Source organism: Mytilus trossulus, chromosome 2 (assembly GCF_036588685.1).
Source record: "Mytilus trossulus isolate FHL-02 chromosome 2, PNRI_Mtr1.1.1.hap1, whole genome shotgun sequence".
Lineage (NCBI taxonomy): Eukaryota > Metazoa > Mollusca > Bivalvia > Mytilida > Mytilidae > Mytilus > Mytilus trossulus.
In genome coordinates, this window is record NC_086374.1 from 33936090 (window position 1) to 33990006 (window position 53917).

The following is a 53917-nucleotide window of genomic DNA, read 5'->3' on the forward strand; positions in this document are numbered from 1 at the left end:
AGTACCAGGATTATAATTTAATACGCCAGACGCGCGTTTCGTCTACATAAGACTCATCAGTGACGCTCAGATCAAAATAGTTAAAAAGCCAAATAAATACGAAGTTGAAGAGCATTGAGGATCCAAAATTCCAAAAAGTTGTGCCAAATACGGCTAAGGTAATCTACTCCTGGGGTAAGAAAATACTTAGTTTTTCGAAAGATTCAAAGTTTTGAAAACAGAAAATTTATAAAAATGACCATATAATTGATATTCATGTCAACACCGAAGTGCTTACTACTGGGCTGGTGATACCCTCGGGGACGAAACGTCCACCAGCAGTGGCATCGACCCAGTGGTGTAAATAGTTATCAAAAGTACCAGGATTATACGATAAGACACTCTTAAAGTATGCAATTTTATTTCATGGTAAGGCGAACATTCAGTTTATTCAAAGAATCAATATAGTTTGTAAACAAAACAGTTAATATGTTTGTGCGTATCTTTGGTTATAGAATAGACAATTTAATACTGTCATCATTTTCCCGTTATATCTTTTAAGAATTATTTTCCTCTTTTTTGATAATGGTTTCTTTTTATTATTTTATCTCTTTTAAAAGCAGTTGTAATATTTTAGCACTGTCTTAATTTAGATTTTATAAAAAACTTGTTTTAGCTATTTTCTTTTATTTGTGACATTGTTTTTATCCAATGTGCAATGTTAAGGTATTATGTGGTAATTCTATGAACCTATATTATTTACAAAAATAAACTACATATATCAAATTAATAATAAATGAAGTGCAAGCGTCAACGCAGGCACGTCTCGGAGCATAATTTATTTAAAAGAATTCACTAACACTTATTTTATCAAATTGATTCAACATGTTCAATGTTCAATTTGAAAATTCATCTGTTTACACAATTCACTTCTTCTGAGGCAATAACTGAGAGGATAGTTCATTTCATAAATTAAATCTGCCGTGCATATTGCAATTTCCCAATGTATCCTCACATCTTAAAAAAGAAATATTGAAATAAATAAGCAATTTATAATCAATTGTTTATCTTTTCATTAGGGACGAAATGTATCTTTATTATATCAATACGCTAACAAAATGATGTATTTATTTTTAAAAATTACAAATCCCGTACTATTTATATATAACAACCGAATGAAGAGTAAAATAAAAAATATAATAACAATAATTGGTTCTTCTATGTGTACGTGTGTAAATGGTGTTTCGGTCACGTGTATGGTCTCGATACCACAAATTGATAAGTACATCCGATATGAAAACATTTTATAATCAGTGTCTGAACTAAGTTTGCTACTCTCTTAAGCAAAGTTTGTCTTGCAAGACTGAGGCTCTTATTTGTTTATGATCTGAAACGTTGACCTTTCAATGTTTTAATTACAATGTTCCAAATAAATCTTATTCCAGAAACACATGCCTGGAAATTTAGTCATACGTTTTTACTATCACTAGGCCAGTAACGTTGCAGCAAAGTGTAAATCCACGTATTGTACGATAAAATTGGAAAATATTGAAGGTTAATTTCGAGTTAATAATACTCTTAATGTATTTTTGCATTAACCACGATTGCAACTTTCTTAAAACAAATTGACATATGATGCTCTTTTTTTAAACGTATATATTTAAAGTTTTAATGTCTTGGACTTACATGTTCTAGGTTTCACATGTATGACCACACCCGTTATAACAACATTTGCTTTGTCCTATGCAATCACTATTGCTAGAACACTGTTCAACACAACTCCTGGTTAACGATGCTGGCAAAGGACATCCAACAGAACTGATGCCTGAATAATGATAACATAAATACTGGTAAAAAAAAGTAGTATATGTTTAGCTAGAGGATTATTTAAGATACAAGTTTTATATTAGTTTTCGTTATCAAGGGGTTTGGAAAAGTTGTTTTAGTAATTACCCATGAATGAAATTCCCAACGTTGTTGGCATTGACATCGGAAGATCTTTTTTAACCTATATTTTTTTTCCATTTTTCTCAAATAAGATGTACTTAAACTAAACTATTGTAAAAATTTTACGATTTCTGTTATTAATTTCTTTTTTTTTTATTTCGAGATATTACTCCTATTAGTCCAACAGAAAAAGTACTTTTACAAAATTGTATGCTTCATTCGAAGGCAGACTGCAAGCGTAAATGAACGGTGACCCAATTTTTTTTAATTTTATTTTTTCTATTAAGTATAAGATAAAGTTCTTTTAAAGTAAAATATAGTGAAATCCTATATTAAAAAAAATCTGATTCATACTCACAAACCCCCTTGAGATGAAAGTTTTCAAAGGTTTTAAAATTTTCTTTCCTTTAATTGTGCATTATCTACGCTTTCAACCTTTCCTTAAAAACCTGACTTAAGACACTCTTCTTTTATACTTGCATATTAAATGTTTCTGGCACTTACTTGTTGTAGATATCTCACATGTATGACCACATCCGTTGTTACAGCATTTCTCCTGTCCACTACACTCATTGTCTCCCGAACACTCTTCAACACATCTTGATGTTAACAAAGCTTGAGATGGACATTGAATAACACTGGTCGCTGCATAGAGATAAAATAGATACTATTACACACCTTCTTGTCGTTTTTTTTTAAATTAAAGAAAAATAGATATTCTCATCAGGGTTTGTTAAAATTAAACATATTTAGTTATATACTGTATTAGGATACAAGTTATTGCAACTTATATTAATCCGCTTCAACTTTGCGGTGCGAGTGCTGTCTTGTAGTGGCATTAGCCTACTCTTTTTCGAAATCTACAAGGATGTCGATGCCACTGCTGGTGGAGATTTATTTCCCTGAGGGTATCACCAGCCCAGTAGTCAGCACTTTTTGTGCTGACATGAATTATCATTGATATGGTTATATTTATAAATTTTACAAAAATTTATATTTTTGAAATACTAAGGCTTTTTTACCTCAGGCATTAGTCTCTGATGCATGATTTTTTTATTATTAATTGGTTTTGGCTTTTAACTAGCTGTCAGTTACTGCAAGTACTCTCAAATAATATTTTCTTGTTAATTCGACCTTATGATACTGTTTATAATGCTTTTTTTTGTTCTTTTTTATTTATATGGATCTTGTCTGTACACAAGCTTTGTTTTTTTGTAATATCTTCAATTTTTCACTTATTCTTACTACATTTGTATAAACTTCAAGATTATAATTATTTTTTTAAAACCGTTTTTTTCCAAAGTGAATATTGATCAATATTTTGGAAGGGTTAAATATTTCTCAGTGATGTCCTGCCATGGCTTTCTTTGAATTTGTTTGTTAGCTTTTTGGTCATGAATGTTTGTCTCTCATATTTAATTAACTGCATTTGTTTCAGATATCGCAGATCAAATTTATTCGTTCATTGTGTAATCATACGTTTTTTGATTGAGTTAAGTCTGCCAATTGATATTTTATCGTGTGTTTTTCTATTATGTGATGTTATGCTATTGTTTCAGAAAAAGGGAGAAGGTTTGGATCCATTAAAACGTTTAATCCCGCTGCAAATGTTTGCACCTGTCCTAAGTCAGGAATCTGATGTACAGTAGTTGTCGTTTGTTTATGTAATATATACGTGTTTCTCGTTTCTCGTTTTGTTTATATATATTACCCAGTTGGTTTTCCCGTTTGAATGGTTTTACACTAGTAATTTTGGGGCCCTTTATAGCTTCTTGTTCGGTGTGAGCCAAGGCTCCGTGTTGAAGGCCGTACTTTAACTAATAATGGTTTACTTTTTAAATTGTTATTTTGATGGAGAGTTGACTCATTGGCACTCACACCACTTCTTCCTATATCTATATAGAGTACCTTAGCTGGATTTGGCAAATTGTTAGGAATTTTGGTCCTTTATGCTCTTTAACTTCGTACTTTATTTGGCTTTTTTAACATTTTTGGATTCGAGCGTCACTGATGAGTCTTTTGTAGACGAAACGCGCATTGAGTGTCAACTTCTGTTCAATCAAGGATCATGTGGCCTCAATGTCAAAGAAAAAGTGCTTTTTTTGTATCAAAATAATATAAAGTATTACTTAAATTTACTGATAAAAAAAATCATTGTCTATTAAAATTAAAATCAATGTTAAAAGATCGATTTACAGTATTGAATTTGTTAACCTTTTAAAATTACCCGTGGCTAGGTGAACAACATCTGAAAAAACAGGACTTACTTAAGTAAAACTTATTTTAGTTTCTAACCGTAAAAGCTGCGGCTTTAACAATTGATTAATTCATTACATAACATTTGCGCTGAATACAAGTAAGTATATCAACGTTTTGTTTTACATTACTTTCTATCAAAAATAAAATTAGGACTGTTTAGATGTGGTTAAATGTTTATGTTGAACATGAATATACCTGCACAATCGCTTCTGGAACATGTCTTACTGTCAAATGTTTCATTGTAACTACATAACATTGACGTATTCATCTGCTGCCTTATTCTGACTTGTGTTCCGTTTCCACAAGTTATACTGCATTTTGACCAAGAGCTCCAAAATGACCAGGAACAATCTGTTTTATCTGCATCTAGAACTAAGAATTAAGAAAATGTAGTATGCAAAAAAGCTGTCTGCACTATATAGACTTTATTTTGAAGTTGATGCTTCTTTATATATCTTGTGCGGGGTGTAAAAGAGTTGAACTAAACATATAGTGTATAAAGCGTGAAAATGAAAACTAACAAACTGGGTCATAACGTTACTTGTACGATTCAAATTTTGATAAAATTACATCAAAACAACGATTATGCGGTAGGTGTTGTTTTATTTCCGATAATATTGAAGTTATCGAACATTGGTTAATCAAAGCAATTCAAATGGCGGGTCCCTCCTTTTTTCAATTGTTTGAATTCGAGTTATCTTCCTGTGTACGCAAACCTTACCTTAAGGAGTTATTTCATGTTTTTCGTTTGTTCTTGGGTACCAAGGTCAGTCATATCTATAAAATTTTATACGGAAATAGCTCCAAAATTTGATGCTATAATGCCTCATCAGGTTGCCAGCCATTAAAATGAACGCGATCTGATAAAACATACATGTAATTTGACTATTTTATGAATTGCTGACTAGCAATTATTCTTTATTCGTACTTAAATTGTATTTATTTTCCTGACTATTAAAACTTACCCCACTTTCAGTAATTTTAAATAAAAAATGTTTAGAGATTTGTTTGTCGTCAAAACGGGTTTATTTTCATTTTGAAAACCTTTGCTCCTTTTATTTCTAAGTTAAACGAAAATGTTACTAAAACATATTACGTGCCTAGGGCCCGTATGAATAAAAAATCCTAACATAAATGTTCCTTAGATTTAGCTTTCACTGATAATTCCTTTAGTTAAGTAACAACTAATCTAAGGAATACTTAAATCGGAACCTTTCCCTTATTGTCGTATAATATTTATATGTAATTACATTACCTCATCGCATGTACTGATCATCCGTGTAAATGTTTGTTATGATTATTTTCATCGATTGATCGATACATACTTTTTTTAAGAGTTAGGTTAAATAGGTGTCGATGTGTCAAACAATTCAATGATACGCAACATATTAAAATTTAGAAACGGATGTTAAAATAATGCATAAGAGAAAAGGTTAACGTTTCGACATTTTCAAAACTTACCACTACTCTATCTTTAATGCATCTTTTATGGGTCGTTAAATCCGCCATTGCCTAGGGTAGCAATAGCGGATCTAGAAGTTTTCATAAGGGGAAGGGACATTGACTGTGATTAGAGCTCCAATGATTTATCAATAATCAAACCAAACCTTTCCCTCAAAAATGATGTCCCAATCCCCTGTTCTTTCCCGTATAAATCCCACATACCACCCCTCACACACTCAAGATTTTTTTCAATTTCCTCATCTCTTTCTTTCTCTTCATGCTTTTTTTTTATTATTTATTAACGGCTACAAATGATACCACGCAGCGTATTTTAACAGTTCAACATTGATTGTTTTTTGCACGTACAGAGTTAACAAAAGAAAATAATCGCCTGACTTTCGTGCATCTAAGAACTGATTACTTTTCGTTATACACAACAACGAAATTGGGAAATAAGGGTAGAATGAAGTTATATAACTACCCTCTGTTATCGCTTGATTTGATGACTATACGTGATTCTAAGAAAATTACGATGATCGTTATTGTTTGGCAATAAACAAACGAATTGTAAGTATTTTACAACTGATCTAATTATTATTCAATTGAATTGTAGTTATGCTATGCATGTTCTGCAAAAGTAGCACTCAGGTACCTTAGACTTAAACGAATTATTAGGCGTTTTTTTTTAAGTATCATGTGTTTGATGCATACCACTTAAGTTCTATGGGCGTGACTTAAAACAACAAAAAGATTTTACTAAGGACATACTTGTTTTAAGATTTTTTTATGCATACCACTTAAATAAAAGGGTGAAGTTTCCTTAATTTATGTGTTTACTAAGGAAAATCTTAACTTAAGTAGCTTTATGCATACGGGCTCAGCAATTTAAATATATTGAACTAAACATTGTCTATGTCTTATACTTTATTGATACTTATTTTAGTCTTAACAGTAAAAGCTGCTGTATATGATGTAGTTCATATCGTTACATTTGAGCCTTAACACAGTGAAGTGTATCAACGCTGTTTCTCATATTTAAAAATCAAATTTAAAGTTTTAGTGGTGGTTAAAATTTTATGTTAAATAAAAATATACCTGCACATGCACTTCTTGAACATGTCTTACTGTCAAAGGTTTCATTGTAACTACATAACATGGAAGTATTCATTTGCTGCCTTATTCTGACTTGTATTCCGTTGCCACAAGTAATACTGCACTGGGACCAAGAGCTCCAGAATGACCAGGAACAACCTGTTTTATCTGCATCTAGAACTAAGAATTAAGAAAATGTAGATAACCTTTCTGCACTATGTAGAAAATGATACTTCTTTTTATATATTTTGTTGGATGTAAAAGCGTTGAACTGAGCACAAAAGTGTATAGAGCGCGGAAGCACTACATTCTGAATATATTTACACAATCAACGTTTTTACAACCTATTCAAATGTTCAAAAGAAGCATTCAATTCTTATAAATACATGTTTCTGGTACAACCATGAAATGAACAAGTTTTCTTTTGTTTTAACATTGTCTTTGGTCAGCCAATCAAAATAATAGCACAATCTGATAAAACATACATGTTATTTGACTATTAAATAATATGCATACTAACAATGCTACATATATGTACGTCTAAAAAATAAATTATTTTTCTGATTTTTAAAACTTACACCACTTTCAAAAAATTAAATCAGTTAAGAGATTTGTTTTTCGTCGAATAGGGACTAAATAATATTCATTTGATATATATTTTGTTTTTTTTGTTATCTCTAATTTACACGAAAATGTTATTATGCTACTGTCATCGGATAAATGAATTTGTCGGATTTCAAATTATGTGTCGGCAGATCAGGTTTAATTACCACATCTAAACCTTTATAAATAATAATAAATAATTTATTTTATCTAAGTGTCACATATTTGTCTACATATTTGTCTACATATTATATAATATGCATTGCACAATATCAAAATATGACAAATACCCAGCCTAGATCGGCTTATGAGACTCTAATATACTTACACTGTGTTTCTGGTAATATCTTATTTGTCGAGAAGAATGTAACTACACCTGTTACACCTATTGCAATCAAAAAACAAATAATGATAAGAGCTAACATCCATGATGATATTTGAATCTTGTGACGACTGTGAATATCTGCTCTCTTTGGTGAAACATATGGCAGTTTAATGTTTACATCATTTGAATGATCTTTCTTATACACTAGTTTTATTTCATCGTACTCCTTTGAATGATTTTCTGAAGGTACCTCCTCATACATTGAGTCAGTTATATCCGACTTGTAAGTGATGTTGTTAAAGAATTTCTGGTGAGAGTTTGACATTATGGTTTCTTATCAGTTGCAATCTACAAAAAAATATAATACACTATACTTTTAATTTGTTTAGTTTATGACTATTCTATTATATGTTTTATATGTTTGGCGTTTGCATAGAGTGTCGCTTGTTCACGATATTTTCGACAAAAGTGTATAGGGCACAAAAATGGTATACACATGTAATAACTGTCACTCTTATATTTAGTCAGATCAAGATCACTTTTATTATTCAAATGATTCATTTTGTTGGGAAAATTAATTTATTAAACTGTGTATTTACATTGTAAGTTGCATTTGTGTGTTCCTTGGACGAACGTTTTCCATGTACTTTATAGTCTGTTTTATGTCTTTAAGTCGATTTGGGTTTGTGCCAGTTTGTTTTAGACTTACGATCTTTGATATCCCTTTGGTAACTTCCGATTCGGTTACACACCATCTTCATAAAGGGTTGGCCTTATATATAAATTTAACACTTTCAAACTGTTAATATATTTAGATCTAAAATGTATTCAATTTACCGTGCCGCGACGATCATAGCCATGGTGTTTTCAAGTTATTTTTAGTTGATGAGTTTGAATGTCTCTCTGGTACCTTTCGGTCCTCCTTAATCGTTATCGATAGTTTTGAAGAAAATGAAATCAACAAAATATTGTAATGATGACATATCATGAAGAGAAAATATCCCAGAACTATATAATGTGTTATTTTACTAAAAATTAGTTACCCCCCCCCCCCCATATATTTTGAACATTTTGTGCATTATGATGTTTGGAAAGCATGATATGAGTATTGATCATAACTGTATAATGTAAAAACAACACGGTTATTCTAACTTTAATTAATTCATGATAGTAAACCCTTTGGAATAACAAACACCAATTGTATTGTCAATCATCACGAAAGGAATCATAATGGAATAGGAAATATATCCAGATTCATACGCCAGACGCGCGTTTCGTCTACACAAGACTCATCATTGACGCTCATTTCAAAAAAGATATAAAGTCAAACAAGTGCAAAGTTAAAAGAGCATTGAGGAACCAAAATTCCAAAATATTGTGCTAAATACTTTTCAAATTAATAACTTTATATAATAACTTTATTTATAATATATTATCTAAAGAAAAATGAATAGAAATTTAAAATCATAGCAATTAGAAAGGCCAATTTTCACCGACTGCAACTTACCCAAACTAAAAGACCGGTAATAAATTCTTTGTTATCTTTGGTTTTGTTTTTTAAATTTTTCTCACTGTTTTCTGTCCTGCTTCATATAGAACACCTTCTTAGTATCATCTAACAATCTGTATAATGGCGTTAAAACTAGTTTGACGAACAGCTAATATTAATAACTAATACTTAGAAAACAAGAAACAGATAATCATATATTCAATCATATCATCTTCTGGAATCTATGTATACACAATGAAGGGAAAAAGAAAACTTGCCCACTCATTACAGCAGAAACCATTACTACATTCATTTATCAATTGAATAACTTGAAACCGAAAGTTTAACAAAAATAAACAAATATGTAGAATTGTCCAGATAGACAATATAATGATTAGATTTAAAATAAATTAATGTGTAACTACGAACACTTTAATGTACATATTATAAAGCATCTTAGGGCAAAGAACACTTAATTTACTAAATTGATATGACCTTGTTAAATACACATTTTGATCCTGGTATCTATGATGAGTTTATTTAGTGGTTCAATTGTCCATTTATTAAGTATGTGCTTTATCTAGACTTCTTAAGGAAGTTCGCTTCTAAGTTTAAAATAAATAACCTTCCTTAACACTAGTGTATATTAATAAGGGATAAATTGTTGAATCGAAAATTCCAAAAAAATATAGGGTCAATGTGCTTGTTTTCGAAATATTAGCCATTGGAATTTTGGCGGAAAAATGTTCTTTCATGATCTTTTATAGCTATATCACTGACGATGATAATTTTTGAAAAAAACATAAAAAATAATTGAAATTTTAAAAGACGAATATAGCGAAATCCTTATTTTTTGTTGTTGAGTAAAACCCGCGAGCCCCCTTAATATAGAATCAATCCTACTCCAAATGATTGTATGGGTAAAATTCAATGTCAGATTTAAGTCTTGGTTTGACATGTAAGAGAAAGAGAATAGTGTTCATTTAATTGTTTAGTTAAAGTAAAGTTACAGAAACTTTTCATAGAAACTATACCATTATATATGGAATTCCGGACGGACACGATGTACTAATATATTTATGAGAAATGCATCATATTCTTACAGAGAAAACTCTAGTATTACACTTCCCAGCATTTAAGATGAACTTATTTTAACTCAAAGCATGTGATGGAAGTTAAATTATGAGCTTTCAAGATAGATCTTAGGGATTATCTTTTTTTTTTTTTTTTTTTATTAATGTGAGAATTTTTTAAAAAGACTCAATTTTTGTTAATGTTAAATAATGGTTGCAATGAATTTGATAAACAGGACAAACTTGATTCGAAGTAGGTCGTGATACCGATAGACATTTATTTCAAAAACAGATTATTAAAATATTATTACAAGACAATACTTTTCTGACCATATTGTAATTACACATAGTTTTTTTATTCTGATATTTGAGTATTGTCGTCTAGGAGAGAATAAATACTACCGTTTTCCCAATATAGTATAAAATGATGTTTAAGTTTAGGAAAAAAATTGTTGTTATTAACTATAACTGATATTTACAGTAAAGTAGATTAGTCAATGATATAACGTACTTACTTGTCAGCTGACACACATAACAGTACGTGATTTCAGATCAGTCCATTATAAGTGTTCCGGGAATGAACCCACGTGTATAAGCTGAAAATATTTCAAGTCAATTGAATTAGCAAATAAACTCATCATAGCAAGCCTCTTAAAAGGAAGTCGGTATAATTTCATATTGTATTGTCAGTTTCGTGATTTTGAGGTATGTTGTAAATGGAAAACAACTTATACAACAATAATTTAAACACAATAACAAAATAGTATGTTCCTATTTTCGAGATAAATAAATTTCAGAGTTTAAAGATTCTACTAACTTGACGATTTTCCCTAAAATATTTTAACCTTAAAACTCTAAAAGCAAACAAAACCTTTAAACAATCGTATTAAGAAGGGATATAGTTAGTACGATACTGTTGTCAGGTCATGAAAGATGGAACTTGTATATTTTTGCCTCAATATTGATTCTCTCCTAGGGTATTTGCATCGGAAACAAACCTATTTATTCTAAAACCAGTTGTTGGAATGTATTGTATGATGGTATGATACTCAATGATTGTGCTCGATATTCATATGATGAAGACGTCAATCTGTTTAATTGAGGTCTTGAGCTTACATGTCAGCAACTGCTAGTTGTCGTCCTTTATCTAGCAAGCGGAAATGTGGAATTTCTTTCTGGATGCAATTTCTTTTTGAGGTTTTCTCCTTGATCCACGTTTAAACTTAATTAATTTCTTGCAAAATTCAGAGACAACTGTTTGCATTTAAACAACTAAACCTAAAAGTACCTGGTTTATAATACATATGGACAATGTCGGAAATATAAAAAAAAGAAATCGTTACAAAACAGGAAAAAATCTTGACAAGCCTGGCTTATCGTCCTTTTTCTAAAGCTTGTACATATAGATAATACTATATTTTTATTTTATACTGTAAATGCAGGTTCAGAAAGAAGACGAGAATGTGATCTTAAGAGAGGTGTATATTGGACTTCTATTAAACTCGATTGTTCAGGGTCTACCAATACTTTATGCTGTTAGTTTTCAAAATTTAGTCTTTAAGTTTCTCAAAGAAATTTTTAATAAGTAACCAATCAGAATAAAGGATTGTCGACCTATAGCTGCCATGTTTGTTATCCGCTTTAAAAAAATAAAATGAGAGAATGAAGGATATTTTGCATAGATACTTTTCACGAATGTGATCTACTGAATTTGATTATTAACCTGATTTGTAATAATATAAGCATCACGACGGGTGTCACAGGTGGAGCAGGATCTGCTTACCCTCCTGGAGCACCTGAAATTTTCCCCAGTTTTTGGTGGGGTTCGTGTTGCTTAGTCTTTAGTTTTCTATGTTGTGTCGTCTGTACTATTATTTGTCGTCTTTTTATGTGTAGCCATGGCGTTGTCAGTTTATTTTCCATCTATAAGTTTGACTCTCCCTTTAGTATCTTTCGTCCCTCTTTTTTATGTGAATAATTAAGTAAATTTTCTACAGGAGGACACGATATCTCTATTTCTATCCGAAGTGGTAGTCATTCTGTCAACTTATGTAAATAAAAAAACCTTATACATTTCTTAAAATAGTCAAGTATAATATTCTGCAGCTATCCATACATACTTTCCTATTGGCTTATCTAAATTGAAAAATAACCCTAAAAATAGTATTTTCTTCATTGAATGATTAAGAGTATAACAATGTATCATATTTTTGAAACATTTATGGCAACCATGGCAACCAAAACAAAGAACGAGTGTAGTTAATAGTAATATCAATTTGAAGATGTGATATGATATAATTGCAAATATTTAGTAAATGGAAATGTTATTTGAAGAGAACTTTCTGAACATTTTCTTTCGCAAATAATTGTCAAAGGTACCAGGGTATAATTTGATACGCCATACGCTCGTTTCGTCTTCATAAAAGAGGGACGAAAGACACCAAAGGGACAGTCAAACTCGTAAATCTAAAACAAACTGACAACGCCATAGTATTCATAAGACTCATCAGTGACGCTCAAAACAAAATCATAAGAGAGCAAAACAGGTAAAAGTTGAAGAGCACTGAGAACTCAATATTCCAAAAAAAAAGCTTTGCCAAATACGACTTAAGTAATCCTATACAAATATCCTGAGTATTCCAAATAATTCACACTTTATTAAACAGTTAAATTTTAAAAATTACCATATAAAAAGGCAACAGTAGTATACCACTGTTCGATATAATTGATATTCATGTCAACACCAAAGTGCTGACCACTGGGCTGGTAATACGCGCTGGGACGAAACGTCCACACGCAGTGTCATCAACCCAGGGAAGCATTTAGTTACCAGGCTTATAATTTGATACGCCATTCGCGCGTTTCATCTACATAAAACTCATCAGTGACACTGAGTGCAAGATTGTTAGATAGCAAAATAAAAAACCCGGAGCTATTCATGAGTCTAAAGAAAAGATAAAATTCAAGTGTTCATTAGATATCAGATCCTCAAAAATATTTGATACTTTTCACGAATGTGATCTACCGATTTTTTTTTTTAACATTCATCAATTCTTTATTGCACTCTTTGCTGTTTTAACAAATTACGTGATGTACAGCATTCCATCAAGTATCCCTGTTACATACAATTATAACTGATTAAATGGCAATAACTCCTGTAGGGGTCAACTGACCATTTTGATCATTTGACTTATTTGTAGATCTTATTGCTGTTTACGGTTTATCTCTATCTATAATAATATTCAAGATAATAACCAAAAACGGCAAAATTTCCTTAAAATTACCAATGGGTGTGTAACAACCCAACAATAGGTTGTCTGATTCATCTGAAAATTTCAGACCAGATAGATCTGGACCTGATAAAATATTTCACACCATGTCAGATTTGCACTTCAGGTCAGGTGAGCTAAAAAGAAGATGTGGTATGATTGCCATACCACATAGTCACCTATAAAACGCCCCGAAAGTACAATTTAAAACAATTCGAACGAAAAAACTAACGGCCTTTTTATGTACTTATTTTGAACGCTATATGTATATTTGCTTGCTTAAGGAGACTTCGTACATATAAAACTAAATCCTGGTATCTATGGTGAGTTTATTTGCAACCACTGGGTCGATGCCACTGCTGGTGGAGATTTATGTCCCCGAGGGTATCACCAGCCCAGTAGTCAGCACTTTTTGTGCTGACATGAATTATCATTGACACAGTTATGTTTATAACTGTTAACAAAATTTGAAGTTTTGAAATACTAAAGCTTCTCGACCTCAGGCATAGATTACCTTAGCTGGATTTGGCAAAACTTTTAGGAATTTTGGTCCTCAATGCTCTTCAACTTCTTAATCTATTTGGCCTTTTTAACCGTTTTGGTTTCGAGCGTCACTGATGAGTCTTTTGTAGACGAAACGCGCGTCTGACGTATATAAAAAAATTAGTCCTGGTATCTATGATGAGTTTATTTACAACAGTTAAATACTAAAATGCAACTGTATGAGAAAAATCAATCTCATATATAGAGGAGTAGGAGTTGCATGGAGAAGCCATAAACTTTCGGTAGAAAAACCGACTTACTGAGTTGAGTTCAGCCGCAATAGCATGGTTCGAACTCACAGCCTTAGCGTTGACTAATAAGTGACTACACTTGTTGAACGACTCAGACCACTTCGTCACCGATGACCCGTGAATTGATTGTATGTCAGTATTTTAAAAATCAGAGTTCATTAGAAAAACAGGTTATATAAATTGATTTTATTTTACAAATAGAATAAACAATTAACAAAGCCCGCATGTTTTTTGACAATGTACGGTTATTACATAGTCCGTTGTACGGCATTGGTGTCTTCTAACGTAATCACTGCAACTAGCATAAGTATCACAACAACCTGAAAAAAGAAATATACATTTCTCTACATAATCAATTCTTCAAATTGTTTGTATGAGTCGTTATTTCTTTTTCTGTACACTTGACTGGGACTGTCAAAAGAGCTGTAGATCGATATCATAAGAACGAAACTTTAAATGATTTGATATGTATCCTTATATTTCATCTACGAACTACTTTACGTATCAATCATATCACTTCATAACTATTGTCTAAATGTATTTCTATCCATTGCTCATATTACAGAATCCCATTGTTTTATGCTAAGTATATATATAATTGATCAGATATAATAATAGATTGTTATTTATCAGGTAAAATGTGTTTGAAACGAGAACAAACAGCCCATTTGTATCCTAATATCTGTATATAAAATGACTATTTACCAAAGTTTCATCATGACATTGTTATCAATTCAATAGACATTTTTTACATAAATAAGGCCGTTAGTTTTCTCGTTTGAATTGTTTTACATTGTCCTATCGGGGCCTTTTATAGCTGACTATGCGATATGGGCTTTGCTCATTGTTGAAGGCCGTACGATGACCTATAGTTGTTAACGTTTGTGTCATTTTGGTCTTTTTTGGATAGTTGTCTCATTGGCAATCATACCACATCTTCTTTTGTATATGGACTTGTTACTAAAAAGCGTTTGGTGTCGGTTGAAAAAAATCTTAAACAACCATTTTAGTCCGATTTCATTGGTTTTGTACATTTGTTCTTTCAAATCTGAACAGAAAGATGAGTCTCGATAACAATGCTTTATTGGGAGAAGCGTGAGTAATAACTATTCTGAAAACACTTACTATGAGGAAGACATGGTGTGAAACAGTCCTTCGATTCCCGTCTGTTACCATGACATGTACCTGCGCATTGCCGTCTACGATCACGGGTTCCATAACCAGATGTCGAAGAGCATCGTGACCATTGTGACCATTGTGACCATTCTCCCAACATTCCTACAAATTTTATTCGTATATAGTTAATTATCCAGATTTATTTTACCACGCAAAAATCGTGATCTTCGATAAAAAAAAAAAATAGCCAGCAGTACCAGCACAAATATTGACGCTTCACAGTTAAACTGTTTAATTGTTTTGTTTTGCTCCCAAAAATATGAAATATTCTTCTATTAATGGATATGATACAAGGAGGATTGTAACAACGTATACTACAATGTATCAGTTTAAAGCCATGCATTTGGTGTCCCCTCAAGTTTTTCAATCTGTGCATTGACTATTTAAAATTTTGGTTGTAATTAAACTGATGTCGGGTATTCGTCAAGGGGCACAAACATTACGATATATATCACTTAATTAGATATGAACGTGTTCTTTTTTTTTTTACAGCAGTGATAGCAGTGGGTTTTTTTATGCATTAATTTTTCATATATATTTATATGAATGCCATACGATAGCGGGAATATCAGGTTCACAAGAGATTAACATTTTGGAATAAAACAAAATATACACACGATGGTAAATGAATAAATTGTTCTTTAAAAAAAATGGATAACAAATGTGTTTTCTATGACTTATTTATCCTATTTGTTTTTACATCATAAAGGAGACTGTCCAGTGAGATGCTTTTTCGGTCCCATAATATAGCAGCTTTACAAAAATGTTAAAATGAAAACTTTTAGCTATTTATTGGAAAGAAGAATATATTCTGTTACATAAATATGGTTGTGTATGACAATCATTGTATATTTATCGGGTACTAGATTCGTTAAGCTAAATTACTCAAATCTTCACAATTTTAGCATATGAGCTAAATCTTACACAGTTTCCGTCTTAAATAGAAGTGGCCGCATTTGTGTTCATTTTTAATTTTTAAATGTATTTTATGATAATACATAAGATATATAAAGGTTGAGAGTGAACAGATGGGGCCACTTAAATTTTTAAAGAGTTTGAAAAGTGACACATTATGGCATATTTGAAATATTTTTCATATAAAAGCTTGTATTTGAGCGTCTTAAATGACTAAATTAGTTCATGTTTTCCACACAAACTAATTGAATCGCCTAATTGGACACTTAAGTGTTAGAATAGTTATCAAAAGTACCAGGATTATAATTTTATACGCCAGACGCGCGTTTCGTCTACATAAGACTCATCAGTGACGCTCAGATCAAAATAGTTAAAAAGCCAAACAAATACAAAGTTGAAGAGCATTAAGACCCAAAATTCCAAAAAAATTGTGCCAAATACGGCTAAGGTAATCTACTCCTGGGGTAAGAAAATCCTTAGTTTTTCGAAAAATTCAAAGTTTTGTAAACAGAAAATTTATAAAAATGACCATATAATTGATATTCATGTCAACACCGAAGTGCTGACTACTGGGCTGGTGATACCCTCGGGGACGAAACGTCCACCAGCAGTGGCATCGACCCAGTGGTGTAAATAGTTATCAAAAGTACCAGGATTATAATTTTATACGCCAGACGCGCGTTTCGTCTACATAAGACTCATCAGTGACGCTCAGATCAAAATAGTTAAAAAGCCAAACAAATACAAAGTTGAAGAGCATTGAGGACCCAAAATTCCAAAAAATTGTCCCAAATACGGCTAAGGTAATCTACTCCTGAGGTAAGAAAATCCTTAGTTTTTCGAAAAATTCAAAGTTTTGTAAACAGAAAATTTATAAAAATGACCATATAATTGATATTCATGTCAACACCGAAGTGCTGACTACTGGGCTGGTGATACCCTCGGGGACGAAACGTCCACCAGCAGTGGCATCGACCCAGTGGTGTAAATAGTTATCAAAAGTACCAGGATTATAATTTTATACGCCAGACGCGCGTTTCGTCTACATAAGACTCATCAGTGACGCTCAGATAAAAATAGTTAAAAAGCCAAACAAATACAAAGTTGAAGAGCATTGAGGACCCAAAATTCCAAAAAATTGTCCCAAATACGGCTAAGGTAATCTACTCCTGGGGTAAGAAAATCCTTAGTTTTTCGAAAAATTCAAAGTTTTGTAAAAAGTGTCCAAAATCTTTCTTCAGATAAACCTGAAATTTGAGGCCAAAATTGGACTTTATCGGACCTACCCCTTTATGTACCCGCTACGTTTTTATTATCAAATACAAATATACTAATAATAACTAAAATAAAATAAAGCGACCTATCTCGCCAATGTTAGCTTTTAATAATTTGCTCATTGTGTGTGTTTTTTGCACTGTTTATTTAACGCATCATGTAAATATAACAGAATTTGATGAGGCTGTTATTAAAGAGAGATGGTTAGCGCTATAGAACCAGGTTTAATCCACCATTTTCTACATTTGAAAATGCCTGTACCAAGTCAGGAATATGACAGTTCTTGTCTATTCGTTTTTGATGCGTTTTGTTATTTGATTTTGCCATGTGATTATGGACTTTCCGTATTGATTTTCCTCTGAGTTCCGTATTTTTGTGATTTTACTTTTTGTTAGCAGCTTTTGAACTATTTTAAGTTGATGTGTCAGTTTTGCATTCAAAAACTTCATAATAAAAGAGAAAAATATAGGATACAATTGCATATCTGTGTTACCACTTTTTATCTTTTAATCTGTGTTCACCAATACGTTCTTATTTTAAGATATGAATCAAATAGTGAAATGGGGAATTTGCGCGCAAAATGATAAATTTTAGAAATTTAATTCAGTTCATCAGAATATATAGATATGAGAAGATGTGGTATGCGTCCCAATGGAACCACTTTCCATGCGAGCCACATTTATAAAAGCGAATCATTGTAGGTCAAAGTACGGTCTTCAACACGGAGCATGGGCTTATACCAAACAGCAAGCTATAAAATACCAGTCTTCGTTCTGGTTACACGAAATTATATTTTATTACCATACAAAAGTGAATTTTCATTTCTGTTGAGCATAAATCAAAGGTGAGGTTGACCTTATTTCATATCCAGTACTAGGAAATAAATGCTCTTTAGAACAACACAAAAGAGTCAAACTATTATTTTGATTGAACAAAACCGTATTGTAGAAAAGATTTGAGCTGTATAAGCTATAAGTATCAAATTGTACATTGCAGTTAAGATATATATTTGAATAATACATTAATGTAAATGCACGTGAAAGTAAGAAATGTGCTAATACAAAGGAATCATCGAACGCTCCATTGAACACCCTTTAAACCGCATATACATTGAATAAGAAAACTATTCAAAATTAAAAACCAATTGTTCAGAGAACTATTGAAGGTCTTTCCACCAGTAAATATCTATTTTGATATTAAAATTTTAAAACTCAGTCTAAAATGTCAGTGCCGATTGGTTTTTGATGTATAGAACTGATATGAATTTAAAGCAAAGATCAAAATCTAGAACGTCAAATTAACCTATGACCTTGACTTCAATTTCAAGGTCACAAATAGAGAATTTCAAATCAAAAGACCCTAAGTCTCTAATATGTATGGTTATATCACTTACGCATAATTCTGAATATGATAGGGGCAAAAACTCCCATTTATTGCTTACGCACCTTGCAACCAAAAATATTAAGTTACGACATGTCGCAACTAACAATTTAGTAAAAATAATTTGTCAATATCTTATAAGGTTAATGAAAATGAGTGAAAAAAACAAAATCTAAATTAAGAGTATGACCTTGACCTTTGACCTTGATCAATTTTTCATTTGTTAACCAAGATCTTAAATTAAACGCACCCAGGACTCTATCACTTAGGGTTTACCAGTTAGAAATGCATATTACTTATATCATATATAGAAAGGGGGATAACTCCCATATGGAGTCTCCGGATAGCTTCAACTAAAATTAATCAATTCATCCTGAGGATATAACGAGCAGTTTGGTAAAATTTTGTCGATTTCTTTTACGGTTGAGACATATAAGTAATAACATGAAAAACAGTGTTTGGGGAGATAACTCTTATATGGGAAAGTATTCTGTTAGGCAGAGTTGGTTCAGAAGCGTATTAACTATTCGATATCATATTCCAAATATCTAAGCAACATATTGGGAAACAAAAAAACAGCGAAGGAAAAAAATTTGGCGGAAAAAAAAAGAATTAAAAACGAATTGTTTAGAGAAACATTGAAGGTCTTTTCACCAGGAGGGATCTGTTTTGATATGAAATATTAAATTTGGTTTTAAAATATCAATTTCAGCGTCAAATGACAACTTATTGTACGCTGATTCCAAAAATATAAAGTTTCTATGCAAAGAGATATGAATAAGGGAGATAATTTCCTACTTCCGGTTCAGAAAATGTTATTTCCGGTACTGTGTTATAGTTTACTTGACGCTGATTCCAAAAATAAATGGGTTTTACGTACTTTTACAATAATTTATTACAAAAATTAGCTACTTCTGGTTTACAAAAGGTCACTCCCGGTTAGCTTTTTCAACGTCATATTGATTGAAACCTGATGAAAAAAGTCTAATTGCTTAACATGAATACATATGAGATAAAAGAAAAGGTCAAAATCTAGAACGATAAATTAAAATATGACCTTAAGCTCAATTTTAAGGTCATATATCAAGGACCTCAAATCAAAAGACTCTTGGTCTCTACTTTATATTGTTAATGAGTTATACAACCATACGACTGATATTAGATATAAAAGGGGGGAAAACTCGCATCAGATATTTACTTACCCTTTGACTAAAATTTACGTGTAAAGACATGTCGCAACTAACAATTGTGTGAAAATATTTTGTCGATATCTTATAAGATTTTTGAAAATTAGCGATATAAAGCCAAAATATATTTTTTTACATGAACTCAACCTTTGACCTTGACCTCATTTTCATTTTTTTGGACCAAGTACCTCAAATCAAAAGAAACTAGTCCTCTATCACTTATGGGTTTCCAGTTAAATTACAATTAACTTATATCAATTACAAATAGGGAAATAACTCTCATATGGAGACTCTTTGCGGCTTCGATCAAAAAAAAACAGAACATCCTGAAGATATGACGAGCAGTTTGGAAAAATGAATGTGTCGGTTTCTTATACGGTTGCGAAGCCTTAGAGATAACAAAATAAACAGTGTTCGGGGTAAAAACTTTTATATGGGAAAGTATTCGGTTAAGCAGAGTTGGTTTCAAAAGCATATAAACTGTTCTATATCATATTCCAAATATCTAAGCGACTTCTTGCGAAACAAAAAAAAAAAAAAAATAGCCAAGGAAAAAAGTAAGGTGGAATAAAAAAATAATAAAAAAAATAATAATCAGAACAAAAGCAATAGGTCTTTCAACCGAAAAGGTCGAAAAACCTAATAATAATCAGAAGAAGAGCAATAGGTCTTTCAACCGAAAAGGTTCCAGTAGAATGATGACGCAACAACAGAAAATTCTGACGTCATTAAGGAAAAGTTATGGTTGTATGACGTCAACAGTTTAAGTGTCTTCGATTCTCAAATAGCAACCCGAAAAAAGTTAGTTTTGTCAATAGAAAAATTAGAATAATTAGGTTTACAATATATGATACTTTAAGGCGTCTATCTGTATTCATATCGAGTATAATTATTAAAAAAAGTATAATTATGAGATTTAAATTTGTGCTCATTCTTTTTTTTCTTTCATGTACTGTTGTTTGTTTGTGAGTCGTTTTTATATTTTGTTTTCTGACATATGAGTTTGAATGGCCATTTGGCATCGTTTGCCTCGTTTTTGACATGGGACACACTTATGGTTGGATTAAAAAAAAACTTGTCGTCTTCTTTATTTGTTGCTTTCGTAAATTATTAACCTAACCATTATATTGTACTTCAGTTTGACATTCATGATTGTTGCATTGTCCTGTTTCAGAACGTTCGCCTGAACAGTGTCCTGAATGGCATTGTCTACGCCGGCTTCGAGTTCCTCGTCCACATGTTACCGAGCATATTGACCATTGGTTCCAATTGGTCCAAGATCCTTGATCTTAAAATAGAGACATTTAGCCTTGAAATATTAATGTTGTCATTAATACATGATAATTAACTTTCTCAGATATAAATCTATTTTACATATACGTATGATTGGATCTAAGGTGTATTGTTTTAATATGGGGTGTCGCTGTTAAGTGAATCTCATGTGACCAAGCTATTGGACCTTTAAGTTAAAAAAAATTAACCTGACATTAAGATATTAATGTATTAAAAAGAAATGAAAATCTAAACAGTGATATATCTAAAGTGAAATATTTTTCAACCATAGGGGCTACGGGTGAAAACTTTCATTATTTCGTGACAAGTGGTTCCTGGTTTCTATATATTATAAGTAAACAATTAAAAAAAATGAATGTGGACACGCTCTAGGTGTATAGTTCAAATAAACAATAAAAAGCTAAGCAAAAAACTTAAATGGTGTAAACGAAATTTAAGGTCGTTTTTGGTCAATATTGCAAAGTAAAGTAAAAACCAAGTTATAAGTTTGTTCGTTGGTGTTTCATTCATATAAGTTATAGTTGACTTAATTGGAATGTATACCGTTTACAACATTTATTAATATGAGATAGCTAAAAAGAGACATGATTCTATTACTATGAACAGTTTATTTTATCGGTACTCACATGCTCTTGACATCTCACATGTTTTCCCACATCCGTTGAAACAACATTTTTGATTGACGGAACAATCTGAGTCATAAGAACACTGTTCCATACATCTGGTTGTTAACTCATTTTGAGGTGGACATACACCAGATCTCCTTCCTGTAAAGATTTCAAAGGAGTATGTTCGATAAGGTCCTAAAATGGCCCCCTTTTTTAGCGTAAATTTCAAATTCAGATTTATCGACCAATATCACGTTAAATTACAGCTATTACCAATGTTATTTCAACTGATCGGGCGGAGCTAGGTTATAATTTGCATAAGGACAGTCTATTTGAAGATGTGTGTGATAAGGATGATTGCCGTTATAATTATTACTGATTTCTAATCACCTATCAGTGTCATCAAAGGAATTTACAAAAGAAATTACTGGACACTTCATTGATGAGTTTATCCTAATACACCTATCTATAGATGGACTGGTTTATTATGAGCGAACCGGTTAAACTCCGCCCAGTCAAGTGAAATAAATCGAGTAATAATACATTGACTAGTTAGAATATAAACCATTTTATTGAAAATTTTACGTTTCTGCGTTTCATTATGACGTCACAAGTTGTACTCATATTAATTTTTCAGGAAAAAGTCAATGAAAATGGGTAAATTTCCATAGATTATTGGACAGGAAACATAGAGCGCATACGTCGACAACAAAGATCTTTAAAAATAATGTCTGTAAAGACATTTCACATGTCTTTTTTTAATCTTAAGCTTGTCGACGCCTGCGCTCTATGTTTCCTGGTCCTTCACTTGGTTGAAATCTAGCTGATTTTGTCAAATTTCACCAAAATCCCTTATTTTGACCTGTTTTGGATGTAAAAATCAACGTGTTAGAATTAAATTTGGACAAACAAAATTCTGTTTAACTGTCTTACATGTATTTAAGGCAACTTAAAACATTTATTGTCTTGTAACTATGAACTTTATAATTGGGGCCAAATATGGCCCTTACTGAACTTACTCCTTTAAGGGACACTTTAATACCTACTTGGGTGTATCGACCATTGTAATCGAATATTTAAGCATGATCGAGTTTACGTGAATTATACTACGATTCTTGTATGTTGTGCATTATCTTATATTATATTAAGTCCACTGACAGGCATGCATATTTATAAATGCCTATGATTCTTTTGTAGATATAATTTGCAAAAATGTTACAACAAATATCGATTTCAAGTTATCAAATTATACATCAAACCAAAAAATAGAAAACAAACATCCAAAAATGAATCGTATAATGAAAGTTGACATATTGATGAATTGTGAGTATTAACACATGCACGGTTTTACTATCATTTTGATAAATTACATACCTGTCCCTGATGAAGAGATGACATTTAGTTTTCTATCAGATTTGAATTGATTTTTAACAGCTCAAAATTTCTTATTCAATCACTTGTGTTCTTTGATATGTCTATAGATACACATATTGTTACATGCTGTGAGCATATTTCGATTGCTATAACTGTTTGAATAAGTTATAAACTCCTTAAACTTTGTTGAACACTAAAAGGAGAACTATATAAGATGAATTTGTACTCGGGATATTTTTATCTGTAGCTACACAACAAGCTCGGGAAAGTGTCTTTTTCGTAGAAGCCACTAACCTTTTGGAACATAATTAAGGTGTAATTTTGAAATTTATATTTGTGCTCTTTCTTTAATTCTTTCATGTACTGTTGTTTGTGACACACAGGTTCCCGTAAAATATTGACGCCACAACCGAAAATTCCGACGTCATTAAGGAAAAGTTATGGTTGTATGACGTCAATAGTTTAAGTGTCTTTGATTCTCAAATAGCGACCCGAAAAAAAAAAATAGTATAATTAAAAAAAAAAAGTATAATTATGAGATTCAAATTTGTGCTTATACTTTTTTTCTTTCATGTACTGCTGTTTGTTTGTGAGTCGTAGTTTTTAGCCCTGATGTCGTCTGATTATATTTTGATTTCTGACATGAGTTTGAATGGTCATTTGGTATCGTTTGCCTCCTTTTTGACATGGGACACACTTATATATGGTTGGATTAAAAAAAAACTTGTCCTCTTCTTTATGTGTTGCTGTCGTAAATTATGAACCTTACCATTATAATGTACTTCATTTTGACATTCCAGATCACTGCATCGTCTTGTTTCAAGACGTACGCCTGAACATGATCCTGAATGGCATTGTCTACGCCGGCTTTGAGTTGCTTGTCCACATGTTACCGAGCAGCTTGACCATTGACCCCAATTGGTCCAAAATTCTTGATCTGAAAACAGAGACATTAAGTCATTAGTGATTAATGTTGTCATCAATACATGATAATAAGCTTTCTCTGATATAAATCTATTTTACATTTACGTATGGTTGGATCAAGGTGTATTGTCTTACTATGGGGTGTCACTTTTTAAAGTGAATTTGAGGTGATCATGATGTCTGACCTTTAAGTAAAAAGAAAATAAAATTAAACTGACATTGGTAAATAGAAATGAAAATCTAAACAGTGATATTATGAAATTTGGGGAATATCTTTCAACAACAAGGGCTAAAGAGGTAAACATTCATTATTTCGTGATTCCTCCTTGTGACGACATAATTAGTTTAAGAACATGTCTCTTCCAAATCATGCCAATTTGAACTAAATTGAGGATTAAACTTCATAAAGCCAATTGTTTTTTTCCTAATTTTTGAAGCAACAATATCTAATTTATAACTGCCACCACCTTAGCGTAGCTAGCTTTTAGATCAGTCTTTCTTATTTGCGTGTCGAATTTCTGTGTGCAAGCAATACTTGTTGCATATTCAATTTGTCGATGTAGACCATTGTAAAAGGGAGCTTATGACAAAAAAGATGTGTTTTTCTCTTCAAATAACAATTCTGACAGAAAAATCACAATGCAACAAATATTTAACAAAATTGCAAGTTTATGTGTTCGTTTATTTAGGTTTTGACTCGCATACAATTTTATAAATTATTTGATTAAGAAAACTATCAATATCACCTCCATATTTATTCCACGTTATTTCTGTTTGAAGTTCTTTTCGAAAATAATTTTTCCCAGGTTTACGTAATCGCAATAGTTTTTAATGCAGGATTGAATCAAGGAGTTAAGCAACTAAATTTCATGTCGTGATGACATTTTAAGATTTTACAAATGTATGTTTTGATAATTTGTTGTGATTTGGTAATTTGCTATGTATGATTTTTATAAAAAAATAAATTAGAAAATAACTGCAATTTTTTATTACATTTTGTTCTAGAATTGTATTATATACTAATCGCAAAAGTCGGAGCCAAACAGTGCTATAACATGTTTCTAAGATTAAAATTAATGAGTCGTTAATACACTGGTTTAAGAACCTTCGATTCTTTGCTTTTCACTTGAAAAGTGTATCGTAATTATGATCGAATATTGAAGACATATTAGTGTACATGAATTGTACGATGAATCGTATATGCAATGCACTGTTTCATATTATTCAAACGCACTTAAAGGCATTGAAAATTATTTGAAATCAGTTTCTTGTAAAATTAATGTTCATGAAATGTTTTGAACTATTGCATTAATTGCAAACTTCTAGTAAGGCCTATATTCGCGCTTTTTTGCATCTAATACAAATGTGAAACATATTATCGACACATGATATTTTATTCAGTTATTGTTGATCGCAAGCTTATTAAATGTCGAAGGTTACCGGATAATATTATTGATAAACAATCAACATGGAACCGTGCATGTTTTAATGTATTATATTTTCCATGCGTTCCTATTTTTTAAGGTAACTTTTCAATAAGAGATTTTAAATGATTTGGTATATTTCATTTGTTCTTTAATTTTCAATTATTACAATTTTACTTCCAATACAGTTTTTTTCTTTCATCAAGGTTTAATCTGCTGTGCGGTGGCCTATGTTTAAATAAGAGGTACTGTACTTAGTCCAGGCACACAGAAAAATATCTGCGAATTAAAGCACAGAAAAACAATGATTCAAAAGCAGTGCATTTTTGAAGGTTTGATTCGATACAGGAGTCTTTCATACCAGTTTACATATACTTGTGATATATTGAGACTTTTTTTAGAAACATTTTTTAACTTTTCTTTTAACTTTGTATAATATGCATTGGTTGTATCACTGACGTATTATGTTAGAATCCTGGTACCTTTGATAAGTAATTAAGCAGTTTTTTTAAAACAATTTCCAACAAGTATTATTTTTTTCTTTTCATTAATTAAGACATAATAATAATTTTGCGTATTTGAACATGAATAATTTTACTGTTATTTTTTTTCAAATAAATTACCTGTCATTAATGAAGAAGCCACAGCTTGTGTTCTGTCAACTGCAAAAAAAAAAGATTCTAAATTTTTAAAAGTTTTGTTGTTCACTCATTTGTGTTCTATGATATACCTACAAATACAATGATACGAGTATACAATTATTGCAATTACAGTTGTTATTAGTTAAAACTCTCAAAAAATATACATTGAAGTATTGAAGAGCAGCAGTGTCATGAATTTAAACAGTTTTAGTTGATAAGAAAGGCAAGACTATTTCAATGATTTATTTTTGTATTGCATAGTTTTATATACCATAATACGTTATTTATTCTACAAGAACTTTTATAGAAAGTTGGCCACTTCTACGAAGCAGTTATGTTTAACGAATGAATTGCCTACGCTGTATGTTATAGTAAGTGAAGAGAATGACATTGTTGGCGTCAATGTCTATAAATTTTATGTGGACACTGTTTATCACATTCATAAATTAATTAAATGCAGATATACCATCAACGTTTAGATGGTGAACATTTGCCCTGAAGTAAGTTATACTAAAGGTAAAGGCAATTATAACGTTTTTGTAATTGATATAAAACATTTATCCGTTAACGTTTGCGTTTGTAACTGTATTAAAGACAATATCCTTTGCAGTACACCCCCCTCCTCTCCATTTTCTTTTTCCAAATTTATATTCACAGCTATAGACATTGAAAAAATGCAGAAATTTCAATCAACATGAAAAGGGGAACTTTTCTGTTCATCACACGAATTTCAAGCAAGTATGATATTATCATTATATATACTTTTCCGTTGCACCCCTTCTTAAAAAGGATCATTCAGTCTCGTAAAAATGTATGCCTTTAGAATATATTCCACATTTATTAAATAATGATAAATCCATTAGAATGCATATAAACTAAATAGTTTATGAAGACAAAACCTTGCTCGAAAGTTGCATTTTCTTTATTTATACTAGTTGTTTAAATGAAAAGTTATCTCTTGTAAACAGAAATATAACAGAGATGAAGCAGATAAACACCACGGTTAACTATTTATAAAAGTAATACCTTGCTCTGGCAGTGATCTAACTGCTGGTGATGGTCGATCTACAAAACAATCAATGATATGATTAATCCTATAATTCATAACAAATCCTAATTGCATAATTCCCAATTTTATAATTCAACATTCTTTTAATTTGTTTCATACATTCTTTATTATTAGAATGCAATGCGTTATTAGGGGTTTAGGCTTGTGACATAATGTCTTGACAAGCAATGGGGGGTTGGGGGGGGGGTGGGGTGGGGGGTGAAAACGTCAACTTAAATCATCACCACTACATGGTGGGATGCATTAGTTAGTAATATGGACCATGTAATAAGTTATTAAAGGTACCAGGATTATAATTTAGAACACCAGACGCGCTTTTTGTCTACATAAGACTCATTAGTGACGCTCATATCAAATATTATTAAGTCAAACAAGTACAAAGTTAGAGAGCGTTCAGGATCCCAAATTCCATAATATTCGTTATTGTTTGTTTCTTTTTGGCGATAAGGAGTAAAATAAAATCTGTAAAATTTCAGATCTTGCGAAAATCTGTAATGTCTAGAGAAAATACGTCAAACGTTTTGTTTATTTTCCCATTTTAATTTTTGATTTTAATAAAAGCATACCACAAGTTCTAGTCCAAATATTCATTGTTTAAAAAGTCTTGGCAATAAAAATTCAGGGGAGAATTTTTTTCCCCCCCCTAAATTCTCATTTTAAAACACACTCATCATATTATTCTACTGACGAGCCTTTGAAGACGAAAGTCGAGTCTGGTCTGGCATGCAATGTTCAATACGGAGGCTTTTATGATGAGTTTATTTACTCTTGTTTTTATTACGTTCTTTTTATTTGTATATTTTGATTTTAACGTATTTTTTTGTAAAGCTAGCTATGAGTCTCGAAATAAAGATAAAACATATTTCTCATAGATTTGATTTTGCTCTTAATGATTTTCACTGCTCTGTTTAAATATATTAGGTTTAAAACGATATGCTGTAAATTGATAAGCTCGAAATAAAGAATTCAAAATGCAGAAAAAGTCCGTGTTCTTTTTTTGAGACTTAATTAATTGAAAATGTGGCAGGAAATGATTCTCTCTAGATTTTACATTCTTTTAAGATTGGCATATTTTTATAAAAAAAAATATGAAAGAGTAAAGATTTTTATAAAATGGCTATTTATATCATATTTTATATAAAAAAAATGGGGTAAAATACACCAGAGCTAAAGTCATATATCCAAAATAGACTTATCAAACTATGAACAGAACTATAAGTTAACAGGCAAATTATTTGTTTGCTCTACATGGATAAAACTAGTGGACCCGTAATATCTGACCAAAACAAGAGAAGATAATATCCCTTGACATTATACAATAGGAGAAAATTATTTTCAGACTCATAAGTGAAAAACGGACGATTGCTATTGACCACCGGTTATTTTATGGGTAATGTTTCGAATATTTTCTAATGATTGGTTCAATCCGAGTGTTTGCAAGTTTGTTATTTATTTTCACTTACTTTTTCTTGGAACATTAAATTTTGTGTGGAAGTATACCGATAGAGAAATCAGTATTAAGTGTTTTGCCACATGAAATCGGGTTGCAAAATATTTATAATTTGACTAATTTTTATATTAGAAATTAAATTAAGGGAGTATATATTTATGTAACGAAATATAAGTATTGATGCAGATATAGATAAATTATGTACCTTGTTCAGAAGGTGGTAGACATTCGTCTACAGAACTTCGACACGCATATCCATGTACCAATAGGCTTGCTGATTCTACAGTTCCGTAACCTAGAAATTAATATATTCTTTTCAAATCAAAATGTAATAAAACAAAACAAGACAAAACAAAACAAAACGGGTCTAACCGTTTAAAAGTATGTCATCTTTTTTTATCGACGTTCATTTTCTTTCTATGATGATTGTTGAGTCAAACCAAAACTTCGACTTAGTTTATTTTTTTTTGAATCAATAACAGAATATACTTAAAAGAAACTCAAAGACTTCCGTTTAATTAATTGTACATTTAATCGTTTTCTACCTTAAACGGTCCGTCATTTGAGATGACAGGACCCGCATACTACCTTTACAAAGATTTATTTAGAAAAGATTTTATGCTTTAGAACTTCATTTTGTCATCTATGAATCTGATTACCCATTTTAGAAGTTACGACCATTAATGATAATAGTCATTAAAGCTACCAGGCATATAACTTAAATACGCCAGACGCGTGTTTCGTCTACATAAGAATTATTAGTGACGCTCAGATCGAAACAGTTAGAAAGCCAAACTAGTATTAATTTGAAGAGCTTTGAAGACCCAAAATTCCCTAGAGTTGTGCAAATTACGACCAAGGAAATCTATGCCTTAGATAAGAAAATCTTTAGTATTTCAATATGTTGCAAACAGTAAATGTATTTACATGACCATAAAACTGATATTCATGTCAACATGGAAGTTATGACTACTGTGCTGGTGGTACTTTCGAGAATGGAGCGTCCACCAGCAGTGGCATCGACCCAGTGGTGTTAATAATTATTAAAAATTCCAGGATTACGATTTGATTTGCCAGAGGCACGCGCGTTTCGTGTTCATATGACTTATCAGTGATGCTCAGATCGAAACATTTAGAGAGCCAAACAAGTGTGAAGTTGAAGAGCATTGGGGACCCAAAATTCACCAAAGTTGTACCAAATACGACTAAGAAAGCTGTGCCTAGGATGAGAAAATCCTTAGTATTTCGAAAAATTCATATTTCAATGAACAGTAATTTTTTTTACATGAGAATACAACTAAGCTTCATGTCAAGTGCTGACTACTGTGCTAGTGATTCCTTCGAGGACGAAACGTCCACCAACAGTGGCATCGACCCAGTGGTGTCAATATTTAAAAAAAAGATTAACGCATAGCAATTATCTGGTGCTAATGACTGCATTGATCTTGCAGATTTGGGATTAGCAAACTTATTTTGGCCATTTTTTCTGCTGATACATTAATTTAAAAGAAATCAGGTTCATGGTTATTTCCTTTCATAATTTAGTTTGCAATATTAAACAAAACACTTATTTTTTGATAAAAGTGATAAATTTGTACTTGGTTATATGTTTCAACGATACAATCAAGTAATCCACTGTTGTCGAAGTTTGAAACAAATATTAAGAAAACAAAGTAAGGCTACTATTTTGACTTTCATTTTTTCTATGATAAAACCCATGAAATGGAAAGCATCTGGTATCTAAAACAAAGTTTAAAAGTTTAAAAGCGAGACGCATGATTCATCTACAAAGGTGTTATTAGTGACACTGGAAAAAAGGCGAAAAATCTTTTGATTGAAATAATAAATAATAATGAAAAACAGACAGCTACGAGCGTTAAAGAACATCATTGAGAAAAGTTTTGCCAAATATAGCTGTGACGGATGGGTTAACTAAAAGTCTGGTCAGGCAGTAAAACAACGTCTGGTTCGTTTGATCGTATAATCTCAACTCAATATAGTAACATGATACATAACAATAGAACAACGTTAACAGAAGATATGATGACGTTAACAATGTGAATGGAAACGGCGTTTAAAGTAGTGTTAACGTTTGACGCGTAAGTTAACCTGTCTAAATCACCGACATACTCGGGGCCACCAGATGCAATGTCCATTTGCTGTGATATACAGTGGCAAGCGGAAAGAACAAAAATAGATTGATCTCTAAAAAAGGATTAATTTATCAAATTGCGTAAAAACTCTTTGAATTTACTGTCTTTTCACAAATTAGAAAAATCAACAAGTCTGTTCACACACGTTAGTTTCTTCGTTCACTTCGTTTTAGATAACAGTCCATGCTGTTGACTTCTAATGGTAAGAGTTTTGTCACGGGTCGGTTTGTAATTCCTGATTTGGTACGCACCATAGCGACGCGTACTAAGCCGTCCTTGCCTTTAAAATAGTGTCCTGCACAACTCCAAGTCTCCAATTGTCTCTGTCGTATCGCTTGATTATTCAAGTTTGTGTGTGTTAATTCACAAACATTTAGATTGTCAATAGCACTATTTGACGATACATACGGTAAAGTTATAGTCTTGATAGGCGCAACTCGATTTTTTGCCATTATTATGGTTGGTTTTCTGTCATACAAGATGTAGCGCATGCGCCGTACGCATGAGTTGAAGCATATGTAAATACATGAAGAGTTGGTAAATTTCTGTTATTCTCGTTCTGTGTTTGAGTACTTTGATGAATCTCTGTTTCTAAGCTCGATGATAGATCTCGTGAAATTAATATCCATTTTGATTGGATATCCTCCGGTAATATTTCGTCCCACTCCAATTTTAGCTTCCAAAGTGATTGCATAAAGGCTTTCGCTTTTACAGTAACTGTGCTTAATAGTCCTAAGAGATCGAAAATCTTGGATGATTGCCGTAAAATATATCGTTTAGTAAGTTTTCCTTTTTTGTCCATCTCGAACGTGTTACATTGATAAAATAACTTGTCCGATTTAGCGTTCCATTGCATACCAAGAATTTTAGTAAGATCATCTTTGTCTAAGGTTTGTTCTTTGCTAGAGATTTTTTGTAATTTTGGACTGTTTGAATTCTACGAGCGTAGGTTGAATCCGCCTTTCGTAAGTAATTCTCTCGATCTCCTGTAATAATCTATTACGCTATTTTCGTTATCAAAGCTAGTTAAAATGTTGTCCACATATAACCCATTTTCAAGTGTATCTGAAAGTTTCCTCGGATTTTCTTTAAAGTGCTTGAGAAGTGTGGCGCTCAAAATGAATGGCGAACATGTAGCTCAGAAGAGTACGGACTTGAAGCAATATGTTATTAGCGGGCTTGATGTATTTGTAGGGTCGCTAAGCCATAAGAACCTCGTTGCATCTCTGTCTTTCTCGTCGAGCTGTTTTTGTCGAAATGTCTTTTCTAAATCTGAAGTCGTAGCATATTTCGTAGCGCGAAATCTCATAAGTATTCTCGTAATATCATTCATAACAGGTGGGTGTGATTCTAAGCATTTATTTAGACTTGGATTATCTCTTTCATCTTTGCAGCTACAATTATAAACAATGCGCATTGGCGTAGTAGATGATTCCTTGGCAGCAGGATGATGCGGGATATAGTGCACGGGTCGATCGGTAGGAAGTTTTGTTTCCTCAACTTTTTCAATAAAATGTCTTCTCTCCTGCTCCATTATGATATCTCCATACATTTTAAGTAAATCAGGTTTGTTTGCTAGACGTCCAATAACGCTTCCTGTCCTCTGTTTAACCAATTCCAAGTTATGCAGCAGCGGAAGGAAGTCTGGTTTCTATGGAAACTTAGCTGTATACTTTCCATTTTCTAGTATTATAGAGTTTTCTCCGTATTCTCTTACAACTTCAGACTGACTTTTAATATTATCGCTTGCTGAAACCCCCATAGATTCTAAGTTCCAAAACTTTTCCAAGTCGCAAACAACGGCTATGTGATCAGTCAAAATATTCATCATTACCGATTGATTTGAACTACTTCCGTTTTTAGTTAGTACGGGTCCCGACAAGAGATTCTCGACTTTACTGCGGTCGGACCATTTCCTCTTATTATTTCATTTTCAACTATTGACCAGTAATAGTCTGCGCCAATCAATAAAGATATGTTAAACTTGTCTTCTGCGCATATCGGATGTGCAAGTCGTAAACGATGTAAGTATGGCAGTGCTTTGATTTCCTTTTGTGATTTTGTCTGAATAGGAGCGGCAATTTTCGGTACAATTATTACTTCTTTTTCTATTCTTTGATTATCAACTGTTTCAATGGCTATGTTTGCTTTATCAAGATGACGAACCTGTCCTTCGTTTCCTCCAAATCCCGATATTTTCAGTGAAATCTTTTCGGTGGACTCAATTTCTAATTTCTCGCTAAATCTTCAGTTATGAATGAGTTCTGTGCTCCCTCGTCAAGTTATGAATTTGTCATGATAGATCGATTTTCGGACCAAACTGGATTACGGCAGTTTTCAATAAAACATCTGTATGTGCAGTAACAGTAGAATGTAAGTATGTGGTTAGCTCCAGTGGTGTTTCCTCTACGGCGGTATGTGCTACAGTCTTTTGTGTCCTATACTGGTTTTCGGTCAAGCTCTTTGGTTTTGTCTTATGTGCTTGGACATGTATGCTCGTGTGATGTCTTCTTCCGCACTGGCGGCATTTAAATTCAGACTTACACTCAGCTACTCTATGACTTTCGAAACAGTTAAACTATACCTTATTTTGCTTCACAATTTCTATTCGTTTCGCAACATCTTTCACGTTTTTGCATTTATTTGGATTCTTCACAAAATAAACCTTTCTTACGTGACTGTTTTCTGTTCTTTCCTGGAAATGTTTCGGCAATAAACGAAGCGGTCGGTAAAATTTCTAAATCTTCATTACTTGGACCTGTAGATTGTCCTGCAACCTGTACGCATACTTCCCTCTGTTTTGCTGTTCTCAATGATTCGATGTCCCAGTCGTCGTTTCCACGGTCTCGGGTTATGTTTTTTCGTACGTCAGACGGCAACTTATTGTATATTGTATATTGTATATAGGCGTAAGAATGGCTCCAAATGTACTCTCGTTTGTTCCTAAAGATTCTAATCCGCGTATGCTACACTCAATTCTGTCGGAAAAGTTTCTCAAACTGTCTGCGTTTGACCTCGGTGTGGGTAAATCAATTAAATTTTGAATATATGCGTTCGTGATTTTGTGGTTCTGACCAAACCTCTCTCTCATTATTGATACGGCTTGATAGTAATTTGCACTTGTGAGTGGTAAACCGGCGATACATTGCGCGGCTATTCCCTGAATCTGATTTTGCAAATACTCAAATTTCTGCACGTCTGTTAATGTTTGGTTATCGTGTATTGTTGATTGATATGCATCCCAGAAAGGTTGCCAGTTTAACAAATTGCCATTAAAATATGGTAGATTCAATTTTGGTAGTTTGTGGTAGATGCTAGAATTTGTTGCGCTCATTGACGATCTGTATTGCATATCATTATTCTGCATGGGATAAGGAGTATTACATGTAGATGTGGAGTTGATAAAAACAAAATCTGCTGCATTTGGATTCCAGTTCTGATTAGAGCTAGTTTTATTTGAATTGTTTTTCTGTTTTGAACTTGATGAATTGCGTACTTTTGTCAAAATTCGTTCAATATCAAAACATACCGATCTGAGTCTTCTATCTCTGCTTCCATGTTTTCCTCTGCAATCTCCTCTAATATTTCATTATCAAGTTCCGAAAGGACATCCCTCTTTTTTCTTCAAGGTTTCACATAGGCTTTCTATTTCGTCGCGTTGTGTTGTTTCTTTCTCTTATTCATCTTCAATTTTAGAAATAAATCTCCTTGCGGCTCCTCGATGGCCCACTCTGATGGCTTTCTTTTTCGTCATTATATCCTCTGGTTACAGCACCAATGTGACGGATGGGTTAACTAAAAGTCTTGTCAGGCAGTAAAACAACGTCTGGTTCGTTCGACCGTATAATCTCAACTCAAGTTAGTAACATGATACATAACAATAGAACAACGTTAACAGAAGATATGATGACGTTAACAATGTGAATTGAAACGGCGTTAAAAGTAGTGTTAACGTTTGACGCGTAAGTTTAACGGTCTCTAAATCACCGACAATAGCCAAGGTAAAAATTGAAAATAGACACGGGGAATGTGTCTGGTCACCAATTGGCTTTCAATGCAGCGAGAAATTATCGCACCCGGAGTCGTCCTTAAACTGACTACTTAACAATTATAAGATAATTAATTTCTTAGGTAGTATTTCGTTAATTGTAAGTTCGGTTATAACTTTTTAATTTGATTTTTATAACCACATCAATAATAATTCATGTCTACATAGACGTGATATGTCTTATCTAAATAATTACAATAAACCTACCAAGACTTTTACCGAACACAGCTGTGGGTTCTAATGTCCAGTATCCAATTGGATTTTCTCCCCACATTTGAACAGTTAAGACAGTTATGTCCATATTTGTAGTAGGATCAAGACCTCTGCCAGGAAGAATTGTAGATTTTGTGCCATGTGGAGATACGAGAACCCATTTTATCTGTCCCGCATATTGGTGGTTTACTTTTAAGGACACTTCGACATGTTCGATATAAGTAACAGAGCATTGAGTGACTTGAACCTCGATTGAGTCACGATTTAGTCTAAAATATAAAAAAACCAAGATTATACTTTTTTTAATGTATTATCTTTACATTATCATTACATATACTCCAAGTAAATGTGCATTTGAACATACTAGATTAAGTACTTGTTTGTTGACGTTATCAAAATACTTTCATTAAACATTGATTTATTAACCTACAAATAATTAAGAACTACTGAGAAATAATAGCTTTTATGTAAAATGTCTTTTCCAATTTCACCTCTTTTTCGTTCAGAATGTGAGATATTGGTGTATTATTTCGACTTACTACTGTAACCTTTATTCAGATATGATTTAATTCTAATAACCAATTATGATTTTCTTACCGCTTGTTGTACGTAGTTGTTGATCTACAATTTTGTCTGCTTGGGACGCTATACCATGTTTTGCTTTTTGCAACTAGTTTGCCGATATCTAGTAATCCAAATCCAAAGTATGATGATACTGAAATTGTAAATTTTTGACCAAATGTATTAAATGCTATAACTGAAATCATGATTTATTGGTGTTTGATAAACGTCCAGAGGCACACATAAATTCAAACATATTGGAAGGTGGGTCCTTCAAATTAGGACTAAAATAAAAGATGACATTTTGAGTCTTTCTTGAAATGCTACTAATGGAAAGCGTCTGATTTGTCTTTTTTGGAGAAAAAAAATGATATTTAATTTGTTGGTTTTTTTCCTGGACATACCATAGATGTTTTGTAAACAATTAGATATTGTCGACATATTTGAATAAAGTACCATACTAAATGTATCTAGAAACAAATAAGTTACGTCACAGTTACAATGAAATTTGACTTGGATAGAATTATAAAAAAAGTCGATTTACTAATTCATGTTTGATTAACAGTTATGGACAAATATTTCACGCATGTTCAGATTTTTTTAATTTCGTAACATAAGTAAAATTGAAAGATTATTTTCTGTTCCGAGTATCCGTATTACAATCATTTATATAGTTATAGACCATATGGTATCAACAAATGGTATTCGTGTAGAACAAACATCGTCTTGATCGTTCCTTTGATAACAACTGTTTGAATGTCAATTCATTTTCAATATATAAAATATATATATATAATTGTAATAGCGAAATTTATTTACATCTTCAATTAAAATCTTTTGTATTTTTTATTTTCAAATACTTACCTTTAATGTTTGCAGCATTTGTAAAGAACTTTGATCTGTATATGTTATCTGGGAGATTACTTCTTGACGTCTGTACCAATAGATGCATAATGTCCCGATAAGTTAAAGCTGGACTGAGTAAAAAAAACAAACAATATGCAATCAATACAATGAAATGTACAGCATCAGACTGTATATAGAAAAAATCTAATTCTCTGTGTATCATTATATTTTTTTTTTATATTTTACCATATTAATATATATATGTAAATGTTTATGTTTTTTATATTTATGTGGTTTGTGTAAATTTTTGTTTAGTTTAATTTTACCGTATATGTGTCGTTATCCCTTTATGTATCAATAAAGATCTAATTCCCTTGAGGGACCGATATAAATGTACAAATAAAAAAATCTAGTATGATACTATTGAACTGAATAAATGACGAAAACGCCTTCACCTCAAACTTATAAATTACCATATTCATGAATTATACTCGTCAAATTTATAAAATACTTTGCATTATTAATGCTTTTATTTAATATTGACTTAATACTAAAACTTTGAAAAAAAATCTTTATTTATCTTTAAAATAGAATGGTGTAGCTAAAGTTTTTGACCATGGTTTGTTTCAAATTATAAAATAACCATCCTTATACATCATCAACACACGTAATTATAACAATTGTATGCGTTGCTGATGGCATTAATTTGTTGCATTTTGTTTTTGCATAGACAATTTGATAATTTTTACTTACTTGGCACTTAAAGCAAGAGCTACTGCACCTGATACCATTGATGCTGCTGCTGAGGTTTGGGTAAAATCTACGGTTGTTCTATTTCCAATATCTGTTGTTATCTACGGAATAAATATTTATAAATAATGATATGCAATTATCAAATGTCATTAATAAACATTTATTAATAATGACATGTATTTATGATATGAATAAACTTATTCAAATAGACATGTTAATGCGATTTTAAGTAACAGGTTAAGTCGCGTTGATGGAGAGAAAATTGAAAAATAAACTAAAGTTTAAAATATGACTATTTTATTATTAAAATAAACGGTAAGAGTTGTTACCGAGTCAAAAACTTCCAAACACAAACTGATATTATATTAAGTCGAAACATCCTTCTGATTTTCTTCTGAATGTCACCTTACGTACACAGGTCAAGGTATTTTTTATAAAGATAAATAAAGGCAACAGTAGTATACCGCTGTTCAAAACTCATAAATCCATGGACAAAAAACAAAATCGGGGTAACAAACCAAAACCGAGCGAAACGCATTAAATATAAGAGGAGAACAACGACACAACACCGAAACAGACCAATCATCAGACAAAACACCACGAGAATAACAAATGTAACATGAAAACCAAATACATGAATTTGGGATAGACAAGTACCGTGCCACGTCTTATCTCAATATCTCAAAAATAAGAGAAAACACAAACGACTCAACGTTAAAATGCAACGCAAAGAGAAACGAACAATATTATAACAATGACCATCTTCCTGACTTGGTACAGGACACTTTTAAAGGGGAATAAAAGTGGTGGGTTGAACCTGGTTTTAAGGCATGACAAACCTCGCGCTTTAATGGCAAAGTTAAATATAACATTGAAATGACAACATAATACCGTTGTTTTCCCGTTTGAATGGTTTTACACTAGTATTCATTGGGGCCCGCTATAGCTTACTGCTTAGTTTGATACCAGAGTACGTGTTGAAGGTCATATCTTGAACTGTAATAGTCAACTTTTATAAAAGAGGGACGAAAGATACCAAAGGGACAGTCAAACTCATAAATCTAAAATAAACTGACAACGCAATGGCTAAAAATGAAAAAGACAAGCAGACAAACAATAGTACACATGACACAACATAGAAAACTTAAGAACAAATAACACGAACCCCATCAAAAACTAGGGGTGATCTCATGTGTTCCGGAATGGTAAGCAGATCCTGCTCAACATAAATTATAAACAGTTTTCTAAATTATTACTTGGATGGAGAGTTGTCTCATTGGCACTCATGCCACATCTTCCTATATCTATAAGTTGTTCAACTGCGTAAAAATATATTTGCTGAAATATTACATAACAATATCTAAAGAAATGAACGTGTTGTATATACGTGAACTTTTATAAGTGACTTCAATAAAATTTATTGAGTGCTATTGGGTTTATGCTTCAACCAGCAATCTTTTGGAAAAATAATACGTATACAGGAAAGTTATTGCCTTATTTGTAAGTGTTTAAAATAAGTCTACAATTAACCAAATCCATATGGATCGAGCAATTAGATTACATTACAGTTTTCGTAACAGTTCCATTTGGGGTCTGTTTGGGTTCACATTATAAATGTCGACTACTGTAAAAACACAACTCATTAATTTGAATATAAAGAATTAAACGAAATGTGTTATTATTGAAGAAAAAAAAACCATATAAGTAGTACATTAAATTGTATTACAGCGTTATAGGAATAATCATACAAACCACTTTATATGAACGGCCGCCCGCTTTTGCAGTAAAAGCTGCAACCATCATAGCACTACAAGCTTCGCCGTTTGGAAGTTTTTGAAGATTGTGCTGAATCCCTGTAATGAAAAACATGAAATTTAAAACCTTACTTTTATATTATTCATTTGTCAAACATTTTCTAGATTTTGTAATTAACCATTTATTCATGAATTTATCTTCAATACGGTTATTTAGACAGTTAATGACATTTTCTCTATGTATTATAAATTGGAAATTAGAGGGTTTTAAGAAAATTTTAAGGTGGTATTGGTGTCGTTTGCCAATTTGAGTTGTCAACTTAAGGTCAAAATGTTCGATCAAGTTAGCAAAATTTGATACAGGAATGCAGATAACTAATGTGAATTTTCATTTTAAAGAAAACAAGATTATCCCTTTAAAGTATGTCATCAATTGTTTATTTTTTGTTTGATTTTTAAACGTAAAGGATTTGGCATTTTAAAGGGGAGGTAACTCTTAAAGAGTGCATTTTTGAAGGAATCTACATGTATTTTTCATTTTTGTATTGAAGCCGAAAAAAAACATACGTTGACCCTATCTTTTTTTGATATTCCCAACGCATTTTCTAAAAGCTATCTTTACGTATCTTATTTTTACAATTCTATCATTTAGTTAAGCTTGTAATCTTAAAATGATGTTTTTCTTTAAATAGTCCATACAAAATGTGCCAACCTATATATTTAGAAAATGTGCGGTGACACATTATTTTTATAAAATTTATGAACATATATTAATGTAAACTATGTTTTGGCAAACTATGAACAAATTATATCCTTTTTATTTTACACTCCCATATACCACATTAAGGATGAATTCGTGTAAGGTAAATTAAATAAATGAAGAATTCAAAATTGATACTTTAAGCTGAAAGAGTATTAGTGATAGGTTATGAAGCTCCTTTTCGAGATATTTGATTTATAAAATATGGCGGGAAACTGCTGACTCGGACTTTTACCTTATATTTGCATTGTTTTTTTGGGGGGTGTCAAATTAAAAGAAAGAATCTGCTTTAATATTATGAAATGACCTTTAATGATTTTATTAAGTCTGATGTTAAAGGAAAAAATGCGTTATGGGGCAAACTCTTTTACCTTGTATGGTATGGAAAAACACAAAGGAGTCTGAGCATTCGACTTTTATTCCAAGACCGATCTAAGTACATCCTTGAGACCGTTTTTTGGTGATTTTATTTTCTCTCTTCATGTGTATTTAATATAATTAGAGAGACAAATGGATTATTTAAAAATAAATTTTAGGTTTACAATTGAAAAACAAATATTGGTAAATTTTTTGAGCGAGTACCTGCTACAGAAATCACGTATCTATTAGTAACCAGTCTATCATAAGAACAACTTTCACGAAAGACATCGGCTTCTTCTCCACCATTATTTCCAGTAGCAAACACATAAACAGATCCAAGACCACGTCTTCCCTGGTAATATAAAAAAAAAATTCATCGTTTATATCCAGTGTAATGCTAGGAACAAACTTTCAAGCAAGGATCAAAGCTTATTAAGTCAGCAATAAACTCTGAACTTCGAATCAGACTATCACTTATGTAATGATATACGAGTTTAAAATGTGTATAGGGTCATACAATATATCCCTGTATCTTATGCAAATGAATCGTTTTTTTAATACAATTTAAAGATAAGAAGATGTGGTATAAATGAAAATGAGACAACTATCAGCCATAGTTTAAGGTAGATCGGATAGGAGCTTTATTATATGAGCGTCTGTTCTAGTCATGTTGCAAAATACTTTTGTTTATTTTATGATAATATCACCTATTATTCCATATTGCTAAAACTTTAGTTTGTTTTTCTACCTGCGGAAAAGGATATTCACCGCTTAAAACGTCGCGAGCCTTTCCGTGTATGATTTTGGTAAAAAAAAAGTTCGATGTACAATTAATTTTGGTAGATATTTTCCATAACATACATTTCTCTCGGAATATGGAATAAAACAATTACTGTCTTTTGTTTCGGTAAATATGTGGTTTTATTGACTTTTGAAAAACTGATATTCACTTCGGCCGTTGGCCTCAGTGAATATAATTTTTTTCAAAAGTCAATTAAACCACACATTTACCTCATCAAAAGACAGTAATGTATAATACTATTCAATAAACAACAACATCTTAAAACTTGAAAAAGATTGAAATCAGAATAATTGGAGCATTCAAAAAACAGAGACGGTCCGTGACCCCAGACATGGAAATGGGACTAGACTATTTACCAGGTTTGTTATAACATAAGCAACACGATGGGTAGCTCATGTGGAGCAGGATCTGACAACCTGAGCACCTGAGTTTATCCCCAGTTATGGTGGAGTTCGGGTTGTTAAGTTTAAGTTATCTATGTTGTGTGTTGTGAGATTTATTTTGTCTGTTGGTCTTTTTTTAAGCCATGGTTTTGTCAGTTTATTGTCAATCTACATGGTTGACTGTCTCTTCAGTATCTTTTGGAAAACATTTATTGTATGTATTAGACACTTCATTGTTCTTTCTTCAACAGTTCTGATGTTCATATTAAATGGGAGTTAATAAGTTAAACGGATATTTTATATATTTTTTTATCAATTTCATAAGGATAAATTATCTGCATGATACGATTCACAAAGAAATGATTGTGTACTTACTATAAATGAATAACTGTATAGTGTGAAATGCATATTATAAATAAATAAAGATGTCCCATAGATATACACATCATTTCATTTTCAACCTTATCTAAGATAGTCTAACAGATTATTAATGCTATGTATCGTATATTGTATTATTGTTTAGCAATATAATATTTCCCACAGAAAGTAACCAAAAGTTAGCGTGCAATAAATTCCAATATTGCACTAGTGCAATAAATCTTCATAATTCATGACGTCATCAACGACAAAATATTAGTTTAAACCAATTTTTACTTTCAAATATTATACTGCTATACAACAAAAGGGTTATTGCATGAATATTGTGAAATATTGTCCCTGGTAGAACATATATTGCACTCGCAAGCTCGTGCAATATAAAATTCTACTCGGGACAATATTCCTTAGGATTCATGCAATAATCCTATAATATTCCGAGAGTAAAAGAAACAGTAAAGATACCAAAGAGTGGTACTCAAAGTCTTATGTCGAAACAAGCTGACAATGTAATGGTAAAAACCGATAACGTACCGAAAGACTAAAAAATGTACACAAAGCACACCAAGAAAACTAAAGACTCAGGAAACAAACCGAACCATAAACCGATGAAGATCTCATGTGCTCGGGAATAATAAGCACTCGTTTAAATCGTAATGTAGCTACATTATACAAACCCGATTATAAAATAATTCGAAAGATCACATTCCAGGTAAAGATGATGTTTAGTTAGATAGTTTATGATAAAAACATCACAATAGCATTTTACTGTTATGTTTATATATAATTACATAAGTTGTTCCGTATTCAAGAGCACTCCTTTGATTGGGAAGCAGAGGATATGTTTTCGTTCCATTATTGAAGTTAGCAAGGCTCCAGCTGTAGACATCTATAACATCACTACGATGTCTAAGTGAAGATGCATTGAAACTTTCTAATACCGCTGATGATGCTATTGTAATATCTTGAAAAAGAAACAAAATGATTATTTGTATTATACAAAAGCTGATTAGAAATAATGACTGAAAAGATTTGACCTACATGTATTTCTGCCGTCGCCATATTGGGATCATATTATTGTAGTTATGATTATCCGTTGAACACCAGTGCTTTAAAAAAAACTTATTTTTAGAAATATTTCGATATGAGTGTCACTGATGAGTCTTATGTAGACGAAACGCGCGTCTGGCGCACTAAATTTAAATCCTGGTACCTTTTATAACTATTTGAGAGGATAAAAGAGAAAAGATCGTAAGTTGAAATTATCTTAATAGTGGTAAGTGTACTTTTACAAAAATTATCAACAGTCGAAACAATAATCTGACGTCAGAGAAAATGGTTAAAAGGTGAAGACAAAATAAAAACTTGCCAGCAATTTCAGCTCCGAATGCAATTCCAACTATACCTAGACCATTTTTTTTCGCTGCCACAATACCGGCTACTCTTGTACCATGTCTTAAAAAAGGAAATAACACGTGTTAATAAATTAAAAAAAAGCATCTTTGACAATGCAGATAAATACTGATCTTTTCAAATTAATCATTTGAAAAACAAAAATCAGTTAACAAAATTCAATAAAAAATTGAACGAATCACGAACAAAATGACTGACAAAATTGCTATGAACTGTCCCCTTCGTATGTATTGAAACGATACAAATCGTCTACATGTAGTTTTTCGCAATCTCGTCAAAACTGTCAATTTGAATAAATTTTCCGATAAATCTGAGATTAAGCTGAAATGCATCAATCTTTCTCGAGAAATTTGAGTGTGATTCATTTAAAATTGTTTCCAATTGTATTAGCACTAGCAACATTAAATCCCATCTACCGAAAAAAAACATATTATATTGCAAATAACAGTAGTTGTTCAATTCTCATAAACCGAGTGAAAAGACATTTTAAATTAAAAAACAAAAAATAAACTGCCGGAACTGTGTGAACTCGAAAGATTACAAACCATGTCGGACGATAGGGAAAAATTGGACTTCATCAAACGTAAAATATAAATATCAAATATGGCAAGTTTGATGTACAACATATTATTGTTCAACAAAACTAAACGGTTTTTTTTATGCTTTTTATTTGTATTGTATTCCTGTCATGTAATGTTGTCTTCTAATGCTATTAGCATTGCCATAAAAGTGGAAGGGTTTGCATGCCACAAAACCAGGTTCAACCCCCCATTTTTTTCTTCTTAAAATGCACTGTACCAAGTAAGGAAACTGGCCATTGTTATATTAAAGTTCATTTCTTACGTGTTACATTTTAATGTTGTGTTTCTGTTGTGTCGTAGTTCTCTTATATTTGATGCGTTTCCGTCAGTTTTAGTTTGTAACGCAGATTTGTTTTCTCAATCATTTTATGAATTTCGAACAGCGGTATACTACTGTTGCCTTTATTCACGAAAATCTGAGGTTTACTGAAAATTCATTAGAAATTGCAATGTATATCTGAAACAACATATTATTCAAAAACTGAACCAATTCAAGACAACGAGGGTTGCACATTTTGTTGATCAGTTAAAACCAGACTTGGGGTCAATTACATTGGAATGTAATCAATTAAATTACACATTACATTGCAGAAATGGTCAGTCAATTACACTAATTACACATTACACAGTTTTTTAACTGTAATTAATTAAATAACAATCACTTTATTTAAGTAATTAATTAAATAACACATTACATTTCATCATTTTAATTCTTTATCGATGTTATACATGTATGTATAATGCATGTGTAAAATATTCTTGTAAACATAGTTCATGCGTTGCATTTGATAATCATGAGTATTTTTAATGTTTTGTCATTTAGTCTGCATCTCTCTGGTCTGATCACTTTGACAGCAATTCTCAAAAGTATTCCTATATGAGCTAATATGGCATATATTGCTTCATCAGAATATGGAGGTATTATACTTCCATAATCAGTAGATTTGTCGATAGAAGAGGAAATTTGTTCCCATTAACTTGCCAACACATCACGGGGTATTTTGCTCAGATATGAAGTTATTTAAATAAAACATAACATAAATATAGAAAGAAATTAAAAATAAATAAAAAAAATATCACTTAATAATTATTAAAAGATATACTTTTCACAACTTTAAAAATAATGTTTAGACAAAACAATCTACATAATGTCTAAATCTTGAACTTCAAACTGCAAATTTTTGGCCTACTTAAGAGATTCTTGTTTTTTATGCTGTATGTTGTAACCAGAATTCCATCTTTGATGAGGTTGTCTGTTGTAACCAGATCTCCATCTTTGCTGATATTGTCTGTTGTAACTAGATCGCCACCTTTGTTGATTTTGTCTGTTCTGCTCCTTTAAGACGATAATCATTATAAATTTATGAAATTCCAATATATATGGAAGGATACACCACGGATTAGGTGTATGAAAAATGCGAACATTCACCTTTTGCCGAAAGACAATTATTTGAAAAAAGAATTTTGATTCAGTTATATTTGTTAATACTCAGAACGTTACAAAAACCTTTCCATGTCATGGTGATGTATTGTAAATGATGTTTACTATGAATAATTAGATACGTTTGTCTTGGCTTAAAAAGGGACAAAATCAATGGCATGGAATATAATCCATGTACTGAAACATTATCCTGGTGCATTTTATTCTATATCAGCTTTTAGATTACCTATATAATGATTTATAACAGCTACTCGAACGAATACAGTTCATATTTCTTTCAAACTTGGCAAATAGATAGAAACGAAAAAAATCCTGTTATGGTAATACAGGTAATAAAGGGAAATGTACTATCTTCAATTGTTATGCATTTTACACTTAACATTATCACAGTTAAAAAACAATAAAAACTCACAAGGACTTTATAAGATAATCAAATATGGATTTTTAAACGACATGTAATAATATTTTGAATATCTTTATCTTTAACATTTTTGAAAGTAAACACAACTGCTGCGTTAGGTATCAAGCAGAAACATTTGTATCAGACCTTACAAAATTTTTATGAGGACGAAAGTGTTACAAAACTAATAAGACATTATAAGTTCATAAACAAATTTAATTTCTTTGAGAGAAAATAAGTGTTCTTACCAAAATCAACTGTTCTGACCTGGAAAAAAAATATATGCAAAAGTGAATGTTTTGTTTTATTTGAAGTCACACATGTCGCACATCATTGCCTAGTTAAATTTTCTGCATGAAGCGTATATTTTATCATAGTACAAGTAGAGCACCTTTGAACCACAAGTACAATGTAAGTCAATGTTTCTTGTCTTAATTCGACAGAAACAAAATGTGTTTTAGATCTTTATAATTGTAAATCAACAAAACACAACAATGTCACCAAATTTCTTATTATTTTTTTCTTATATATAAAATGTTAATTTTTAATTCTGTATATATGATTGACCTACCAATATTCTTCTGACTGTGTTTTTCCAGCATCCAAATTCCTGTTCTAAAAAATAAATAGATCTCTATTTTTAAACTTTGAGAATGTAACGATATTCGAAACAGATAGAATATATCATATAAGTTGGTTTGATTATCAATAAATTCCTGATGCAAGTGAGACATTGATATATTACAGGTATTGTCCATTCGTTTCTTAAGTTGATATACTCGAGTTTTAATTTAGTCAGGAGTTAATTAACATTTATACAAAACGTATGATCATATCATTAAAGAAAACAAATTCTTAGGATATTATGCAAAAATTGCAGGATGGCGTTTTTGTTTGCCAACTTCATTCATTGGACAAAATATACTGCATTCCTCAAAGATAAGGACGAAAGATACCAGAGGGACAACCAAACTCATAAATCGAAAATAAACTGACAACGCCATGGCTAAAAATATATAAAAAAGACAAACAAAAGTACACATGACACAACATAGAATAAAGTATAAGCAGCACATACCCCATCAAAAAGTAGCGGTGATCTCAAGTGCTCCGGAAGGTTAAGCATATCCTGCTCCAAATATGGCTTCTGTCCGGTTACTTATGTGATAACAAATTTGGTAAAAAGTCTAATTCGGTAGGTCCCATTTATGATAGGGGATTGTAGTTACGACGTAAGGAGCATATCCGATTTCTTTTGTGAAACGGTTATTCTAAAAACGGTCAACCAACTCGTGAAATTTTTGAAGGGATGATTTCAACCTCAACATTTAGGACTCTTGATTTGATAGCTTCCTTGTGAGCAGCAACCATTTATCAAGAAAATCATGATAGAAAATGAAAGCACGGGAATATCGTAACAAATGGGAGATACAAATGTATATACTCCGTATGCAAGTGCTGCTGCATGTTACTACTTAGAAATGGAAAGTTCACAATTGGAAAGCTGAACTTATCTCTTTTGTCGTACAGTTTTGTTTTTAACCGTCCCTTATTGTCGATTTCTAGATATAAGTCAAGATATGAGACCGACTTAAGCGTATCTTAATTATTTAGTGAAAGAACATCATTTATATAGCGAAAAGTAGAGTTAAATGACATTGCTAACTTCTTATTTTTCATCCTAATAAGTTCTGTATGGTATGAAGTCAGTCTCGTAATAATACAGAAATAAGTCGTCAAGAAGATGGCACAATTTGTTCCCATGGGAATACCGACAGTCTTTCTTGATAATGTCAGTTTCAGAGAATTTTTTCTTTGAATCAGGGTGATCCTTTACAAATAAGAATTATCCCTCCCTAAGACAAGATACTTGTATCTACCATGGCCATTCTGTTTATGAAACAAAGCAATACCGACTCTTTCAATTCATCATTTAGTTTGAAACGTGGAACACTAGTGTAAAGGATAGAAAGGTCAATGTTTTAATACTACAACAAGATGAAAGAGAGTTAGATTATATGTTCTCTAAAAGATGTTTGGAATTTTTAAGTATCCACATCTGATTCACCACACCTCTAAAATAGGCAGTTTCACAATAACTTTGAAGCCCGTCTTTGATTTTTGATAAACTAGATTTTAATAATTTAGAATGAAGTTTCGTGGAGCACTTAGAAGACCCAGCCAATATACCGTTGTTTGTAAGGATACTTATGTAGGAACATAGAACAGACCTATGATTATCCAGGATTTCCTCTTTTGTAAGTGTCGTGAGGGTACATGTTGAGTTTCCACGTCTTCCTTCTTGATAGACAATTAGCTTACAGATTGCACTTTATATGTCCCTCTGGTGTCTTTCGCATCTTTTTTTAATTATCCTTAATATGTATGAAATATTATCCATTTTACGTCAAGCAGACGACACCCAATCAATTAAAAAAACCCGTGTCAACTCTTATCAACAGCCTTTAGAACCTGATCTCACATATATAATGATTATACTCTATGTTTATGATTAAAAACTTCCATGAATAAGAAACGCAGCATGCCTGGTCTTTGTTTAGACAGAAAATAAGAGTAAACACTTACAATATTTAAGTCTATGTGGTCCTGTACGCCTTTGTCAATAACACCTACTGTCACTCCAGTACCATTAATACAACTTCTCCATGCTTGCAATACATTCATGTCATATCCATTTCTGCTATGCTGTAAGATGTCGATAATTATTTTTTAAATCATGTACTAAGCAGGCATTCATTTATCAGAGATTGTAGAGCTTTTTAACTCGAAAAGTTGTTTAAAACACACATGCTTGTTTAAATGGGAACAGTTTATTAATATATATGTTTTTTGAAATATCATAGACGATGGCTCTATCATTTCAATACACTAATTTAGTGTTTGAATGATTTGACCAATAACATGACTAAAATTGATGTAATCAATTATACGACATGAAACAAGAGATTTAAGATTTTGCTTAAATGCAATGTTGACTGCTTTCATGTGGTGTTATTTTCGAAAATACAGAATTGTGATGAATTTAATTTGCAAATTTTGAATCTGAGAGGAAAACTTTAAACACAAAATTTCGGTTGATATCGTTTCGGTGCGATCAACACGTTAAATCAATGATGCAAAACTGAAATTGTCAAATGATGATGTAGATATCAAAGAAGATAGCTGGTACAATATTTTTTCAAATTTAATCATTTTATATTTACATCATAAGATAATAACTTATTGTTATATAATTATATATATAAAGTGTCTCTATCTACACGATATAAATGTAAATTAAATTTCTCAAATGAAAATCTTTTGTGCTCTGTTTGGAAAAAAGATTTCCACGTTAGACACTAAGAATGTGACAAAATAGCATTACTTAAATTATCATTGCTGACCTAAAACTAACCTCATCAAATATAAGTTGAAATATTAACAATTCCCCAATAAATAATGTTCATTTTTCTTATTTGTTTACTTACAAGATACCACAATCTGTTCAATTCTGGATTGTCAATTCTTATGTTGCATGTAGCACATTCTGTAAACTTGAAAAGAAAATATAGAAGTTGAAGTTCTTAAAAAAGGGATGAGTTAAAACGAAAAAATATAACATACTAAGAGCAATAAAAATCAATTTTGCATTACAATGCGTAACAGATATTTAATTGCTTATCACAAAGACAATAAGTTGTTGAAAGACTATCAAATTAGATTAGTCTATGGAATATGCCTTTATGAAATTGTTTAATATGTCGTTAAGAAATTACATGCAAATCTTCACTAATGGGTTACAGTACCTATCTAAAATTTTTTTTTATCATACTTCATCCTTGTTTTTATATCCAATTGCTTTATGATATATAGCCATATTGAACACAAAACAACTTATATTTTGTCTCATAGTCTAACTGTCCAAGAGATGCACATTTTGAAAAACAAAAATTCTTGTTGAAAGAACAACAGATCGGCAAAGTATGTAGGTACTCACTTTATTGACAAAGTTGCATTACATTTGAACATTTGTAATGTAACGAAACGCGCGTCAGGCGAAAATACTAAATTTAAATCCTTGAATCTATGATGAGTTTATTTAAAACCACTGGGTCGATGCCATCTCTGGTGGAGTTCGTATTCCCTGAGAGTATCACCAACCCAGTAGTCAACATGTATGTGTTATCATTGATATGGTCATAGTTTCAATTTATCTTCTTACAAAAGTTTGACTGTATTTGGGATAAACAAGGTAAAGAAAATGTGTGATATAAACAAATGATTTCTTGAAAAAACAATCAAAACAAAAGCAATAGCACTTAAGATTCATTATCCCCCACTTAGTATTTTTCATAGCCCCTGGGTGTTGCTTACCGATATCCCCCGACGTTGCTACTAATTACATCGTAAAAAAGATTCACGCGCGATTTCCTTAGTTCCATGCTTCTTCTTTATGATGATGGTATTATAATTAGATACTTAATCCACTAACGATTTATCTTATTATGTCGTTTATTTGCACTCAGTTCAGTGAATGCTTGACTATTCTGCCACATTGTCAATGAATAGATAATATAAAAAAGAAGATGTGGTATGATTGCCAATGAGAAATCTAACCACTAAAGACCAAAATGACACAGACATTGACTACTGACCTAGCTATGCAAATGCCCCACGTTGACGTCAAGGCATCTATTACGTAACTCTCACAACATTAAGCGCCAAATTTAACTCAATCCCGTTTCCCTGTCTCCGGATTAACAAAGCTTTTTATAATTGACTACCTGTAGGATTCTACCAAAGGTAGTACCCTACATCCCGTACAAAATATGTCATATTTCCAAATTTTAATGAAAAAAACCCGTTGTTTTCACGTTACACTATGTACCCGAATTTCCCCAAAACGCGCCCGATTCGGACTAAGACCGGGGATAAACTCATTATTTACGTTCATATCCGTAGATATGAATGTAGATAACTTATAATCCTTAGTATACGAGAATGTTTGTAATTGCAACGTTTTCCTATCTTTAGTATCGTCAACAAAACGCTTAAAATTTCAGTTATTGGTGCAATCGTAAAAGTACAATGGAGTTATAAACTACGTTGGTTTATAAACAGCAATAATTTTAATTAGCGGTATGGCAGCTTGCGAAAAGATTTACCTCGACGACGAATTTTTGTTCGGTCGAACCATTTTTCTTTTCTATACCATTTCACCTTATTCATACATTACTACATGTATCATTAGTCAGCGTCCTTGCAAAATCAATCATTAACGATCCAATATCAATTCAATTAGTTTCTATGTTTCTGTCCAATAGCCTCGACAATCTATCTATATAAAACTGGTCGTAATCGTTTAAACTATTCCGGTTCTTTTACATCATTGGATTTCAAATAATCGGATTTGAATGTTCCTGGTGAGAGTAAATACAGAAACTGCGTCGAACCTATACAATTTATAACGTGTAATTTTCAAATTGTTTGATAGTCATGAAGGGTAGAACCATACGCTTTTTGATTGAGTTAAGTCTGCCAATTGATATTTTATTGTATGTTTTTCTATGTTGTGATGTTATGCTATTGTTTCAGAAAAAGGGAGAAGGTTTGGATCCATTAAAACGTTTAATCCCGCTGCAAATGTTTGCACCTGTCCGGAATCAGTCAGGAATCTGATGTACAGTAGTTGTCGTTTGTTTATGTAATATATACGTGTTTCTCGTTTCTCGTTTTGTTTATATATATTAGACCGTTGGTTTTCCCGTTTGAATGGTTTTACACTAGTAATTTTGGGGCCTTTATAGCTTGTTGTTTGGTGTGAGCCAAGGCTTCATGTTGAAGGCCGTACTTTAACCTATACTGGTTTACTTTTTAAATTGTTATTTGGATGGAGAGTTGTCTCATTGGCACTCACACCACATCTTCCTATATCTACATATACGTGTAGCATTTTTTGACTTTGTATTGTCTTTTCGCATTATATTTGATAATTTCTTACCCAAAGATACTTTGAGACCCTGAAAAATATTGGCAGTATATTAGAATAAAATCATTATATCAGGAAGAGTGTTTGTACCAGGACTTTTAATAAGTAGCAATTGATGCATAAAGGTAGCTTCACTACTTAAGTATTGTCTTCTGGTATTAATTTACTTTCACAATATTACTAACTAACCAAGGATGAGGATGTTTTGTTAACAATATCTAAAATTTTAGATACGCGTTACTGCGTGAAAACGAATTAAACACTCATGTGCATTTTTTGTTAATGTGTATATTCGGGATTAATACAGATTGCATATTTAAATGTTTTTTTTATATAAATAATTTGAAGTTGAAACATCTTTTGATTGATTGATTGATGGTTGGTTCGCATTAAATGCACACTGCAGCACTTTTTGATATATTATGATCTATTATGCCGTTCAGTTTTTGCAGTGCATATATATCGATTTATTGATTTGAATGAAGAGCTAGTGAGAATTGTCATGAACACTAAAAGCTTATCTAACATACAAAATTATAAAAAAAAATAAGGTCGATGCCATGTCAGATGGATGATGAGTCAGCACTAAGTTGGAATAGAATACCAATGACACACCCCTTTTTATCAATGTAATGTTTAAACATGATGGAAAATTCTTAAAACAGATGCATCAGTATTCACCGCAAAAGCTTACAAAACCTTAAAACAGACTTATTAAGAAGGAATGTAGTTACGATACTGTTGTCAGGTCATTAAAGATTGCATATTTTGACTTTTATATTGATTCCCTTATAGGGTTTTTGCATCGGAACTTAACACATTTATTTATAAAAACAGTTGTTGGCATGACACGGGTTATGTTCTTCTCATATATTTTATGATAGCATGATACTAAACCCCTAACGGGAGGGATTGTACCTGCTTTTCATATGATGAAGATATAATCTTTCAATCAGTTTAATTGAGGTCTGGAGCTGGCATGCAAGTTAACTGCTAGTAGTCTGTTGTATTATTGTAATTTTATTTATTTTCTTTTGTTACATCTTTTGACATCGCACTCGGGCCTCTCTTGAACTGAATTTTAATGTGCGTATTGTTATGTGTTTACTTTTTTTTTACAGCGGCTAGATGTATAGGGGGAGGGTTGAGATCTAATAAACATGTTTTACCCCGCCGCAATTTTGCGCCTGTCTCAAGTCACGAGCCTCTGTCATTTGTCAGTCTTGTATGAATTTAAATTTTTTATGTATAATGTGGAGTTTAGTTTGACGTCTATTATCAATGTACTAGTATATATTTTTTAAGGGGCCAGCTGAACGACGCCCACGGGTGCAGGAGTTTCTCGCTACATTGAAGACCCATTGGTGGCCTTCGACTGTTGTCTGCTCTATGGTAGGCTTGTTGTCACTTTAACACATTCCCCATTTCCTTTCTCAATTTCATATTTTAAAGTCAGATCTGGCTTGCCAATTTGGCATTTGGGTTTTACATGTTTAACTCTGTTATTGTTTTGGCTAATGAAATTATTCTGAATTAAGCGCAACTGTTGAAGGTTGTGAGGAAAAGAAGCCCGATTTTCTTATACAATTTTAAGCATGGTCTTTTTAATAACTCTAAGTTTCCGTTTTGTTTTATACAATAACCTGCAGGAGCGATAGTAATTCTTACAAATATTCTCGTGACTTACCATATAACAACAACTCCAATGAACTGTTTGCACTTCATCGTAAAAAGAAAGAACAGTATCTGAAAAACATCAATATTTATGTGCACTGGGTTTATGATTAAGGTATTTTGAAGTAATATGACCTATTGTTATAGATTCGGCCAATGTACAGCGCAACTGCGAGCGTGTAATTGTTATGAAAGACTGTAAACACACGTTCTCTTGAAGGTAAATAGAAATAACAGATTCTTAAAGAACAAATTAATACAACAAATTATTTATCAACTGTAAAGGAATTGTTTGATTACGGATGGAAACGAATAGAAAATACATGGCTCTTTCAATTCACCTGTCTGTTCTGCATTCCACGTGCTCTATTTTCATTGTTTATCAATATCACAATCTGGTAAATTTCGCAACTAACTGGAAA

General features: G+C 31.8%; 2 protein-coding genes and 1 long non-coding RNA gene across 3 annotated transcripts; all 3 read right to left on the bottom strand.

Moving 5' to 3' along the window:
• Positions 1 to 1670: 1670 nt before the first annotated feature.
• On the bottom strand, positions 1671 to 4560 carry LOC134705057 (uncharacterized). The gene is made up of 3 exons (XR_010105469.1): positions 4381 to 4560; positions 2431 to 2571; positions 1671 to 1804 (listed from the first exon to the last, which is right to left on the bottom strand). It is a non-coding gene; the product is annotated as an uncharacterized LOC134705057 (long non-coding RNA).
• A 1760-nt stretch (positions 4561 to 6320) lies between these two features.
• Positions 6321 to 10770, bottom strand: LOC134705728 (uncharacterized). Its single transcript, XM_063564448.1, has 4 exons — positions 10722 to 10770; positions 7652 to 7996; positions 6724 to 6900; positions 6321 to 6361 (listed from the first exon to the last, which is right to left on the bottom strand). The coding sequence occupies exons 2-4, from the start codon at positions 7971 to 7973 to the stop codon at positions 6321 to 6323; spliced, it is 540 nt and encodes a 179-aa protein (XP_063420518.1). The 5' UTR covers positions 7974 to 7996; positions 10722 to 10770.
• Positions 10771 to 14456: 3686 nt separating this feature from the next.
• Positions 14457 to 53564, bottom strand: LOC134705729 (furin-like protease kpc-1). Its single transcript, XM_063564449.1, has 23 exons — positions 53509 to 53564; positions 51834 to 51852; positions 49321 to 49386; positions 48419 to 48538; positions 46404 to 46447; positions 46081 to 46099; positions 45182 to 45327; positions 43367 to 43452; positions 42789 to 42961; positions 40660 to 40789; positions 39316 to 39416; positions 37564 to 37664; positions 36829 to 36941; positions 36001 to 36118; positions 35398 to 35672; positions 29195 to 29284; positions 27497 to 27535; positions 26453 to 26491; positions 24251 to 24418; positions 22126 to 22266; positions 21327 to 21494; positions 15399 to 15551; positions 14457 to 14593 (listed from the first exon to the last, which is right to left on the bottom strand). The coding sequence occupies exons 1-23, from the start codon at positions 53544 to 53546 to the stop codon at positions 14484 to 14486; spliced, it is 2457 nt and encodes an 818-aa protein (XP_063420519.1). The 5' UTR covers positions 53547 to 53564; the 3' UTR covers positions 14457 to 14483.
• Positions 53565 to 53917: the final 353 nt, after the last annotated feature.

Excerpts from the sequence above, each read along its gene's own strand:
- LOC134705728 (XM_063564448.1), bottom strand. The coding sequence starts at position 7,973 with ATGTCAAACTCTCACCAGAAATTCTTTAACAACATCACTTACAAGTCG. Across the intron at positions 6,901-7,651 it reads GATATTACCAGAAACACAGT|TTCTAGATGCAGATAAAACA; the intron begins GTAAGTATATTA and ends CTTAATTCTTAG. Across the intron at positions 6,362-6,723 it reads TTCAAGAAGTGCATGTGCAG|TCACGCCCATAGAACTTAAG; the intron begins GTATATTTTTAT and ends TGTTGTTTTAAG.
- LOC134705729 (XM_063564449.1), bottom strand. The coding sequence starts at position 53,546 with ATGAAGTGCAAACAGTTCATTGGAGTTGTTGTTATATG. Across the intron at positions 42,962-43,366 it reads ATTCGGAGCTGAAATTGCTG|ATATTACAATAGCATCATCA; the intron begins GCAAGTTTTTAT and ends TTCTTTTTCAAG. Across the intron at positions 39,417-40,659 it reads ATACGTGATTTCTGTAGCAG|GGATTCAGCACAATCTTCAA; the intron begins GTACTCGCTCAA and ends TTTTCATTACAG.